Source organism: Phyllobates terribilis, unplaced genomic scaffold, assembly GCF_046119375.1.
Source record: "Phyllobates terribilis strain yellow unplaced genomic scaffold, ASM4611937v1 Scaffold_7__3_contigs__length_470593459, whole genome shotgun sequence".
Classification (NCBI taxonomy): domain Eukaryota; kingdom Metazoa; phylum Chordata; class Amphibia; order Anura; family Dendrobatidae; genus Phyllobates; species Phyllobates terribilis.
The window spans coordinates 403,398,143-403,469,760 of record NW_027362767.1 but is presented as its reverse complement, the minus strand read 5'-3'; the positions used below and the strand labels follow the sequence as shown (position 1 = coordinate 403,469,760).

The 71,618-nt window shown below is 46.4% G+C and overlaps 2 protein-coding genes across 4 annotated transcripts; both read left to right on the top strand.

The window, feature by feature from the left end:
* The first annotated feature begins 14,086 nt into the window (after window positions 1–14,086).
* Window positions 14,087–23,780, top strand: HNRNPL (heterogeneous nuclear ribonucleoprotein L). 2 transcript variants are annotated; one of them, XM_073641660.1, is made up of 12 exons: window positions 14,087–14,258; window positions 16,259–16,377; window positions 17,125–17,365; window positions 17,789–17,876; window positions 18,696–18,790; window positions 18,909–18,981; window positions 20,588–20,659; window positions 21,311–21,591; window positions 21,678–21,799; window positions 21,882–22,147; window positions 22,268–22,363; window positions 23,480–23,780. In XM_073641660.1, the coding sequence occupies exons 1-12, from the start codon at window positions 14,145–14,147 to the stop codon at window positions 23,536–23,538; spliced, it is 1,626 nt and encodes a 541-aa protein (XP_073497761.1). In that variant the 5' UTR covers window positions 14,087–14,144; the 3' UTR covers window positions 23,539–23,780. The 2 variants fall into 2 exon arrangements, with proteins under 2 accessions (XP_073497761.1, XP_073497760.1); XM_073641659.1 differs by having other exon boundaries at window positions 14,087–14,264.
* Window positions 23,781–32,384: 8,604 nt separating this feature from the next.
* On the top strand, window positions 32,385–63,655 carry LOC141155046 (delta(3,5)-Delta(2,4)-dienoyl-CoA isomerase, mitochondrial-like). 2 transcript variants are annotated; one of them, XM_073641665.1, is made up of 10 exons: window positions 32,385–32,537; window positions 34,671–34,833; window positions 40,266–40,354; window positions 41,501–41,625; window positions 42,608–42,656; window positions 42,734–42,798; window positions 43,104–43,174; window positions 59,364–59,435; window positions 62,815–62,965; window positions 63,039–63,655. In XM_073641665.1, the coding sequence occupies exons 1-10, from the start codon at window positions 32,507–32,509 to the stop codon at window positions 63,141–63,143; spliced, it is 921 nt and encodes a 306-aa protein (XP_073497766.1). In that variant the 5' UTR covers window positions 32,385–32,506; the 3' UTR covers window positions 63,144–63,655. The 2 variants fall into 2 exon arrangements, with proteins under 2 accessions (XP_073497766.1, XP_073497768.1); XM_073641667.1 differs by lacking the exon at window positions 32,385–32,537 and adding an exon at window positions 32,700–32,832.
* Window positions 63,656–71,618: the final 7,963 nt, after the last annotated feature.

Below are 71,618 nucleotides of genomic sequence, written 5' to 3'. Positions count from 1 at the left end.
AGTCCTCCATACAGAATAATGGGCCCCACATAGTCCTCCATACAGAATAATGGGCCACACATAGTCCTCCATACAGAATAATGGGCCCCACATAGTCCTCCATACAGAATAATGGGCCCCACATAGTCCTCCACACAGAATAATGGGCCCCACATAGTCCTCCACACAGAATAATGGGCCCCACATAGTCCTCCATACAGAATAATGGGCTCCACATAGTCCTTCATACAGAATAATGGGCCCCACATAGTCCTCCATACAGTATAATGGGCACCACATAGTCCTCCATACAGTATAATGGGCCCCACATAGTCCTCCATACAGAATAATGGGCCCCACATAGTTCTCCATGCAGTATAATGGCCCCACATACTGTAGTCCTCCATACAGTATAATGGGCCCCACATAGTCCTCCATACAGAATAATTGGCCCACATAGTCCTCCTTACAGTATAATGGCCCCCACATAGTCCTACACACAGTATAATGGGCCCACATAGTCCTCCATACAGTATAATGGCCACCACATAGTCCTCCATACAATATAATGGGCCCCACATAGTCCTCCATGCAGCATAATGGGCCCCACGTAGTCCTCCATGCAGCATAATGGGCCCCACGTAGTCCTACATGTAGTATAATGGGCCCCACGTAGTCCTACATGTAGTATAATGGGCCCCACATACTGTAGTCCTCTATACAGTATAATGGGCCCCACATAGTCCTCCATACAGAATAATGGGCCCCACATAGTCCTCCATACAGTATAATGGGCCCCACATAGTCCTCCATACAGAATAATGGGCCCCACATAGTCCTCCATACAGAATAATGGGCCCCACATAGTCCTCCATACAGAATAATGGACCCCACATAGTCCTCCATACAGAATAATGGGCCCCACATCATCCTGCATACAGAATAATGGGTCCCACATCATCCTGTATACTGAATAATGGGTCCCACGTAGTCTCCCATACAGAATAATGGGCCTCACATAGTCCTCCATACAGTATAATCGGCCCCACATAGTCCTCCATACAGAATAATGGGCCCCACATAGTCCTCCATACAGAATAATTGGCCCACATAGTCCTCCATACAGTATAATGGCCCCCACATAGTCCTCCATACAGTATAATGGCCCCCACATAGTCCTCCATACAGTATAATGGCCACCACATAGTCCTCCATACAGTATAATGGGCCCCACATAGTCCTCCATACAGAATAATGGGCCCCACATAGTCCTCCATACAGAATAATGGGCCCCACATAGTCCTCCATACAGAATAATGGGCCCCACATAGTCCTCCATACAGTATAATGGGCCCCACATAGTCCTCCATACAGAATAAAGGGCCCCACATAGTCCTCCATACAGTATAATGGGCCCCACATAGTCCTCCATACAGTATAATGGGCCCCACATAGTCCTCCATACAGTATAATGGGGCCCACATAGTCCTCCATACAGTATAATGGGCCCCACATAGTCCTCCATACAGTATAATGGCCACCACATAGTCCTCCATACAGTATAATGGGCCCCACATAGTCCTCCATACAGAATAATGGGCCCCACATAGTCCTCCATACAGTATAATGGGCCCCACATAGTCCTCCATACAGTATAATGGGCCCCACATAGTCCTCCATACAGTATAATGGGCCCCACATAGTCCTCCATACAGAATAATGGGCCCCACATAGTCCTCCATACAGTATAATGGGCACCACATAGTCCTCCATACAGAATAATTGGCCCCACATAGTCCTCCATACAGAATAATGGGCCCCACATAGTCCTCCACACAGAATAATGGACCCCACATAGTCCTCCATACAGAATAATGGGCCCCACATCATCCTGCATACAGAATAATGGGTCCCACATCATCCTGTATACTGAATAATGGGTCCCACGTAGTCTTCCATACAGAATAATGGGCCCCACGTAGTCCTCCATGCAGCATAATGGGCCCCACGTAGTCCTGCATGTAGTATAATGGGCCTCACATAGTCCTCCATACAGAATAATGGGCCCCACATGGTCCTCCATACAGTATAATGGGCTAACATAGTCCTCCATGCAGAATAATGGGCGCTACATACAGTAGTCCTCCATGCAGAATAATGGGCCCCACATAGTCCTCCATACAGTATAATGGCCCCACATAGTCCTCCATACAGAATAATGGGCCCCACATCATCCTGCATACAGAATAATGGATCCCACGTAGTCTCCCATACAGAATAATGGGCCCCACGTTGTCCTCCATGCAGCATAATGGGCCCCGCATAGTCTTACATGTAGTATAATTGGCCTCACTTAGTCCTTCATCCAGTATAATGGGCCTTACGTAGTCCTCCATGCAGTATAATGGTCCCACATAGTCCCTGGTGTCACGGGCCAAATATAATCACCCTGGGGGCCAGATTTGGCCCACGGGCCAGAGTTTGACATGTGTGCTCTGAGAGAAGAGTCAGACGGCCGTGTAACTCGGACGAGGATTGCAACACAGCACTTGGACTGGCCGGCGGCTCTCCTAACCCGAGTGACAGCTTTGTGTATTTCTATGCAGCTTTCACGTTCGGGTCAGAATAGCTGCCAGCCAGTCCAAGTATTCCGATCCTCATCCGAGTTATACAGTACAGACCAAAAGTTTGGACACACCTTCTCATTTAAAGATTTTTCTGTATTTTCATGACTTTGAAAATTGTACATTCACACTGAAGGCATCAAAACTATGAATTAACACATGTGGAATTATATACTTAACAAAAAAGTGTGAAACAACTGAAAATATGTCTTATATTTTAGGTTCTTCAAAGTAGCCACCTTTTGCTTTGATGACTGCTTTGCACACTCTTGGCATTCTCTTGATGAGCTTCAAGAGTTAGTCACCGGAAATGGTTTATACTTCACAGGTGTGCCCTGTCAGGTTTAATGGCTGTGTGCCCACGTAGCGTTTTTCAAGCGTATATGCTGCGGAATTTCCGCAGCGTAAACTCTTGTAAAACGCATGTATATCCGCACCCCATGGTCCCCAATGGCATTCCGCAATGTCAATGCCCATGCTGCGAATTTTTCCGCAGCGTATATGCTGCGGTCAAAAATCCGCAGCATGTTCATTAATTTTGCGGAAGCGCTGCGGAATCAATGTGCGGATGGTACCCAGGTCTGGAGGAGAGGAGACTCTCCTCCAGACCTGGGTACCAAAGAACCTGTAAAAAAAAGAAAAAATAAAGTTTATACTTATCTTCTGATGTTTTCCCTCCGTCGCGCTGTTGTCTGAAGGACCTGCCACGTCATTGAGTCATGTGACCCCTCACATGACTCAATGACTTCACCGCAGGTCCTGCACACAACAGCGTGAGCCGCTCAAGACTCCGGACGGGGCAGAGAATGCATCGGAAGGTGAGTATAAACTTTATTTTTTTATTTTTTACTATTCTGATTCTTTTTTTAACTATTACTTGGTCACACTATATAAATCCATGCCGGTTGCATGGATTTATATAGTGTGAACAAGTTGTCAAAGCACTTTTCCAAGTGATGCTTAAATCACTTGGAGAAGTGCTTGATAACCCGCATGCGGAAATGCATGCAAAGACGCCTCGCAAACGCTTCTACCTGGCGGGAAAACCGCATGTAATATCCGCATGCGATTTTCCCGCCAGGGAGATGCGTAAAAAATATGCTTCAGGTCCACAACGTGGGCACATAGCCTAATAAGTGGGATTTCTTGCCTTATAAATGGGGTTGGGACCATCAGTTGTGTTGTGCAGAAGTCAGGTGGATACACAGCTGATAGTCCTACTGAATAGACTGTTAGAATTTGTATTATGGCAAGAAAAAAGCAGCTAAGTAAAGAAAAACGAGTGGCCATCATTACTTTAAGAAATGAAGCTCAGTCAGTCCGAAAAATTGGGCAAACTTTGAATGTGTCCCCAAGTGCGGTTGCAAAAACCATCAAGCGCTACAAAGAAACTGGCTCACATGAGGACCGCCCCAGGAAAGGAAGACCAAGAGTCACCTCTGCTTCTGAGGATAAGTTTATCCGAGTCACCAGCCTCAGAAATCGCAGTTAACAGCAGCTCAGATTAGAGACCAGGTCAATGCCACACAGAGTTCTAGCAGCAGACACATCTCTTCAACAACTGTTAAGAGGAGACTTTGTGCAGCAGGCCTTCATGGTAAAATAGCTGCTAGGAAACCACTGCTAAGGACAGGCAACAAGCTGAAGAGACTTGTTTGGGCTAAAGAACACAAGGAATGGACATTAGACCAGTGGAAATCTGTGCTTTGGTCTGATGAGTCCAAATTTGAGATGTTTGGTTCCAACCACCGTGTCTTTGTGCGACGCAGAAAAGGTGAACGGATGGACTCTACATGCCTGGTTCCCACCGTGAAGCATGGAGGTGGAGGTGTGATGGTGTGGTGGTGCTTTGCTGGTGACACTGTTGGGGATTTATTCAAAATTGAAGGCATACTGAACCAGCATGGCTACCACAGCATCTTGGAGTGGCATGCTATTCTATCTGGTTTGCGTTTAGTTGGACCATCATTTATTTTTCAACAGGACAATGACCCCAAACACACCTCCAGGCTGTGTAAGGGCTATTTGACCAAGAAGGAGAGTGATGGGGTGCTACACCAGATGACCTGGCCTCCACAGCCACCAGACCTGAACCCAATCAAGATGATTTGGGGTGAGCTGGACCACAGAGTGAAGGCAAAAGAGCCAACAAGTGCTAAGCATCTCTGGGAACTCCTTCAAGATTGTTGGAAGACCATTTCCGGTTGAAGCTCATCAAGAGAATGCCAAGCGTGTGCAAAGCAGTCATCAAAGCAAAAGGTGGCTACTTTGAAGAACCTAGAATATAAGACATATTTTCAGTTGTTTCACACTTTTTTGTTAAGTATATAATTCCACATGTGTTAATAGTTTTGATGCCTTCAGTGTGAATGTACAATTTTCATAGTCATGAAAATGCAGAAAAATCTTTAAATGAGAAGGTGTGTGTCCAAACTTTTGGACTGTACTGTATGTCCGTCTGACTCGTCCCTAAAAAGTGCTCGTTCTTGAAGAATGGTAAAAGATAGATTTTGCTATATGTCGTCCAACTTGTTCAATCCATGCCTATAGGACTTTGTGCTGTCCTTAAAAATCATGGAGGTCATGCTAAAGAGTAGATGTAGTAGTTTTTGATGTGGGGTGTTCTAATTTTTGCATGAACTAAATTTGAGTAAAACTGAAGATTTTGTAAGGAAAGTTGTGTTATCAACCTTTCTTTAATGTTATGGATTAAAAAAATGTTTTATGAAACTCGGCCTTATCAAAATTTTGGAAATTGTTCTTGTATTCAGTAAGATATTGATGAAAATCCTGCTTTTCAAAGAGGGGTGTGCTCATTTATGCTGAGTACTGTGTGTGTGTATGTATGTAATATATATATATATATATATATATATATATATATATATATATATACAGTATAGACCAAAAGTTTGGACACACCTTCTCATTTAAAGATTTTTCTGTATTTTCATGACTATGAAAATTGTACATTCACACTGAAGGCATCAAACTATGAATTAACACATGTGGAATTATATACTTAACAAAAAAGTGTGAAACAACTGAAAATATGTCTTATATTCTAGGTTCTTCAAAGTAGCCACCTTTTGCTTTGATGACTGCTTTGCACACTCTTGGTATTCTCTTGATGAGCTTCAAGAGGTAGTCACCGGAAATGGTCTTCCAACAATCTTGAAGGAGTTCCCAGAGATGCTTAGCACTTGTTGGCTCTTTTGCCTTCACTCTGTGGTCCAGCTCACCCCAAACCATCTCGATTGGGTTCAGGTCTGGTGACTGTGGAGGCCAGGTCATCTGGCGTAGCACCCCATCACTCTCCTTCTTGGTCAAATAGCCCTTACACAGTCTGGAGGTGTGTTTGGGATTCTTGTCCTGTTGAAAAATAAATGATGGTCCAACTAAACGCAAACCAGATGGAATAGCATGCCGCTGCAAGATACTGTGGTAGCCATGCTGGTTCAGTATGACTTCAATTTTGAATAAATCCCCAACAGTGTCACCAGCAAAGCACCCCCACACCATCACACCTCCTCCTCCATGCTTGACGGTGGGAACCAAGCATGTAGAGTCCATCCGTTCACCTTTTCTGCGTTGCACAAAGACACGGTGGTTAGAACCAAAGATCTCAAATTTAGCCTCATCAGACCAAAGCACAGATTTCCACTGGTCTAATGTCCATTCCTTGTGTTCTTGAGCCCAAACAAGTCAATTCTGCTTGTTGCCTGTCCTTAGCAGTCGTTTCCTAGCAACTATTTTACCATGAAGGCCTGCTGCACAAAGTCTCCTCTTAACAGTTGTTGAAGAGATGTGTCTGCTGCTAGAAATCTGTGTGGCATTGACCTGGTCTCTAATCTGAGCTGCTGTTAACCTGCGATTTCTGAGGCTGGTGGCTCGGATAAACTTATCCTCAGAAGCAGAGGTGACTCTTGGTCTTCCTTTCCTGGGGCGGTCCTCATGTGAGCCAGTTTCTTTGTAACGCTTGATGGTTTTTGCAACTGCACTTGGGGACACTTTCAAAATTTTCCCAATTTTTCGCACTGACTGACCTTCATTTCTTAAAGTAATGATGGCCACTCGTTTTTCTTTACTTAGCTGCTTTTTTCTTGCCATAATACAAATTCTAACAGTCTATTCAGTAGGACTATCAGCTGTGTATCCACCAGACTTCTGCACAACACAACTGATGGTCCCAACCCCATTTATACGGCAAGAAATCCCACTTATTAAACCTGACAGGGCACACCTGTGAAGTGAAGACCATTTCCGGTGACTACCTCTTGAAGCTCATCAAGAGAATGCCAAGAGTGTGCAAAGCAGTCATCAAAGCAAAAGGTGGCTACTTTGAAGAACCTAGAATATAAGACATATTTTCAGTTGTTTCACAATTTTTTGTTAAGTATATAATTCCACATGTGTTAATTCATAGTTTTGATGCCTTCAGTGTGAATGTACAATTTTCATAGTCATGAAAATACAGAAAAATCTTTAAATGAGAAGGTGTATCCAAACTTTTGGTCTGTACTGTATATATATATATATATATATATATATATATATATATACAGATGATGTGGTATGCTTTGGATCAATGGCTGTACCACGCCTTCGCCATACTTTTCTCTTTCCATCATTCTGGTAGAGGTTGATCTTGGTTTCATCTGTCCAAAGAATGTTCTTCCAGAACTGTGCTGGCTTTTTTAGATGTTTTTTAGCAAAGTCCAGTCTAGTCTTTTTATTCTTGATGCTTATGAGTGGCTTGCACCGTGCAGTGAACCCTCTGTAGTTACTTTAATGCAGTCTTCTCTTTATGGTAGATTTGGATATTGATACGCCTACCTCCTGGAGCGTGTCGTTCACTTGGTTGGCTGTTGTGAAGCGGTCTCTCTTCACCATGGAGATTATTCTGCGATCATCCACCACTGTTGTCTTCCGTGGGCGCCCAGGTCTTTTTGCATTGATGAGTTCACTAGTGCTTTATTTCTTTCTCAGGCTGTACCAAACTGTAGATTTTGCCACTCCTAATATTGTAGCCATTTCTTGGATGTTTTTTTTCTGTTTTTGCAGCTTAAGGATGGCTTGTTTCACCTGCATGGAGAGCTCCTTTGACCACATGTTTACTTCACGGTAAAACCTTCCAAATGCAAGCACCACACCTCAAATCAACTCCAGGCCTCTTATCTGCTTAATTGAGAATGACACAACGAAGGGATGGCCCACACCTGCCCATGAAATAGCCTTGCAGTCAATTGTCCAATTACTTTTGGTCCCTTTAAAAACAGGGTGGCACATGTTAAGGAGCTGAAACTCCTAAACCCTTCATCCAATTTTAATGTGGATACCCTCAAATGAAAGCTGAAAGTCTGAACTTCAACTACATCTGAATTGTTTAGTTTAAAATTCATTGTGATAATGTCTAGAACCAAAATTAGAAAAATGTTGTCTCTGTCCAAATATATATGGACCTAACTATAGATAGATAGATAGATAGATATCCACTGCTCAAAAAAATAAAGGGAACACTTAAACAACAGAATATAACTCCAAGTAAATCAAACTTCTGCGAAATCAAACTGTCCACTTAGGAAGCAACACTGATTGACAATCAATTTCACATGCTGTTGTGCAAATGGAATAGACAATAGATGGAAATTATTGGCAATTATCCAGACACCCTCAATAAAGGAGTGATTCTGCAGGTGGGGACCACAGACCACATCTCAGTACCAATGCTTTCTGGCTGATGTTTTGGTCACTTTTGAATGTTGGTTGTGCTTTCACACTCGTGGTAGCAAGAGACGGACTCTACAACCCACAGAAGTTGCTCAGGTAGTGCAGCTCATCCAGGATGGCACATCAATGCGAGCTGTGGCAAGAAGGTTTGCTGTGTCTGTCAGCGTAGTGTCTAAAGGCTGGAGGCGCTATCAGGAGACAGGCCGGTACACCAGGAGACGTGGAGGGGGCCGTAGGAGGGCAACAACCCAGCTGCAGGTCTGCTACCTCCACCTTTGTGCAAGGAGGAACAGGAGGAGCACTGCCAGAGCCCTGCAAAATGACCTCCAGCAGGCCACAAATGTGCATGTGTCTGCACAAATGGTTAGAAACCATGAGGGTGGTATGAGGGCCCAACGTCCACAGATGGGGGTTGTGCTCACAGCCCAACACCGTGCAGGACGCTTGTCATTTGTCACAGAACACCAGGATTGGCAAAGTCGCCACTGGTGCCCTGTGCTCTTCACAGATGAAAGCCGGTTCACACTGAGCACATGTGACAGACGTGACAGAGTCTGGAGACGCCGCGGAGAGCGATCTGCTGCCTGCAACGTCCTTCAGCATGACCGGTTTGGCAGTGGGTCAGTAATGGTGTGGGGTGTCATTTCTTTGGAGGGCCGCACAGCCCTCCATGTGCTCGCCAGAGGTAGCCTGACTGCCATTAGGTACCGAGATGAGATCCTCAGACCCCTTGTGAGACCATATGCTGGTGCGGTTGGCCCTGGGTTCCTCCTAATGCAGGACAATGCCAGACCTCATGTGGCTGGAGTGTGTCAGCAGTTCCTGTAAGATGAAGGCATTGAAGTTATGGACTGGCCGCCCGTTCCCCAGACCTGAATCCGATTGAGCACATCTGGGACATCATGTCTCGCTCCATCCACCAACGTCACATTACACCACAGACTGTCCAGGAGATGGTGGATGCTTTAGTCCAGGTCTGGGAGGAGATCCCACAGGAGACCATCCGCAACCTCATCAGGAGCATGCCCAGGCGTTGTAGGGAGGTCATACAGGCACGTGGAGGCCACACACAATACTGAGCCTCATTTTGACTTGTTTTAAGGACATTACATTAAAGTTGGATCAGCCTGTAGTGTGTTTTTCCACTTTAATTTTGGGGGTGACTCCAAATCCAGGCCTCCATTGGTTAATAAATTTGATTTCCATTGATGATTTTCATGTGATTTTGTTGTCAGCACATTCAACTTTGTACAGAACAAAGTATTCAATGAGAATATTTCATTCATTCAGATCTAGGATGTGTTACTTGAGTGTTCCCTTTATTTTTTTTGAGCAGTGTGTGTGTGTATATATATATATATATATATATATATATATATATATATATATATATATATATATATATATATATATATATATATATACACCAAAAGTTTGGACACACCTTCTCATTTAAGGATTTTTCTGTATTTTCATGACTATGAAAATTGTACATTCACGCTGAAGGCATCAAAACCAAGGCTGTGGAGTCGGAGTCGGTGCTCATTTTGGTGGAGTCGGAGTCTGAGTTGGAGTCGATATAAAATGGACCGACTCCGACTCCTAAAACATATAATAAATTGGGTGCAGTAGATCAATGCAGTTTGTGGGGAATATTTTTACAAAGACTCTCAAAAGACACGTCATGTTTCTTAAAATGGATGCCTGCACACGTCACAGAGTGAACTATTTTGCCATCAATGTTTGATATGTTTGTGACAACAAACAAATTGTTACCAAGACACTGGCAGTAAAAGATACTAAAGCTCATCACACCAGCCAGCTTCTCCAGGCCTTAGTGGAAAAAGTTCTGCAAGATTACAAACTCAAAAAAGAACAGGTTCTTGCTATTGTAACGGACAATGCTTCAAACATGATAAGTACAATTAAACTGATGAATGAGAGGAATGAACAACAGCTAGAAGAAAATGTAGGATCCAGTATGTTTGAGATGGAAGGCCACAGTGCTGTTCTTGTAACTGAGGAACAAACAGATATTACAACAGAAGAACAGCAAAATTATACTTTAGAAATAGATGATCTTGTTGAAGCTGTTTCACACCTCTTTCCTATTCATCACATGCGCTGTGTTGTGCACACGCTGCAGCCGGCAATAAGAGATAGTCTGCAAGAGGGACATGCTTGAAATCTGATTGGAAAAGTGAGGAAATTGGTTATTGCCGCCAGAACCCCTAAAATTGATTCCATCTTGAAGAGACGTGCTGGGAAAAGGGCAATTGTCGATCAAGCCACTCGATGGGGCGGCACTTATTTAATGATTGAGCGATTGCTTGAACTAAAACCGTTTCTTATAGATATGGCGAACCCTCAGATAACCCTAAATGAAGGTCAATGGACACAGGTGGCTGAATTGAAGGAATTGCTTAATCACTCATTTACTGTGACTAAAAAATTACAAGCTGAGGATTTAACTCCTGGCATTTTCATAAGGGAGTGGAGGAACTTGCTATTTTGCCTGTCCCAAAGAGGAGGTTTAATCGCAGATGGCATTTCTGCTTCAATGAAACGGAGAGAGACACAGCTATTGGAAAATAAAAATTTTCTGGCAGCTGTTTATGTGGACCCAAGTCATCGTATACTGCTTGATGATCAACAGCTTACTAAAGGAAAAGAAGCTCTGACTGAGGTATCAGTTAGGATGAGTGGCCTACAGGAGGACGGCCAGGCGCAAGAGGACTTGGGTCCTGACAGTGCTACTGCTGCCATATCTTCATCCTCATCAGATGAGGAGTTTGACTTTGACAAGTATTTGGATGACATGGAGCAGGCAAAGCGTTGCCACAAGGAAAAAGATTTCACTCTGTCTCCTACAGCAAGCAGATTGACCATATTTCATCAAAATGTTTCACTTGCTCTCAAAGAAATAGAAAAATTCAACCGTTCAGCAAAACTGACTGTGCATGAGGCAATTCCTTTATACCCGGAAATTGTTAGAGATGTTGCCCATGTGGTTACGGCTTTGCCTCCAACCCAAGTTAGTGTAGAGAGGTTGTTCTCTAGCCTTAAAATTGTTAGGTCAGATTTGAAGCCATCTATGAAGGAGGATCTGATGGAGGCAATTCTATTTCTTAGAGCAAATTCATAGACTGTACAAATGTTATTTAGTATGTTTTTGTTGAAAACTGTTTTTTTGCCAATTACATAGTTTATTACATAGTGCTTATATATAAGCAATATATGTAGGAGTCGGAGTTGGAGTCGGTGTAAGGGAAATTGAGGAGTCGGAGTCGCAGGTTTGGCTTACCGACTCCACAGCCCTGACAAAACTATGAATTAACACATGTGGAATTATATACTTAACAAAAAAGTGTGAAACAACTGAAAATATGTCTTATATTCTAGGTTCTTCAAAGTAGCCACCTTTTGCTTTGATGACTGCTTTGCACACTCTTGGCATTCTCTTGATGATCTTCAAGAGGTAGTCACCGGAAATGGTCTTCCAACAATCTTGAAGGAGTTCCCAGAGATGCTTAGCACTTGTTGGCCCTTTTGCCTTCACTCTGTGGTCCAGCTCACCCCAAACCATCTTGATTGGGTTCAGGTCTGGTGACTGTGGAGGCCAGGTCATCTGGCGTAGCACCCCATCACTCTCGTTCTTGGTCAAATAGCCCTTACACAGCCTGGAGGTGTGTTTGGGGTCATTGTCCTGTTGAAAAATAAATGATGGTCCAACTAAACGCAAACCGGATGGAATAGCATGCCGCTGCAAGATGCTGTGGTAGCCATGCTGGTTCAGTATGCTTTCAATTTTGAATAAATCCCCAACAGTGTCACCAGCAAAGCACCCCCACACCATCACACCTCCTCCTCCATGCTTCACGGTGGGAACCAGGCATGTAGAGTCCATCCGTTCACCTTTTCTGCGTCGCACCAAGACACGGTGGTTGGAACCAAAGATCTCAAATTTGGACTCATCAGACCAAAGCACAGATTTCCACTGGTCTAATGTCCATTCCTTGTGTTCTTTAGCCCAAACAAGTCTCTTCTGCTTGTTGCCTGTCCTTAGCAGTGGTTTCCTAGTAGCTATTTTACCACGAAGGCCTGCTGCACAAAGTCTCCTCTTAACAGTTGTTAAAGAGATGTGTCTGCTGCTAGAACTCTGTGTGGCATTGACCTGGTCTCTAATCTGAGCTGCTGTTAACCTGCGATTTCTGAGGCTGGTGACTCGGATAAACTTATGCTCAGAAGCAGAGGTGACTCTTGGTCTTCCTTTCCTGGGGCGGTCCTCATGTGAGCCAGTTTCTTTGTAGCGCTTGATGGTTTTTGCAACTGCACTTGGGGGCACATTCAAAGTTTTCCCAATTTTTCGGACTGACTGTCCTTCATTTCTTAAAGTAATGATGGCCACTCATTTTTCTTTACTTGGCTGCTTTTTTCTTGCCATAATACAAATTCTAACAGTCTATTCAGTAGGACTATCAGCTGTGTATCCACCAGACTTCTGCACAACACAACTGATGGTCCCAGTCCCATTTATCATTTATAAGGCAAGAAATCCAACTTATTAAACCGGACAGGACACACCTGTGAAGTGAAAACCATTTCCGGTGACGAGCTTCAAGAGGTAATCAAGAGAATGCCAAGAGTGTGCAAAGCAGTCATCAAAGCAAAAGGTGGCTACTTTGAAGAACCTAGAATATAAGACATATTTTCTGTTGTTTCACACTTTTTTGTTAAGTATATTATTCCACATGTGTTAATTCATAGTTTTGATGCCTTCAGTGTGCATGTTGATGATTTGGTGTTCAAAACTAAGGCCTCGTTCACATGTTGAGTATTTGGTGAGTTTTTTACCTCAGTATTTGTAAGCCAAAACCAGGAGTGGGTGAAAAATGCAGAAGTGATGACGTGTTTCTATTATACTTTGCCTCTGATTGTTCCTGATTTTGTCTTACAAATACTGAGGTAAAAAGCTCACCAAATACTGAACGTGTGAAAGTGGCCTAATGATTTTTTTTTAAAGCTGGAATTGTTTGAGGAAACGATTATTTTTGGGGGAGTTATTTCTTTTCCTGAAGTGTTTTTGAAGAAATCTCACTATTTTTTTTACTACAGTTTTTCAAAACCTCTGTAGAAATAATAAAAAAAATCTGAAAAATTCCTCTGCAAAGTGAATTTTCCACGGAACAATAATTTTCCTGTTTTTTTTTTAGGCATATTTTGAAGCTGATCAGCTCCCAAAAAAATCTACGTGAACATAGCCTTTGAATACTCTTTAAAGCAGATTTTCTTCAAAATCCACTTCAAAAGTAACACTCAATGTAGGAAATGTGGAGAATGCTTTGTCTGTAATGAACACTAGTGTTACTATTTATAGTTTATACTTTATTATAGAATTTTCCAGTCACAAACATAGTCACTGAGCTATTACACCAAATTTAGCGTCTTTCTAATGAATGAGACGCCATTACACAGTATGATGAGGACGCACAAGATGGCGGCTCATCTCCTCAACTAATTCTTCTCGCCTCGCTGACAACAGCCAATGAGAACGCTGAAAATCCGGGACAAAGGAATTGATTGACAAGTTTTCTAACCAATGAAAGAAGCAGACGTTAAATTCCCGCCTTTGTCATTGTAGCCAATAAGCCGCTCGGTTCCATGATTGGCGTTGCCTTTCAACCAATGAATGGAGTAGATGAAGGATTGGCATTCCTTTCGGCCAATCGCGTCACAGTAAGTAGGCGGGGCGGTTGTGGTTTAGCCCCGGCGCCATGTTACGGAGCTCTCATTCCCGGCGGATCTCTGAAGATGGCGGCAACTGCAGCTGTGGGAGGAAGGTCAGCTTATTACGGGACAGAGGGTGGCCGTGCCCCTAAAAGGCAGAAGACAGACGGAACAGACGACAACGTGGCGGCCACGGCGGTAAGAGTAAGGAATTTCCGCCATGTTTTATTGGTGTGCAGTGCGGACGGCGGGGCCGCTCTCCTCAGGATGCTCAGGATCCCCAGGATCCCGTTGTTGTGCGACCTCCATCATTTAAAGGGGACGCTCACTTTTGTTAAATCTTTTAATCACTGACTAATATAACGGAGACAAATACTCTAAGCCTGGGGGAGGGGTCCTGTACTCAGGGTCAGTGGAGGGGCCTACACGAGGACCCCGGAGCTGGCTACCTACGTTGCCTGCTGCCAGTATAGACCTACAAAAGTGGCTGCTTAAGGGCAATGAATTAACGAGCCGCAGCCGGACCCCCATTTATAATTTATGCTGAGGTGGGGGTGGATTAATGTTTGTGAGTAAAAGTCTTTCTTAAAAAAAATGGCTGGTGAGGTGACAGGTTTTTTTTTTTTTTGTTTTTTTTTGAAAATAGTGCCTTAAAGGGCAAGTCCTAAATTATAAAGTGATGACCCAGTCCTGCTATTTGCGTGGGAACTTTTATTTGGGAAGGGGCTGACCACCACAGCTGGCAATGAGGGGTCTCAGAGCTGGTCCGGCATCCTTTGGTGTGGAGATTTTGCCCTCCCATTACATTTATCACCAGATCTCCACTGGTTATAGTGGGAAGACATCACCGTCCTTACAGGGTCCGGCCAGAGATTATAACCTCATCTTGGATGGATTTGTTGGTAGGTGTAGTCCCCCAGCGTTCAGGTGTGTGACCTCCAGTGGTTGGGCATGCTGGTAGTTGTAGTCCTAGAACAGTAGATCTGGCTTTGCTTGTGGCCTTGGATAGCCTAGTGGTCCTATAAGGTGGACTACCCAAGCAGATCACCCTCCTAAAAGCCTTGTGAGGATGTGAAAATGATACCAGGACCACTGGTGTGAAGTGCGGGAGGTGGCGCAGGCTGCTCTGGGGTCCAGGCCCAAATCTTCTGCAGTGGTTTTTCTTTTTATGACAAGTTTTTGGAAACTGCAGGTGCTTCATGAATTTTGTGCAAAACCAATTGCGTTAAAATGTTTGTTTTTTGTTTTTTTTTTGCGCCTTTATAGCAAAAAAGTCATTTTCCTATTTAAAAAAAAAAAAAATCACTCCTTGGATAAATTTTTGCAAAATGTTGCCATTGATTTAGCTGCAAATATTGGAAAATAAGACTGCCACAATGACCTAAAATACTTCACAGGCAGATATTAAGACCGGGGTAGCCTCCGTTCCTGACCAGGCATACTCTTTTGGGGTTTTATCGGCTGTAGAAAAAAAAAAAAAAAAAGATCTTGTTTGACTATCCAGGTATTTATTTTTTTTGCTTCACCAGCACACACGACCTGATGTCTATAGTCTTGAAAATATAAAAATCAGGAAACTTCTTACGTTTTGTATTTTTTTGTTCTATAAATGGGCTACTGCTGTCAGTGCTTCCTGACTTGTTCACCAGCCAGAGGCCTCTCGTACAGCCAGATCCAATCTCAGCACCCCGAGATAGGCGTCTGCAAATTTGAGATTCTGGTTTGGATTTTTATGCTAAGTCATGTGACAAGGCTCATTAACGGTCAATACTGGCTTTTAGGATCGCTGCTTCCAATAGATGGCGCTAGAGTCCTAGTCCTGTTCCTCTCTGGAGAGGCATTGATGTACAATCCTGATCTGTGTACATTGTGACCAGGAAGGCAGACATGATGATGATCAATCATGTCTTCCTCCTCTGTGGGGGATCTGAAAATAAAGAAAAGAAAAAAAAAAAGGCTGCATATCTGGACTTTACATGTCTGTGGGTGTTTTTTTTTTTGTTTGTTTTTTTTTATGGCCAGACGGGGAGTTTTTCTTTGTGCTGTAGTAGTAGGAATAAGCCCAGCTTACCTTGTGGGCCGAGTGACTAATGGGAGGTTCTGCCTGTTCTCTATAGAGCTGCTGTGCAGGGTATGTAATGGTTTGCTTCATCACAATGTCGTGGCTTTTTTATTTATTTTTTCTTTCCCGTTTTAAGGAAGGATACGAAGACCCTCACAAGACCCCGGCTTCTGCGGTGGTCCACGTGAGGGGGTTAATTGATGGCGTGGTGGAGGCTGATCTTGCTGAGGCTCTTCGGGAGTTTGGTACAATCAGGTAAGACTAGTAGTAACACTTATGTTTTTTTGTTTTTTTATTTTGTTTCCTTGGAAGTGAACCTGATCCATACTGTTGAACCACAGCTGTGTAAACCTGCTCACCATTCCTGTAGTCCAGCATGAATAACGTCCTGACCAAGGGTTGAGAATGAAAAAAAAATCCAGCTTCTGGCAATAATTTTATATTTTATTAACGTCAGAAGCTGTATTATCTTCTATTTTCCTCAGCGTAAATCAGAGCGACTCTGTCATTACAGCCAGGCATGTTTTGCTTTGAGAAACCTACATTTTAAAGCCGCCTGGGTAGATAGTCTGCCGGCTTCTGTGTCCTGCACCCTCCAACAGCCTTTCCCTGTGTACAGACCTGTCACCCAATGAGTGGGACATGAGCTGCAGGTGATCAGCCTCCAGGCACCTAAGCAGCTTTGTCCCCGTTCGGCTTTTTAAATGTAGTTTTCATTCTGAAGCACCAGAACATATGATGAAATCGTACCTGCCTGAAATGCCAGAGCCGGTGTCTGTGCTACGGGCAGCCTGTATCCTCTGAGGACTGAGCTGCCTCCACAGACATGTCTCCAGTGTGTTAAAGGCAGTACATTTAACCTGTGACACATTGTTGATCTATATTCATATCTTATCACTTGTGTGCAGTCTGGTGATGCTGACTTGTATGGTCTATCTATATTCATATCTTATCACTTGTGTGCAGTCTGGTGACGCTGACTTTGGTTCCTTCTCTCTGCAGTTATGTAGTTGTAATGCCCAAGAAGCGACAAGCCCTGGTGGAGTTTGAGGACATTCTGGGAGCCTGTAATGCTGTTAATTATGCTGCCGACAACCAGATATACGTTGCCGGTCACCCTGGTTTTGTCAACTACTCCACCAGTCAGAAGATCTCCCGCCCTGTTGACACTGGAGATGACTCGAGGGGCGTCAACAATGTCTTACTCTTCACCATCCTCAACCCCATTTATTCAATAACTACGGTAAGATGTCGGGCAACTTGTGCCTTTCACCTATTGCTTCAGCGTCATGCCACTTGGCCCAGATTGCATCATCGCCTTAAGGTTGTGTCACTTTACGTAGTGCAGAAAGCCTTTACTGGAACAGTCCTGTGTCGGTTGAGATCTGATGGGACTTGTTACTTGCCATTCACCAGTTCTGAGCGCAGGCGGTGGGAGCTGATTCTGGTCTATTGATTTATTGGGGGTTTACAGCATGTCTGCCCCCACACACACCTCTATATTCTCTATAGTAAGTTGCAAATCTCAAGTAATTGCAAACTGAAGGGGTCAGTTTGCAGTTACTTGTTACCACTGACGTGACTCTTGTGTTGTGTGAAATATACATAAAAACCTTAAATGTAGAAATGCATGCACTTCTCATTTGTTTTTTAATATATAATTTAGGATGTCTTATACACCATTTGTAATCCATGTGGACCCGTCCAGCGGATTGTCATCTTTAGGAAGAATGGAGTCCAGGCCATGGTTGAATATCCTTTTAAGACATTAAATTGTTATAATTGATGGCAGTTCACTAACCTAATTCACTTTGAAGAGTTATTCCAGCGTTACAATGTTGTGGTGCATTTGTAGTATGTACCTGCACTTTCTGATCATCCGGTGGGTGACCCGCTACTGACAATGACGGGGTCACTACGGCGCCATCGGTGCTGTGGTGCAGGGAGGACACAGGAGGAGTGACAGCAGAGACCGTCTCAGTATAATGTCAGCAGTGTTGTGCACTGTTCTCATTGGTGGTGACTTTTAGCTTTTACAGGTTGCTTACTGACTTTACAAGTAAGAAAACCTACCAAAAAAAAAAATAGAAACCAAAAATTAGTAACCTTTTCTCTGCCAAGGGCCATCTGGATATTCATATCATCCTTCGAGGGCCGTACAAATTGTGCGCTAAGAATTAAAGGGCCAGCTGCTGGCCCAGGCACTGCAGTCCCCTGGAATGTGGCTGGGTAAAAGGTTATCGAGGGCCATGAACGGCCTGCAGGCCTCAGGTTCCCCACCCCTGCTGTAAGAGCGCCATCTCTCCAGTTTAGGGTTGGTGTGAAGCCATCAGGGACCTGCCTCTCCCAGCTGGTCTACAGCCAATACTCTGGTTGTGTGGTCTTTGTAGCTTGTAGCAGAAAGTCTCCTGACAGTTGGTAACCTCTTTAATGTCACAAAATACACGCAGGAACATGTATACAGTGTAAATTATATTCCTTTGTCTAGTTCTGGTTTTATCAAGTCTACCATTTGCTTTAACTGGATGTGCAAAATGCCTTTTGTATATATTTTTCCTTAACCTTTCGTACATTTGACTCTGTACAAAGCGCTCAACGTGCCAAAGCGTCTCTGAACGGAGCAGACATCTACTCGGGATGTTGCACTCTAAAGATTGAATATGCTAAGGTAAGTCTGAGATGGTGACCGTGGCCACCAGGTATTGTGGGCAGAGCAGGACTAAGCATTACAGCGTTCTGTCTCTGGGGTCCACATTATGATTTTTTTTTTTTTTTTTTTCCTGAAGCCCACAAGACTGAATGTCTTCAGAAACGATCAGGACACTTGGGACTACACGAACCCAACGCTGAGTGGACAAGGTAAAGATTTCCCTTTGTGTGTTTTATGTATACATTCTCTATTCATTAGTTTGATCAAATGCACCAGACTGGCACGTCACACTACAATGCCATTGCTTTAGCTCTTGGCTACCAAGAAACATGGTCCCATTTATTTATTTTCCAACTCCATCTAACCCTATTTCCGCAGAAAGGTCTGGATAGAAATGCAAGTTAGTTAGGGTCTCTCAAACTCATTTCACTTTGCAAATTTTACATGCACCCCAAGGCATGTTCCAACCCTCACCCTAAACTATTTCTGAGCCATTTGGCTCCTGACCGTTTCTCCCCAGAGCAAGCAATGGCATTACATGTCCAAACCTAACACATTTCTTTCCAAGGTACATACCTAGAATCCATGTGCAGGGGCCAGCTCAGTGCTGCCTGAGATGAAGGCGTTGACCCTCGAGGCGACAGTATTTGGTTTTCAGGGGTGTCCCACTAGTGGGAAGTTTCCCGGCTCCCTCTTGCGGTCCACGACTGACAGGCCCTCGTCTGCACATTGTCTGCTATTAAACACACAGTGTAGTGAGAAAGCATGGAGACACGCATCGCAGAGAGACCAGGTCCTTCTACACACGGAGAACATCACACGGTGAACCAAGAGAAAGACGCTGAAACAAGGGGCTCCGACAGGCATGTAACAAGTGCAGTGCTGCTTCCAGTACAGAGGCCGGGCTCCACACTACAGCAGACACCTTACAAGTACAGTGAAACTGACGGGCACATGCCATAGCAAAGCATTCACAATGGGCACGGAAGTGGGTCGGCACATGCCATGGCAGGCCAGAGACGGGACATGCTACAACATTAGCTCCAATGAGAACCTCCATTTCCCACAGACAAGTCCAGAAGAGCCCGAAACACAACCTTTTGTTTTTTAAACACCTCTTCAAGATACAGGACCGTGCGCCCAGACACCCGCTAACAGCATCACAAGCGAAACATGCACATTGGAGCACACAGAAACACGGAGAAACAAATTTTTTTTTTTGTTTCTTTTAGCAACTTTTTACAGAATTTGTTGAGTTGTGTTTTGACCTTCGTTTGTAACTCATGACTGAAACCATGTGATGCAGGGTCGCAACGTGTGTATGGCGGGGCGGCACCTTTCAGAGCTCTGCTTACGCACACATGAGGTATCCAATGGTAAGAGAAATACAGATAAGTTGTTGTCACTGGGACACGGCTGTAAGTAAGTCTTTTCTCAATCTTCCCAAATGAAATGTCTTGTGCTCAGTCAGAAGTAAAACTTTTTGGCTATAAGGGCTGGTGGCTGATGGGGAGGAACGCGGGTGGATCTGTGTATCAAGGTCACTTTGTTGCCGAGCAGTCCTTGGTTTGGGTTTGGGAGGTGATAAGGGATGTCGGACGACTTCTATGCCATTATAGCGGGTGCTTGGTAGTAATTTTATTAATAGTACCATTTAAAATAGTAGATTTATTTGCTTCAAAGCCTTGATACACAGTTCTTTTTAAATCGGGAGCAGGCAGCAAGGACGTGGACCCCAATTTTTGATTAAATGGTGGGGGTTTATGATGCCAGGGTGTCAAAAAATGCTGATTGATCTGTCTACTTAAATTATAGGGGACGCCGCAGGAAATCCTAACAAACGGCAGCGAAATCCACCCTTACTGGGAGACCACCCCGCAGAGTATGGTAAGATGCCGCATCATGTTACTGACAGCCCAAGGGATGCACCAAATTTATTAAAATGTTGCTCCAACACCATAGTCTGATTGGGGGAGGCGATGTCCTGATGGGCACCTGTCCATGGGATGTCATCAGCAACAGTTACCTCTCAACGTAGGAACCAAAACCCTGATTCCAGCGATGTCGCTTGCTGGTCGTGTTGATACAATCAGTTTTCTCTTCCGCAGAGCTCTTAATGCTGAGCCTTGCATAACCCCGCCCACACTGTTTGGCTGCTCTCTGCACAGGAAGCTGCCAATCAGTGGTGGGGGTGGGGTTACACAGCAGGACTAGGAGGCACAAGACATGGTCCTGTAGTGATAATCTCCTGCTGATAACACTGATTTTATTGAAACCACAAAAGAAAATGACACGTCGCTGGAAACAGGGTCTCTGTCCCTACATCATGCTGCTCTCCAATTACACCGCAGAAACCTGACATTTTGAGCGATTGGTGGAGGGGTGCTTGTCTTGAAACCCAGACTCCCACTAAACTGAAAAGAATGAGAGCAAAAAAGTATAATTTTTTTTTTTTGCTGACGTATAGTTGCTCTCTATGGACTAACGTATGAGTACCATTTACTGTAAATCCTACCCAACTTCATGCTTTTACCACAGGTGGAGGCCCACATGGTGGATACCATGGTCACTATCATGATGAGGGTTACGGACCCCCACCCCCACACTATGAAAGCCGTAGGATGGGACCTCCTCCTGTTGGTGCCCCACGCAGGGGACCAAATCGTTATGGGCCTCAGTATGGTCACCCACCACCCCCACCTCCAGAATACGGCCCCCACGCTGACAGCCCGGTGCTCATGGTGTACGGACTTGATGCGAACAAGATGAATTGCGATCGGGTGTTCAATATCTTCTGTCTGTATGGCAATGTAGAGAAGGTAAGGCGACCTGAACACGTGGCATCCCATGAGTATTAGCGCTGGATGGATTGGGCTGTGCTGATATCTAACTTTGACTTTATTAGGTGAAATTCATGAAGAGCAAGCCTGGGGCCGCCATGGTAGAGATGGCCGACGGGTACGCCGTGGACCGAGCCCTGACCCATCTGAACAACAACTTCATGTTTGGGCAGAAGCTCAGCGTCTGGTGAGTTCACTTCTCCACGTGGGGCAGTGTCCAGTCTCCTTTTCTCTCTGGTAGTTCTCTAACTACGTTTTTACATTTCCAGTGTATCTAAGCAGCAGTCAATTGTGCCCGGTCAGTCATATGGCCTGGAGGATGGCTCGTGCAGCTTCAAGGTGTTCAGCGGCTCCAGAAACAATCGTTTCACTTCCCCCGAGCAGGCGGCAAAGAACCGGATCCAGCAGCCAAGCAATGTGCTACATTTCTTCAATGCTCCGCCAGAAGTAACCGAGCAGAACTTCCTAGAGATCACTGATGAGCTGGGTGTGAAGAAACCAACATCCATCAAAGTGTTTACTGGGAAAAGTAAAGGTAGCCTTTTACCAGTTTTACCCAGACTAGTTACATTTTAAATGGAAGGGGGTTCTCTTGAGACCCCTGGTAAACTTGTTTGTTCAGCGTCTCGTGGTGTAATGCACTTTTTTTTTCTAGGTGAGCGGAGCTCTTCAGGGCTGCTGGAGTGGGAGTCTAAGAGCGATGCCCTGGAAACACTCGGTCTTCTGAATCATTACCAGATGAAGAATCCCAGTGAGTGCTCGCACATATGGGAATATTTTACATGTAAATGAAGTTATGTGAAAGTGCAGACTTTAGATGAGAGTGGCTCACTGCCCCTCTGACCGAAACCCGCAGCGTTTCTGAAACAAAGCGTGTTCCGTAGTCTGCAGCGTGTCTACAATCTGCTGTAGATGTTGTATAATGCTATAGTGACTAGGGATTATAAAGCGTCAGTCACTAGCATCGTACTGTACCTCAACCTGGGATTTCACAATGTGTTAAAGGAACCTTTGCCAGGTTGTTTGCCACTTAATATAAGAGCTGCATAATGTAGCAGCAACCTGAATTCCAGTGAAGTCACAGGGCTGATTGCTGTAGATTATTGATCCAGTGATAGGGGGTCTGCAGCAGCATCTTGAACAGTGGGGGTTAAGCATGCGCCCGTCTACTCAATCCCAAATGGTGCTACAGAGCCTTAATCTCAGGATTGATGGGGGTCCCAGTGGCTGGAGTTGCTAAAAGTTGGCAAGTAATCCCCCTCCTTCCTTTGTACAGAGGGTGTGCTTTTTCTGCTACACTAAATTTAATCCAAACAACCCCCTTTATTAATGTATAATGAAATGCTTAATGTACAAATGAACTACAGGATAAGTTGCTTATCAGTAGGGGTCCCACTTCTGGAACCCGCAACAATAGGCCAAGTGAGCAATTTATACCCCTGTTACAGAATGGAGCAGCGGATTAGCTGCCTGACTGCTAAGCCATTCATTCTCTATGGAGAGGAGTGTCACACGGGCAGTGAAGCTGTTTCCAATCGTGATGAAAGTGCCTTGGTCTACGGATTTGGTGCGAGTCCAAACTGTTGTACCCCTTACTGATCAGCAACTTATCACTTCTCCCTCTGGATAGATTTATTTATTTTCCTGCTGTACTACCCCCATTAAATGGTGTATTTCACTTTCCTGAAAGTAAACCACAAGGTATAAAATATCTAAAACAACAAACAGGTACTCTCCCCCAGTATAATAACACAATTTGTGCCTGAAACCATATTGCCAAGATACAGAATTATAATAAAAGGTTAATTCCTGTAGCACAGGTTGTTTTTGGCTCTGCCGGGTTTACTGTGTAATCTTCTCCTTGCAGATGGCCCGTACCCGTACACCTTGAAGCTGTGCTTCTCCACCGCCCAGCATGCATCATAACACCAGGAATCATCCCGATCGCTTCTTCCTTCCCCTGCCGCTGATGTTTAGTACCAGTTAAGCTCCTTGAGCTTGTTTTTTAATTTCCGGTTTATTATATAAATTTTTTTTTTTTTGTATGGTTGTGTGCCCGTATTTAGCACATGTTAATAAAACTGTTTGGGGATACTTGTGTTGCGTCTGTGAATGAGCGTTTGCTAGTCTTTCCCATGTTTAATAAAGCCTGAAACGTTAATTGGTAACTACTTGAGTCTGACTACGTCTGTATTTAGGAGATCTTACTAAGGGCATGTCTTGCTTATCTGTAACTTTACTTTGTATGTCACAAATAAGCTGAGACCCTACAAGAAAAGCAGTGGCTCTAAACTTCCATATTTGACTCTTCTCCGTTCAAGTTTAACAGATCTGCTATTTTCCCTTCACCCATGACAGCACACCTGAGAGAGGCATCCTCCCACCAAGGACAGGAAACCGTCTGAAATAAAAGGGCGTCATCTCCCCCCCCCCCCCCCCCCCACATCAGTTCTTTTTCTGTTGTTGATGGGAACCTATTGCTGAAGCAAGGAGACACCCAGGCCTCTCCCGGCGTCTGGAAGAGCAGGCTGCGTGTCTTTAACGGTGGCCTTCGGGTCCCTGGAAGCGCCGTCCACTGTGGGCTCGGGCAGGCGGCGACAAGTTGCTTTGCATGTAGCGGCTCCAGTCTCTGAGGAGCATGCAGGAAGTTGGTGGGGCTTGCAGGAAGATGGCGCTGTGTTCCATTAAATTCACGGGCATCCTGGGATTGGGCGAGCCAGACTGTCAGAGGGGTGTACCTGGAAAAGATGTTGCTGACCAGGGCACGCTGAGAGATGACGTGCCCTGGAGTGGTCTTACCCATGGGCAGCTGACCAGGAAGGAGATACTATGGCGTTCCTCATTAGAAGGTCTGAGTGCTCACACAGCATGGAAGTGCAGCAGCAGTGTAGACACTGCAAAGACGGCAGCCGTCCCAGTCCGAGGAGCAGTGTCTGGACTCTTCGGCGTCCAAAGACTGACAGAAAAGACTTCGGCCTGTATTCAGAAAACAATAGTGAGACTCCTGACTTCGCCTTAAATCTGTCATCAGAGCGGAGGTGGAGGGCTCCCTGAAGTCTATTGAAGAAAGGGAAGAGGAAAGTCTAGAGAAGTCTCCACACTCTAATGTTATCAGAAGGGGGAATATCAGGTGAATCCTCTTCAGACGGTAGACAATGTTTTCTCAGAGGTTACAGACAAATTAGTCAAAGCCGTTCGGACTACTATGGGCCTAAAAGAGTAAAAGATTGCTAAAATCCTAGAAGATATAAATGGCAAATTCATTCACTTATTAACAGGGAATGGAAAGAACCGATCCCTTACCCTCATCTTCTAAAAGGAGATATCCCTTTGAGGAGGAAGATTCAGAGATATGGGACAATGTTCCCAGCATAGCTATGGCAGTATAAAAATCCCCAGAGGTCAGCCCTACCCTTTTGAGGATTCTGGTATTCCAAGAAACCATATGGACAAAAAAGCAGAAGGGTGTCTGAGACACACATGGGAAGCTGTGGCAGGGGTGTTGAATCTGGCAATTGTAGGAACCTGTGCCGCTGGTTCCCTAATGCTTTGGTTACAGCAATTGGAAGAGCAGCAGAAGGATAAGACCCCCCCCCCCCCCCCCCCCAAGGGATAGGATTCTGGCTAACCTGCCATTCATGCAAGGAGCTGCAGCATTTTTAGCAGATGCATCTGCAGGTTCTGTTAGGCTAGCGGCCAGGTCCGCAGACTTTTCAAATGCGGTTAGACAGGTCTTGTGGCTTAAAGGCTATCCAGGAGACTTCCAATCAAAGAACAAACTCTGCTCTATCCTGTATCATGACCAATTCTTAATTTGGTAAACAATTGGACATTTTAGAAAAAGATCAAGATAAAAAGGGCATTCCCAGTTTTGCAGTGGACACAGAGAAGCTCCTTTCAGAGGAAAAACGTAATAGAGGACGTCCTCCAGGAGAGAGAAGAAAATGGGAGCCTAGGAATAGAAAAGATCCTGGATTTATGCTTGGCAGTCCCCTTTTCTGGGAGCAAAAAAATCTTCTCAATGACGCCAATCTACAGGTGGGAGGAAGGCTTTCTGTCTTCATCCAGACCTGGGAAAACATCTCTTCCAGCAGCTGGATTCTGGATATAATGAGTAGGCTTAAATGAATTTGTCAGTTGCTTCACCAGACCTTCATATTGACACCCCCCTCCCCCGAGAAGGTCATCAGAGGAACAATTAGCCTTCGGGATGGAGGTCTTGGCTTGATAGGGAAACAGTTTTTGTGGGAGGTTCCAGAAGAAGTTAAAGGAAGTGGATTTTATTCCCCCACTCTTTGTTTTCTTTTTAATAATTAAAAAAAAAAAAATGGCTTCATTTAGAACCATCATCCATTTGAAGAGCCCAAACCGATAGATTAAATATCAGGCCTTTATCGATTCCATCTTAAGCACGGCCGGAAAACTACTGTCTCACAATTGCTACATGGCCATCATAGACTTTAAAGGATGCATACTATCGCATCCCAATACATCCAAACCATCAAAAGTTCTTAAGAGTCGCTTTATGTGTGCAAGGAAAAATAAGGCATCATCAATTCCGAGCCCTTCCATTCGGCTTGTCTGTAGTACTGAGAATCTTCACCAAGGTAATAGTCGAGATGACTGCCTAACCTCGAGTCCAGAACACCATCATTATTCCACACCTAGACGACTTCCCGATTGTGGGAAAATCAGAGGAGCACTGTGCAACACAACTTAAAGATGTAAGAGTCATTTTAGAAGATCTCGGCTGGATTATATATATATAAACACAAGTCCAAACTAAATCCAGTGAAAATACAGTCATTCCCAGGTCTCATCTTAAAAGACAAGCTTCAGACTTGCCTTTTACCCAAAGGAAAAAAAGGACAAGATAGTAGCCCTTGCCTCAGCAGCAATGGAGTTTCCGAAAATTACTTTAAGGATGGCAATGTTCTTTTAGGGAACTCTGACACCTTTCATACCAGCGGTCATGTGGGCCCAGCTACACGCGAGGCAGTTTAAGTGGGAAATATTCTCTGCACAAAAGCTGCTAAACGGGCATTTAGAAGGAAACTTTCCTTTTGTAAACAGAAATTCCCTTTTGTGGTGGATAAATAGGACAAACCTAGCATCAGGGGTCCCATGGATGAAACCAGTGAGTGACATTATTACAATGATGCAAGCAAATCAGGTTGGGGGGGGCACGCCTGAGAGATCAGAATATTCAGGGTTCTTGGTCCCTCTATGAGAGGGGTCAATCTTCAAACCTGAAGTAGCTCTGGGCAGTAGAAAGCGCACTAAAAGGCTTCCTTTCTTACCTCCTTGGTCGCCACATTCGTGTCATGTCAGACAACCGCCCTATAGTGGCGTTTATCAACCACCAGGGGGCAACAAGGTCCCACTCCTTGATGGAAACGGCAAACTATCTTTTTCATCTAGCTGAGCAACACCTGTCCCTAACAGCGTTACATATAAAAGGGACAGAAAATACCAAAGCAGATTTCCTAAGCTGCAACAGAGTGAAACAAGGAGAATGGACCCTAAACTCCCAGCAGATAGTACACTTGTGGGGATTACCAGAGATAGACTTGTTTGCCAACAAGCAGAAAAGGAGAGTGAAGAAATGCTGTTCACTAAATCCAAAAGAAAACCCTTATGCGGTAGATGCCCTTCAGATTGTTTGGAACTTCAGGACAGCATATGCCTTTCATCTGATAGTTATGATCCCAGCAGTCTTGAGGAAGATCAGACAAGGGTGATTTATGATTACTCCATTCTGGCCAAAAAGACCATGGTTTTTCCTTAATGCGCATAATATCTGTCGGATCCATGGATCCTGCCCGAGATCCCGGACCTTCTCACTCAGGGTCTATCTATCAACATGGAATTTGACTGTTGAGTCAGAAAGGATTTTCTCCAGGGTTAGTTTCCACCTTTTATTGCAGACTAGGATACCTATACAAACAAAAATTTATGGTAGAACGTAGAAAGTTTTTGGCGTTTTCTGGAGAAGTTTTGGGAGAGCACGTTCCAATTAGTTCCATCCTAGAATTTCTCCAGAGGGGATTTGAGCTGGGGATAGCCATCAATACCCTTTTTAAGGGTCAAATTTCATCCTTGGGAGCGTTATACAAGAACAATCTCGCAGCTAATAGATATCGAGGTTTATAAAATCCTAGTACAGATCTAAACTAGTCACAGTTCCAAGGGTTCCCCCATGGGATCTAAACTTGGTACTGGAGGCGTTAACCAAAGATCCATTTGAAGCTCTGCAAGATTTATCAATTGCTATCAGTAGCTTACTTTCAAGGAAATAATGTTGGTAGCACTAACCTCGGCCCCTAAGGGTTAGTGATATTCAGGCCCTTTCAATAAACCCTCCTTATACTCAGGTATATGATAGGATTGTATTAATAGTTAATCCGGCCTACCTCCCCAAGGAAGCTTTAAAGTTGCATAGAAGTCAAGAAATTATCCTGCCTTCCTTCGGTAATAACCCTAGGAATTCAGGAGGGGAAAAGGTCCATAATCTCGATGTCAGAAGAGCATTAATAGAATATATGTCTGTAACTAGTCAGTGAAGGAAAAGCCAGTCCATATTTGTAGTTTTTGAGGGTAACAGAAAAGGGTGTAAGGTATCAGAGTACCATAGCAAGTTGCATCAGGGAAGCTATTCGTTTAGCCTACTCTGCTAGTGATGTTCCAGTTCCTGAGGGCATCAAAGCTCACCCCACCACCACTGTGGCAGCCTCTTTGGCAGAGAAAGTGGAGTTATCGATCAGATTTGTAAGGCCGCAACCTGGTCCTCACCCTCCACTTTCTTTAAGCACTGCAGACAAGATCTATCCTCCTGTGCTGGCTTAACCTTTGAAAGAAGGGTCATGCAAGCGGTGGTCCCTCCCTCAGGTGTTTCGTTTCTCTGTAAATCTCTCAGGTGTGCTATCATGGGTGAAGGGAAAACACCAAGGTTACTTACTGGTAGCTGGTTTTTCCAGAACCCATGACCGCACCCATATATTACCATTTCTCACTGTGTTGGTGTTCACTATAAATTTGGATCCCTGTCTCAGGTGTGCTGTCATTGGTTCTGAAAAAACAGACTACTGGTAAGTAACCTTGGCATTTCTGTAAAATCTAGAAGTAAAGATGTGATCAAGTATGCTCACTTCTGCTCCATCCATACAGACCTGTGAGACCCATCGTTGGCCCTCCAGCTATCTTACCATAGTGAACTACAATTATGGGTTGTCTCAAACAGGACTAGCATGTTGAGCCAGGGTGGAGCGCTGTTATACCAGACGTAAGCCAGCTTGTTCCTGGCTTATATGGGTCAACTCGATCTATTCTTAACTAACTTCGATCTTTGTCAATGTAAATTTCTTCAAAAGGATTAGTCATTTGCTTTAAAAAAAAACAACCTTTATTCTGTCGCTTTTGAAGAACAATATATGAAATCTGCTTGTAGTTCAACTGGACGTTTCTTCAGAGTCTTCTCAGGGGGAGTGTTCTTACACGCCTCCCTGGGCTAGCTGCCAATCATAGCTCTAGTAGTCTGGAAGTCCAAGAAGATACTGAGCTGTGATTGGAGCTCTCTTTAGAGGGGTTGTACAGGATCAGACTTTCTTTTCTAATTTAGCTGTTGAGAAAAGAGCTTGAGATTCCTTTAAAGAAGTCGTGAAGAAGTTTCTAGGTAACAACAACACTTCAAAATTTAAGTCCATCGTGGAGAACATGCTGAAACGTTTCAAAGCCTTAAGTTGTCTGATGAATTTAAAGTTACAATTTTTACATTCCCATTTGGAGTACTTTCCTGAAAACCTTGATGCTGTTATCGAAGAACAAGGAGAGAGATTTCATCAGGATATCAAGGAGGTGGAACGACAATATCAAGGTAGATGGAACGTGAACACGATGGGGGACGACTGCTGGATGCTTCACAGAGAAGATCCGCAGGCCTTCTATAAGAGAACAGGTATCAAGAGAAGCTTTGAAGAGAACAGGAAAAGGCGCAATAATTAATTTCCAATACAGTTGCCGAATGGCTTAAATATAATATTGTGTACATTTTTGGCTACAATAAAGATTTTTCATGTACATAAGTTCACTTGTGTTTTGTGCAAAATCCATACTTTTGAACTGTTAAAAATAGAAGTGTTTTTTTTTAAATCGGGGCATAAGAAAACCTGAATCAATCATTGGATTTGAAACAATTTTCATAAACCCAAATTTTGCATACTTGTGATAATAAAGGAGAGAGGGCAGCCCTGGCGGGTGCCATTTGTAGTAGAAAATCTTTCAGATAGTACACTATTCACTGAATGAGGTCTCCCAAGTAAAGGTGCTAATCTTGTTGCCAAAATCTAGGTAAAGAGTTTCAAATCTACATTAAGTAAAGAAATTATGTGATAACCAGCGCACTGGTCAGGATCTATGTATTTTTTATATGTGCAGTGGTGTGAAAGTGTTTGCCCCCTTCCTGATTTCTTATTCATTTGCATGTTTGTCACACTTAAATGTTGCAGATCACAAAACAAATTTAAACATTAGACAAAGATAACAAGTAAATACAAAATGCAGTTTTTAAATGAAGGTCTTTATTATTGGAAAAAAAGAAATCCAAACCTACAGGGCCCTGTGTGAAGAAGTGATTGCCCCATAAACCTAATAACTGGTTGGGCCGCGCTTTGCAGCAACAACTGCAATCAAGCGTTTACGATAACTGGCAATGAGTCTTTTACAACGCTCTGGAGGAATTTTGGCCACTCATCTTTGCAAAATTGTAATTCAGCCACATTGGAGGGTTTCTGAGCATGAACCACATTTTAAAGGTCATGTCACAGCATCTCAATCAGATTAAGGTCAAGATTTTGACTAGGCCACTCCAAAGTCTTAATTTTGTTTTTCTTAAGCCATTCAGAGGTGGACTTGCTGGTGTGTTTTGGATCATTGTCCTGCTGCATAATCTACACACTTAAATCTCCCTTCAATATAATAAGTGAAATCATGTGATCTGCGGCCTGATGAAGTACATGCACTAATGTGTAGACAGGAAGTCAGAATCTAATGTGCTGTGATCTCCAGGATGACATCGTCATCGGCAGCTCTGACTCCTCCCTCCCTTTTCCTCTATGTCTACTTATATGCAGCTAAAGAGATGAATGAAGACGAATAAAACTCCTGTCCATAGCAACCAATCATTGAGCAGCTTTCCTTTTGTATTCACTGATAAAATGAAAGCTGCGCTGTGATTGGCTGCCATGGGCAGCAAACAGTTTTTCTGTAAAGGCCCCGTCACACTTAGCGACGCTGCAACGATCCCGACAACGATACGACCTGTCGGATCGTTGCTGCGTCGCTATGTGGTCGCTGGTGAGCTGTCAAACAGGCAGGCTCACCAACGATCAGGGGAGCAGCGACATCGTGGAAAGAATCTTTCCACAATGTCCTGCTTCGGTTACCAGCCTGCTGAAGCAGGAGCAGGCTGGTAACTATGGTAAACATCGGGTTACTAGGGGCACACGCGCTCCTAGTAACCCGTTGTTTATCATGGTTACGAGCCTGCTACAGTGAGCGGGAGGTTACCGCTCCCTTTAGCAGGCTCATAGCCATGATAAACAACGGGTTACTAGGTGCGCGTGTGCCCCTAGTAACCCGATGTTTACCATAGTTACCAGCCTGATCGCTGCTCCCGCTGGTCACACACAGCGATGTGTGCTGACCAGCGGGAGAGCAACGACCAAAAAATGGTCCAGGACACTTTGCAGCGATCAGCGACCTCACAGCAGGGGCCTGATCGCTGCAAAGTGTCACACATAGCGACATCGCTGGTGAGGTCGCTGTTGCGTCACCAAAACCGTGACACAGCAGCGATCTCACTAGCGATCTCGCTATGTGAGACGGGGGATTAAGTTTCCCAAATCTTATCTATTACTTGTGCTTTTATATATTATAAGCAGTGATATAGTAAGTAAGCTAGCCTGAAGCTGCATCAAACGGGATACATGGAGACTGCTGTATATACAGTACATCACATAGGAGACACTAAGACTGCTGTATATACATCACATACGAGACAGACTGCTGTATATACATCACATAAGAGACACTGAGACTACTGTATATACATCACATAGGAGACACTAAGACTGCTGTGTATACATCACATACGAGACACAGACTGCGGTATATACATCATATTGGAGACACTGAGACTGCTGTATATAAATATTGGAGACACTGAGACTGCTGTATATACATCACATAGGAGTCACTGAGACTGCTATATACATTACATAGGAGACAGCAAGACTGTTGTATATACATCACAGGAGACACTGAGACTCTGCTGTATACATCACGTAAGAGATGCCAAGACTTACAGAAGTACACTCCCTCAAACAGCTCCCAAAATCTATGAATGTCCCACTGGATCAGGGAACGTTGGGGGTGTATATAACACACACAGTGTGGCTGCAGTATATACGGCATACAAACAATATATTTATAGTGAAGCACACATATTATTATAAAGCCCATTACTTCCGGGCTGCTGTACATGTGAAGAGGGTTACATACATATAATAGATATATAATATACAAGTACAATGCACCAACAGTGACAGGGCGAGGACATATACATCCTCATCTGACGATGATATAGCTGGGACTTGTAGTTCAGATGGGTGGGTGACAGGTTGTGCAGACTGCGGAGCCATATCAGCAGCAGAATACTCCATCCTGGAGGTCCCCACCAGTCTATGAAGCTCCCTGTGTCTGCAGTCACTTAGCACAGCCCCTGTGTCCCTCCTCCAGCTCCATGCAAAAGAGGGGAGGGGCAGCTGCAGAGCTCAATATGGCGGAGCCCACAGTCTGACCTAGTCGTGTGTTTTGTACAGGAAGACAGTGACTTGTGATGGCTTCGATCAGAGGACTCCTGAGGAGAGGTGAGCGCTGTCACCGAGTCACCATACTGCCTTAGCCATTGTAGTCACTCAGACTCTTAAAGGGAGAGAGTTGTGATTGTCTGCAGCGGTGCGAGACTTGTTATTATTGACTTTATTGATATAATATCCTAATTAATGCAAACATATAACCATGTGTGATCACACACGTGTCCGCCCCCGACTCTGGGTGCAGACTTGTGGCTCTGCAGACTTTGTTTCCAACCCCTCCTGCTGCACTGAACTTTACTCCAGATACTTTGTTACTCTGACTCTTGATCCAGAGGCGGCTGACGAGGTAAATGCATGGTCTGTATACGACCCCATTAATTCAGTAGGATTGCAAGTTAAAGAATTGTTGGGTGGTCTCCTATCTGTGGCTCTGCAGTGTACGACTGGGGCTGCACAGCGACTTTGGCTACTAAATCGGTCACGCAGCCAAAAATCGCTCTCCGCTGCTTCTACGTCGCAGGGGGTTGCATTGCAAAGTAGGAAATGGCAAAAAGTAAGAACCAGTTGGACTTTTTGCAACTTGCTTTTTCGTGGTTGCAATGCACCCCCCTCATTCCCCTGCATTACGCTGCAATGTAGAAGGGGCATGTATCGTTTTTGGGCTGCGTGACCCATATCGTGGCCAAAATCAATGTGTAGCCCAAAGTTCTCAACTTCCTAAAAAAAAAATTCTGAACAACTGAAAAATTTTTAGTAAATTTTTACTCACATTTGAGATGCCCCCTAAAGACCACGCTCCCTAGGGAATAAAAGTTCCCCAATCTACTCATCGGTGCGGATCCCAACAGTGGGACACCCCCGTATCTGCAAGTTATCATTTATTCTGCTGACAAGTGTTTTTTCACTGGATAACTCATTAAAAACTGGCTCAGGAGAAGCAGAGTAAACCAGCTAAATTTCACTTGTGTGTGTGCCACTTGACAAATTTTGCATATTTGACACCTGCCGAGTGTCAGCATTAGAAATAGTGCATTTTTGTGACAATATACGTGTAAATTACGGCAGAAATGTCCTGCCAGTCCTGCCCATATAATCCAAACTGTGAAGCTTTACTCCAACATGCCCATCGCAAACAATCACAGTGCGGCTTTCATTTCTTATAGCGCTCTTGATGAAAGAAAGCTGCTCTGCGATTGGTTGCTAAACAGAGAGCTGTAATCTGCACGAACTAAATATTGGTGCAAAGAATCAGTTTATATTTTAACCCCATCCCTCCCACAAAAATAAGTATCAATCGACAAATAACTAAGTAGCCCAAATTAGTACTAAAAGAAAGGTCCCAACTCCATATTCACGGAGACCCAGCGCCATTTTATCCAACATGTATGAATGTATCCAATGGCTGAGACGCAGTGTGCTCTGCGGCATTGTGTGCACTGCCGCGGGCACCGCACATTCCCCCTCTCAGGGCGCCGCACACTGCACTGAAGCCGCCACTAACTACAAATATGGGGAAGCGCTGCACAACCGCCCTGTCCGCGGGAGAACGCTATGCGTGTACGTTGCCAGCCAACCGAGGTCCACAGTAAAAGGTGGCCCAATTCGGACGTGTCCTGGCAGCCCGGACTCTGAGTATCTGCACCCAATGCCGCAGTGGCACTGCCCCGCCGACTTCCTGCTTGCTGGGAGTCGGTGGCGCTCTGCTGTTTGAGTGAAAGTTCAGTCCGATGTTTTCCACAAACTCATTGATTTGCATGCAATGCGAATATCGGATCAAACTCGGACATGCTGCGATTTTTTTTTCTCCCCCAAACGGGCTCTGTCCAAGGACAAAATCTGACATGTGCTCGGCCCCATAGACTAACATTGGTCTGAGTGTAATCCAATATTTTGTTGGATCCCAATTGGACTGAAAATACGGCCATGTGTACGAGCCCTAAGGATCAGCCATCAATATCTAAACAGAGATGAACCACTTTTGGGGGAGAAGGTGACACGTTTCACCACTATGTGATGGCAGCGTGTTCTGAGGTTATAATTAATGATTCCAGGTTGGCACAATATGGGGTTTATATGATATGGCAACATTGCACTTTTTCCACCCTGTTAAGATGTTCGGCTAGCACTGGTATTATGTGTGATGATGAGAGGATGACACTAAGGTGATGTATGTTTAATGTTTAGACATCTACAAGGTGATCCTACGTTTCCCAAATATGTCTTCCGACGCAGCGCTATCCTCCTACAGCTATGAGACCCTGAAAGTCACCACGCCGGCTGATCACATCTACCATGTAGAGATAAACCGCCCGGAGAAGAGGAATGCAATGAACAAGGCTTTCTGGAGGTGCGAAGGTCTAATATTATCATTATTTCTGCTTTCTGTAGGGCTGATATATTGTAGACACTAGATATCACGTCTCCCCCCCCCCCCCCCATTAACACAATAGACATCTATGGCCTAAGTGCAGGACTTGTCCGGCTGCTGCATCCAGGTGGGCACAGGTGTGCGGCCACTTCTACCCTCCCAATCCTGCCTGGATGGTGGCTGCCAGGGCTGTGGAGTTGGAGTCGGTATAAAATGGACCTATTCCAACTCCTAAAATATATAATAAATTGGTACAGTAGTTCAGTGCAGGATGTGCTGTAAAGTTTTTCCTAAGAATTTGGGAAAGTTATGAAATGTCCTATAAATGTCTGTCCTGTTCCTGATCTAAGGATCTCAGCTTTTTGTTGAGATGAATCTGTGCTGTGTAGCATCGGTGTCTCTGCCTCCTGCGGGGCAGAGACACTGTTCCCTTCACCGCCGCGGTCCCAGTCCGGCGTCTTCCTGTTCCCCTGCTGCTAAGGCCCGCACTGCGTGCAGCTTCCCGGGCACTGTGCTTAGGCGCGCGCGCTCCCTCCCTCTTAAAGGGGCCGTGCGCCGTCCTAAAGAGTCCCCGGCCAATGGCCGGAGGACTGCCCCTATATTAAGCACCGCCTCCAAAATGGAGGTGCCTGTGCAAGGTTGTTGTTTGTGTGCTAACACTCTCCTCAGCCCTCAGGTTCCTTGCCCGCCAGTCTGTCTAACAGTCCTGCCCGCCAGTCTGTCTAACACTCATGCCCCCAGTCTGTCTAACACTCATACCCGCCAGTCTGTCTATTAGCCGTGCCCGCCAGCCTGACTACCCGGAGCACCTGCCAGATTACCTGCCGTGCCCGCCTGCCTGCCTTCCCGGAGCACCTGCCAGTTACCCGCCGTGCTCACCAGCCTGCCAACCCGGAGTACTTGCCAGTTACCTGCCGTGCTCGCCAGCCTGCCAACCCAGAGCACCTACCAGTTACCTGCCGTGCTCGCCAGCCTGCCAACCCGGAGCACCTACCAGTTACCTGCCGTACCCACCTGCCTTTCTGGATTCCGGAGCCACAGGGAATCTCATTCAACAGGCCGTTGTGGAGCGTTATCAGATTCCTACCATACGTCTGGCTGAACCTTTGGCGGTTTCCTCAATGGATTCTTCTTCGTCAAGAAGAAAGACGGCTGTCTTCGTCCTTCCATTGACTATAGGGGTCTAAACCAGATTACCATCAAAAATAAGTACCCCTGCCTCTCATCTCGGAGTTGTTTGACCGCGCGAAGATCTTCACCTAGCTCGATCTTCGGGGGGTGTACAATCTGGTCCAGATTCGCCAGGGAGACGAGTGTAAGACAACATTCAACACCCGGACGGTCACTACGAATACCGCGTGATGCCCTTCAGTCTCTGTAATGCTCCAGCCGTCTTTCAGGAGCTAGTTAACGACATCTTCCGAGATCTCCTGTATTCCTGCGTGGTGGTGTACCTGGACGACATCTTGGTGTTCTCCCTGGATCTGCCTTCACACCGGAGGGATGTTCGTCAGGTTCTGCTGAGGCTCCAGAAGAATTGCCTGTATGCTAAATACGAGAAATGCCTCTTTGAGCAGACCTCCTTGCCGCTTCCCGAGAAGGTGTCAGCAGTCTTAAAGTGGCCCCGACCGGAGGGATTGAAGGCGATTCAACGGTTTCTGGGTTTCGCGAACTATTACAGCCTCTTCATTCCTCATTTTTCCTCCCGGACTGCTCCCATCTCTGCTCTCACCCGTAAAGGAGCAAATCCCAGGGAGTGGTCTTCCGAGGCGGAGAAAGCCTTTGTCTCCCTAAAACAAGCCTTCTCCTCCGCTCCAGTGCTACACCGTCCAGATTACAACAAGCAGTTCTTCCTGGAGGTTGATGCCTCCTCCTCCGGGGCCGGAGCAGTGCTCACCCAGAAATCCTCATCCAGGAGAATGGTAACCTGCGGCTTCTTCTCCAAGCTCTTCTCCTCGTCCGAGCGCAACTACTCCATAGGAGATAGGGAGCTGCTGGCCATCAAATTAGCGCTGGAGGAGTGGCACTACTTGCTGGAGGGGGCTCTGCCGGTGGTCATCTACACTGACCATAAAAACCTCGCTTATTTGCAGAATGCCCAAAGACTAAACCCGCGTCAGGCCAGATGGTCACTATTCTTCGCTCGATTCTGCTTTACTCTTCACTACCGCCCGGCAGACAAGAACATTAAAGCCGACACACTATCCCGTTCATTTTTGTCTACCGACCAGGAGGAGGAGCCTCTACATATCATTAATCCCTCCAAAATAATGACTGTTGCTCCGTTTGACCTATCCCATCTACCTCCCGGTAAGACCTTTGTAGCAGTTCAGGATCGGAAGAAGGTTTTACTGTGGGGTCATTCGTCCAAACTTGCTGGTCACGCCGGCCAGAGGAAGACATTTCTGCTCATTGCCCGACATTATTGGTGGCCCACCCTGCGCAAGGATGTTGCAGAATTTTTCGCGGCTTGTTCCTCTTGTGCCTGTAACACGATACCTAGGCACCTTCCAGCCGGTCGTCTTCTTCCTCTTCCTGTGCCTTCTGCTCCATGGCAACATATTGCAATGGACTTCATCACCGATCTCCCTGTTTCTGCCGGTTGTACTGTCATTTGGGTGGTCGCTGACCGCTTTTCTAAGGTGACCCACTTCATTCCCCTGCCTGGTCTTCCGTCTGCATCGGTGCTGGCTAAGGACTTCATCCATCACATCTTCCGTCTTTACGGCTTACCCCTCCACATTGTCTCGGATCGCGGAGCTCAATTCACTTCGCGCTTCTGGAGAGCCATGTGCAAGCTGCTGGATGTCTCCTTGGATTTTTCATCGGCCTATCATCCTCAGTCCAATGGCCAAGTGGAACGCATCAATCAAATCCTCACCAGTTTTCTTCGACACTTTGTCAACGCTCACCATAGCGATTGGGTTGAGCTCCTGCCCTGGGCCGAGTTTTCCTATAACAACCATGAGAGTGAGTCTTCTGCTAAAACTCAGTTTTTTGTGGTCTACGGTCAACACCCCCGTATTCCGTTTCTCTTCTCCTCTTCAGTGGACAATCCTGCCACGGAGTCTCTCATCAGCGAATTTTCTGCAATTTGAGAAGATACTAGATCTGCGCTTCTTCAGTCCTCGGAGTGGATGAAGAAGCATGCTGATAATAGACGTCTGGATCCGCCTCAATTCCGTCCGAGAGACAAGGTCTGGCTTTCTTCCAAATATAAAAACACAAAAGAGGTCTGCCGCGGCACATAACCGCCAGACAAGAAGAGATTCTGACAAGATGTGAAAAATAAAACCAATATTTATTCAGTTCAAAAATAAAAGATACATTAAAATTAGACAAGGGAAAACGTCCAAAAAATGGGGGAATGGAAAACACTGAAAGGTCCACTGCTCGCAAATGTAATACATGAATATGTTTACAGGATAACACACCTCATGTGGTAGGATCCAAGTAATAAAGAGATATACTTATAAGAGGACTACTGTGTCCTAGTATAGCGCATGTGCGACAAGGGAAGTAGTCATTACTAAATGCATCTCAAATCTCCATAAGGTTTAAATAGATCAAAGCAACAGCAAACTTATCATAGGTCCAGACTGTAAAGCTACAGCAAAAATACTGAAGTAACGCAGGAACCTAGTAAGAAAACATGATTACTTGATTCAGGAAGTGGATCCTGACAAGCAGAGACCAACATGTCCTCCCCCTACACTCGACGGACGCCGTTTCGCAATGTCGCTTCTTCCGGGGCGTGTCATCTTCCAAATATGTTCGTCTTAAGATACCATCTTACAAGTTGGGTCCGCGGTTCATCGGTCCTTTCAAGGTTCTGAACCAAATTAATCCGGTGGCTTACAAGCTGAAACTCCCGGCCTCCTTACGGATTCCGAACTCCTTTCACATGTCTCTCCTCAAACCGGTTGTCCTTAATTCTTTCTTTAACGATCCAGGTACCACCCCAGCTCCAGTCTCCGCTGAGGACGTCTTTGAGGTAGAAAACATTTTGGCCACCAAGAGGGTAAGAGGAAAGACTTTCTTTCTTGTCGATTAGAAGGGGTTTGGCCCTGAGGAGAGGTCTTGGGAGCCCAGGGAGAACATTCATGCCCCTCATCTTCTAGAAAAATTTCTCGCGGGCTTGAAGAAGAGGGGGCGTAAGGGGGGGGGGTACTGTAGCATCGGCGTCTCTGCCTCCTGCAGGGCAGAGACACCGTTCCCCTCACCACCGCGGTCCCGGTCCGGCGTCTTCCTGTTCCCCTGCTGCTAAGGCGCGCACTGCGTGCAGCTTCCCGGGCACTGTGCTTAGGGCGCGCACGCTCCCTTCGTCTTAAAGGGGCCACACGCGCCATCCTAAGAGTCCCCGGCCAATGGCCGGAGGACTGCCCCTATATTAAGCACCTCCTCCAAAATGGAGGTGCCTGTGCAAGGTTGTTGTTTGTGTGCTAACACTCTCCTCAGCCCTCAGGCTCCTTGTCTGCCAGTCTGTCTAACAGTCCTGCCCGCTAGTCTAACAGTCATGCCCGCCAGTCTATCAGCCGTGCCCGCCAGCCTGCCTACCCGGAGCACCTGCCAGATTATCTGCTGTGCCCACCTGCCTTCCCGGAGCACCTGCCAGTTACCTGCCGTGCTCACCAGCCTGCCAACCCGGAGCACCTGCCAGTTACCTGCCATGCTCACAAGCCTGCCAACCCGGAGCACCTGCCAGTTACCTGCCGTACCCACCTGCTCGTTTACTCGGAGTTCTTGTCTGGCTATCCGCCATACCCTCCTGCTTGTCTACCCAGATCACCCGCCAGCCTACCTGCCGTGCTCATTCGCTGTACCGGTCAGCTCCTGTCTTCTGACCCGTGGGAGTCACCTGCTCTCACACAAGGTCGGTCCCAGAGTGGCATCTGGTTCACCTGCCCGGTCCCTCCTTGGTTCACGGAGTCGACTAAGCCGCCGTGTGACCTGGGTCGGTCCGAGTAGGCACTGAGTTACGCCCCTCTGGTCCCTCCTTGCATCAAAGCACAGAGGTTCCACCACCCGGATCCGTAACATGCTGCACTTTATGTTCATGCTCAGTGGTGAGGCAGGGCTAAGGAGTCAGAGGCGGAGTCGTAGAGTCAGGGAAATTTAGGAGTCGTAGGTTTGGCCCTCCGACTCCACAGCCCTGGTGGCCACCTATGTAGGTAGAAGGACATCCGGGAGACCCGTCCCTTTTGTGAATTTTTAATAAATGTCTATGATGAGAATGTCGCTTTGAGTGGTGGCCAGACCCATTTTGGTGCCGCCTATCTTGGGGTAGTTAAAGGATCAGGCAGGTAACAATCCAGTCTGTTAGGTCCTTGTTTCTGCTGATGATAGATGTTGGATGAAATCTCCTCGACCCCACAGATATGGGACTGAATACTCTGTATTTCCCTCCATAGGGAGATGGTCCTTTGCTTTCAGGCTCTCGGAGAAGATTCTAATTGCCGGGCAGTTGTCATTTCTGGCTCAGGGAAAATGTTCACATCAGGTCAGTGCGTCATTACACCCAATATGGGGTGAGCCGTAATTCCTACATTATATAACTTCACGATTGAAGGCTTTCTGACCATAATTTTGTGCCATCTTTGATCTGGCGCCATCCCATTCACCTGCACCATGCCTGACTGGCTGCCATGCTGGGACTGATGGAGACAGCCGAGTCACCATCAGTGCCAAAATAGTGAATGGAGCGGTGGTCGCACATGTGCACTAACGTTTCGTTCACACAAAGAACTTTGACACTCTCATTCTCATGATTGGTAGGATCTACCAGGGATCTCGGATCTTTTATACTTCTGATGTCTAACATCAGAGGACTGACATTATCATATGTCAGGAGTAACAAGGATCCGACAGGTAGAAAATCACTGGGAGTCTGGCCGATTGAAAGAACGATAGTGTCAAAGTCCCCTGTGTGAATGAAACGTTAGTGCCCATGCGCGACCACCGCTCCCTTCACTATTCACTTTTCTGCGATTATTGGCTTAGCTCTCTCCGTCAGTGCCAGCATGGCCGCCCATCAGGGGTATTCTGGCAAAAGCAACACGATTTACTGACCACAGTGGCTAGAAACAGCGGCACATTTGTGGTCTTGCATCTCAGATTGCAACGTTTTGTAGTTTTCTGAAGTCTGTGTTAACACTAGTGTTAATATTTCCATTTTTGTGATCTTTTTGGGAAGCATAAAAACAAAAAAAATGTGCTCATTTACAGGATCTAATCATTTGAATGGGCTTTATTTTTCTAAAATGTCCGTTCGCATTCATTCCATCTACCATCCATTTTTTTTTTGTTAAAATGGAAACCAAAAGTTTCCTTTATTATACAGATGCGTTTGGCGGATCTGTTAAAGACGCAAACTTTGGGTTCAGTTCGATAGTTTGCATCTTTTCTTCTTCTTTTTCTTCTTTTGTACATGTCCTTTTTTTTCTCATTGGATTAGGTACAGATTGATGTCAAATGGATATGTGAACGCAGCGTAATGTAGCTTTTGTTCACTTCCCATGTTAACAAATATAATGGGACCAACCAAGTCTAAGCCCCATTTTTTCTCCAAGGTCCCCCAGTTTGATTCTGTGATATATATCCCATTCCTGTGGAGACCCTATACTGTATGTCGTTTTCTATTCTGCAGGGATCGATCTCATGGACCTGGCGAGTGATTTCATACAGCTGCAGGGAGAAGACGCTGCCAGAATTGCCTGGGGTCTTCGTAAGCAGATAACTGAATATCAGAAATCTTTTTCTGTAATCGAGAAGGTTTGTGTTTCCATCTGGACATTAGACGTCTAGGATACTGGATACTGACTTTATGGAAACAACATGACCTCTTTATGGGGTGGACTCTTGACAGCAATTTTTTTTGCAGGTTAGCCCTCGATGAATGGAGTTTTCGTCAGGTTAGCATGCTCCTATTTGGGCACTTATGTTAGTTGTGAATCGTGGTCCTCTGGGTGAAGAATGTAAAATGTCATGGACTCCTTCTTTGACCTATAAGGTGCTGGAAGGTTGGACTCCACACTTGTTGGTCATATGAATTATGTTTCTTCAACCTCCCAAAACTTCTCAATAATGTCTTCATAATTTTTATGATTGTCTTCATCCACCTTGGTCATCCTCATCTAGTTTTGTCTTCACCTCTGTCCACCATATGTATTCTACCCCCTACCATAAATTTGGGGTTCCCGTAATGTCCAAAATTATATTGAGTATTGGAGATCATTTTCCTTCAAAGTGAAGATGAGGTCTGATTAGTAAAGGACGCACTTAATAGGTTTCTTTACCACCCATTGTCTTCTCAAATATCTTCATCAACAGACTGAAGACATCAGTACATTTCTCATCCTGCTTCTTTATGAACTATGGAGTGGAGTATGGATATGCAGGATGAATACAGAGGATGGATTTAGATATGTATAAAGGATGGATATGGAGAATGGATGGGGATAAAGGATGGATATGGATGAGGATGGAGATGGTATGGAGAATGTGTGGTGATGGATATGGATGGAGATTGAGGAAGGATGAGGTGGATGGATAAGTATGAAAATGGGAGATGAATATAGACGGAGGATGGATATGGAGAATGGATATGGTTGGGGATGGAGAATGGATATAGAGTAAATATGGATGCAGGATGGGGATGGATATTGGATGAGACTTAATGATGATGAAAATGCTCATCCTGTGGATAGTCATGATTTGGGTTTGGCCTCTTTACTGACTATATTTTTACCCGCAGTGCACGAAGCCTGTGATTGCAGCAGTCCACAATGGTTGTATGGGAGTAGGTGAGACAACACCCGGATGACATTGTCTATCGTCAGCGGGTGGTTATACACTCCTGTAATGCTGTGTTTCCTATCAGGTGTGGATCTCATCAGTACCTGTGACATTCGCTACTGTTCCCAAGACTCCTATTTTCAAGTTAAGGTGAGAGACGACCGTAGAGCGGTCACGGTTCTTTCTGGGGGTCCCTTATTTGCTATAACGTAAGTAGCATATTAGAGTCTCTTTCTTTGAGTATTTTTGGGCACCCATTTAAAATTTACAAGTGGGCTCCTTCTAGTACTGTTATATTATGCTTCAGGGGGAGCTAAGCCTCCTCAGTCTCCACAGCGCGGGTGTCTCTGCTCCCCCTGTACGTTTCTGTACTGCTGGCATTTTCTATAAGTCTCTTTAGAAATAAATGGAGCCTCTCCAGCCCCCTCTTTCTATATTACGGTCTCTTCCTGCAGGAGGTGGACGTGGGTGTGGCAACGGACGTGGGAACCCTCCAGCACCTGCCTAATATCATTGGGAACAGAAGGTATGTAAGTCATTATTATTATTATTATAGCACCATTTATTCCATGGCGCTTTACATGTGAAAAGAGATATACAGTACATAATAAAAAACAAGTACAATAATCATGAGCAATACAAGTCAGTGACTGGTACAGGAGGAGCGAGGACCATGCCCACGAAGGCTCACAATCTACAAGGGATGGGTGAGGATACAGTAGGTGAGGGTAGAGGTGGTCGTGCAGCGGTATGGTGGAGCGGTGGTTACTGCAGGTTGTAGGCTTGTCGTAAGAAGTGGGTCTTCAGGTTCCTTTTGAAGGTTTCCATGGTAGGTGAGAGTCTGATATGTTGGGGTACAGAGTTCCAGAGTAGGGGCGATGCACGGGAGAAATCTTGTATGCGATTATGGGAAGAGGAGATAAGAGGGGAGTAGAGAAGGAGATCTTGTGAGGATCGGAGGTTGCGTGTAGGTATGTATCAGGAGACTAGGTCACAGATGTATGGAGGAGACAGGTTGTGGATGACTTTGTATGCCATGGTTAGGGTTTTGAACTCGAGTCCCTGGATAGTGGGGAGCCAGTGAAGGGATTGACAGAGAGGAGAGACCGGGGAATAGCAGGGGGACAGGTGGATTAGTCGGGCAGTAGAGTTTAGGATAGATTGAAGGGGTGCAAGAGTGTTAGAGGGGAGGCCACAGAGCAGGATGTTGTAGTAGTCGAGGCGGGAGATGATGAGGGCGTGCACTAGTGTTTTTGCAGATTCATGGTTGAGGAATGTGCGGATCCTGGAAATATTTTTGAGTTGTAGTCGGCAGGAAGTGGAAAGGGCTTGGATATGTGGTTTGAAGGAGAAAGTGAGCTTGTGGGATTGGGGCGAGTGAGCAGCCATTTACTTCAATGGATAGATCTGTTGGGGGGGTTGAGTGAGATGGGGGAAAGATGATAAATTCTGTTTTGTCCATGTTAAGTTTGAGAAATCTAGCAGAGAAGAAGGATGAAATAGCGAACAGACATTGTGGGATCCTGGTTAGTAAGGATGTGATATCAGGTCCAGAGAGGTAGATCTGTGTGTCTTCAGCATAGAGGTGATACTGAAAGCCATGGGACTCTGAGCTGTCCCAGGCCGAAGGTGTAGATGGAGAAAAGCAGGGGTCCTAGAACTGAGCCTAGTGGGACACCGCAGATAGTGGGCGAGATGAGGAGGTGGTGTGTGAGTGGGAGACGCTGAATGTCTGGTCTGTTAGATATGAGGAGATCCAAGATAGGGCCAAGTCTGTGATGCCAAGAGATGAGAGAAACTGTAGTAAGAGGGAATTGTCCACTGTGTCAAAAGCAGATGACAGGTCCGGGAGGAGGAGGACAGAGTACTGTCGCTTGGATTTGGCGGTTAGTAGGTAATTGGTGACTTTAGTCAGTGCAGTTTCAGTAGAATGGTGCAGTCGGAAGCCAGATTGTAAGCGGTCAAAGAGGGAGCAGGAGGAGAGGTGGGAGGACAGTTCAAGATGGACGTGTTGTTCCAGTAGTTTTGAGGCATAGGGGAGAAGTGATATGGGGCGATAGCTAGACACAGAGGATGAGTCAAGGGAGGGCTTTTTGAGGATGGGTGTGATCGAGGCATGTTTGAAGCATGAAGGGAAAATACCAGTTGTTGTTGACAGGTTGAAGAGATGGGTTAGGGCTGGGATGAAGACTGTGGTGAGGTTTGGGATGAAGTGGGACGGTATCGGGTCCAGTGCAATTGTGGTGAGATGTGATCTTGAGAGTATAGAGAAAAGTTGATCTTCTGTAATGGGGGAGAAGCTGGTTTTGTAGGAGGAGGGATGAGTAGTTATGAGGAGGGGCTGTGGGGGTTGTAGGCCAAAGCTTCCTCAATCTTCTGCTTGAAGAATGAGGCAAAGTCTTCATCTGAGATGCGAGGAGAGGGAGAAGGCGCTAGGAGAGGGAGAAGGCGCTGTGAGACGGAAGAGAATTGAAAGTGTTGAATAGCTGTTTAGGGTTATGAGACAGGGAGGATATGAGAGATGAAATGTAAGTTTATTTTTATGCAGTGAGTGTGGACCTGAAAGTAGTGAGGGACTGTTTGAATGTGATGAAGTGTTTGTTGGAGTGGGATCTTTTCCATCTCCGCTCAGCATCCCTGGAAGCCCGTCTCAGTTCTTTAGTCAGGCTGGTGTGCCAGAGTTGCCTGTTGATTTTGCGAGCTTTGGTATGTGTGAGGGTGGCGACCGATTAGAGAGCTGCAGCTGTTGTGGTGTTATAGAAAGCGGCAGCAGCATCTGCATTCTGTTTGCAAGAGGGAGAAGGGATTCAGAGAGTGAGTGTAGACCAAAGTGTTTAACATTTCTGCGAGGGTGTGCAAGGTTGTGGCATGGGGATTGTGCACTTGGAGAGGAGAGGGAAGAGCATGTGAGTAAGTTGTGGTCAGACAGAGGGAGTGGTGAGTTAGAGAGGTTCGATAGGGAACAGAAGCGGGTGAAGATGAAGTCCAGTGTGTTACGGATCCGGGTGTTGGAACCTCTGTGCTGCGGTGCAAGGAGGGACCAGAGGGGCGTAACTAAGTATCAACTCGGGCTGACCAAGGTCGTACGGCGGCTCAATCGACTCCGTGACCAGGGAAGGACCAAGCAGAGGGACCAGGTGCTACTCTGGGCCAGACCTTGTATGAGAACAGGTGACTCCCACGGGTCAGAAGGCAGGGACTGACCGGTACAGCAGATGAGCACGGCAGGCAGGCTGACGGGTGATCCGGGTAGACGGACTGGCAGACACGGCAGGTAACAAGCAGGAGCCTCCAGGTAGGCTGGCTGGTAGGCACGGCAGGTAACAGGCAGGTGCTTCCAGCTAAGCAGGCGGGCAGGGCCCATAGACAGACTGGCGGACTGGACTGTAGACAGACTGTCGGGCTGGAGAGTAGACAAGCTGGCGGACAGGGCTGGTAGTCAGGCTGGCGGACTGGACTGGTAGTCAGGCTGGCGGACTAGACTGGTAGTCAGGCTGGCGGACTGGACTGGTAGTCAGGCTGGCGGACTGGACTAGTAGCCAGGCTGGCGGACTGGACTGGTAGTCAGGCTGGCGGACTGGACTGGTAGTCAGGCTGGCGGACTGGACTAGTAGCCAGGCTGGCGGACTGGACTGGTAGTCAGGCTGGCGGACTGGACTGGTAGTCAGGCTGGCGGACTGGTAGTCAGGCTGGCGGACTGGACTTGTCAGGCTGGCGGACTGGACTGGTAGTCAGGCTGGCGGACTGGAGTTGTAGTCAGGCTGGCGGGCTGGACTGGTAGTCAGGCTAGCAGCGGGACCTGAGGCCTGAAGCCGAGTTTAACACACAAAGCTACAACCTTGCACGGGCACCTCCATGTTGGAGGAGGTGCCTTTTATATGAGAGGTCCTCTGGCCTTAGTACAGCGCGCGGCCCCTTTAAGAGGGAGAGAGCGCGCCGGCAGCAGCAGAGGCAGGAGCGCCGGAGGACTCCGGGCGGGGAGCGCGGCGGTAAGAGGGACGGCGTCTCCGCCTGTCAGGAGGCAGAGACACCGATACTACAGTACCCCCCCCCCCGCTTTACGCCCCCTCTTTTTTAGGCCTGAAAGAAATTTTTTAAGGAGAAGCGGGGCATGGATGTTCTCCCTGGGTTCCCAAGTTCTCTCCTCTGGGCCAAACCCCTTCCAATCCACCAGAAAAAAGGTTTTTCCTCTTACCCTCTTGGTGGCCAGAATGTTCTCTACCTCATAGACGTCCTCAGCGGAGACCGAAGCTGGGGAGGTACCTGGATTGTCGGAAAAAGAATTATGCACAACTGGTTTGAGGAGAGATACGTGGAAGGAGTTGGGAATCCGTAAGGTGGCCGGGAGTTTTAACTTGTAGGCTACTGGGTTGATTTGCTTGAGGACTTCAAATGGACCGGTGAACCGTGGACCCAACTTATAGGAGGGTATTTTGAGACGAACATGTTTGGAGGAGAGCCAAACCTTGTCTCCCAGGCGGAATTGAGGCGGATCCAGACGTCTCTTATCAGCATGTTTCTTCATCCGCTCGGAGGATTGAAGAAGTGCGGATCTAGTGTCCTCCCAAATAGTGGAAAATTCACTGACCAGAGACTCCGCGGCAGGGTTGTCCACTGAAGCGGAAACGGAATCCGGGGATGTTGACCGTAGACCACAAAGAACTGGGACTTGGAAGAAGATTCGCTCTCATGGTTGTTATAGGAGAACTCGGCCCATGGTAGGAGCTCCACCCAATCGGTATGGTGAGCGTTGACGAAGTGCCGGAGGAAGCTGGTAAGGATCTGGTTGATACGTTCCACTTGGCCATTGGACTGCGGATGGTAAGCAGAGGAGAAATCCAGGGTGACATCCAGCAGCTTACACGTAGCTCTCCAGAAGCGCGAAGTGAACTGGACCCCCCGATCAGACACAATGTGGAGGGGTAGGCCGTGGAGATGAAAGATGTGATGGATGAAGTCCTTAGCCAGCACAGATGCAGACGGGAGACCAGGCAGAGGGATGAAGTGAGCCATTTTAGAAAAGCGGTCAGCGACCACCCAAATGACCGTACAACCGGCAGAAACAGGGAGATCAGTAATAAAGTCCATAGCAATGTGTTGCCACGGGGCAGCAGGTACGGGAAGAGGCAGGAGACAGCTGGCTGGAAGATGTCTGGGAACCTTGTTGCGGGCACAGGACGAACAGGCCGTGACGAAGTCTACCACATCCTGGCGCAGGGTAGGCCACCAGTAATGCCGGGTAATGAGCAGGAAGGTCTTCTTCTGGCCTGCATGGCCGGCTAGTTTGGATGAATGACCCCAGTGAAGGACCTTCTTACGATTCGGAACCGCTACAAACGTCTTACCGGGTGGGAGACGAGACAGGTCCAAGGGGGCCACATTCATCTCTTTGGAGGGATCGATGATATGCATAGGTTCCTCCTCTTGATCGGAAGACAGGATGGATCGGGACAAGGCGTCGGCTATAATGTTCTTGTCCGCCGGGCGGTAATGTAGGGTAAAGTTGAAGCGGACGAAGAACAAAGACCACTGGGCCTGACGCGGATTGAGTCTTTGGGCATTCTGTAGATATGCCAGGTTTTTGTGGTCAGTATAGAGGACCACCGGGTGCAGAGTCCCCTCGAGCAGGTAACGCCACTCCTCCAGCGCCAATTTGATGGCTAGCAGTTCTTGGTCTCCTATGGAGTAGTTGCGCTCAGACGAGGAGAAGAGCTTGGAGAAGAAGCCGCAGGTTACCATTCTCCCGGACAGAGATTTCTGGGTGAGCACTGCTCCGGCTCCGGAAGAGGAAGCATCAACCTCCAGAAAGAACTGTTTGTTGCTATCCGGACGGTGCAACACTGGGGCAGAAGAGAAGGCTTGTTTTAAGGAGAAGAAGGCCTCCTCCGCTTCTTGACGGCCATTCCTTAGGATTTGCTCCCTTTCGGGTGAGCGCAGAGATGGGAGCAGTCCAGGAAGAGAAATGTGGGATGAAGAGACGATAATAGTTGGTGAAGCCCAGGAATCGCTGAATCGCCTTCATCCCCTCCGGACGGGGCCACTTTAACCCCTTAAGCCCCGCGGGTGGTTTGCACGTTAATGACCGGGCCAATTTTTACAATTCTGACCACTGTCACTTTATGAGGTAATTACTCTGGAACGCTTCAACGGATCCCCCTGATTCTGAGACTGTTTTTTCGTGACATATTGTACTTCATGATTGTGGAAAAATTTCTTCGATATCACTTGCGTTTATTTGTGAAAAAAACGGAAATTTGGCGAAAATTTTAAAAATTTTGCAATTTTCAAAATTTGAATTTTTAAGCCCTGAAATCAGAGCGATATGTCACACAAAAGAGTTAATAAATAACATTTCCCACATGTCTACTTTACATCAGCACAATTTTGGAACCAAAATTTTTTTTTGTTAGGGAGCTATAAGGGTTAAAAGTTGACCAGCGATTTCTCATTTTTCCAACAAAATTTATAAAACCATTTTTTTAGGGACCACATCACATTTGAAGTCACTTGGAGAGGTCTTTATGACAGAAAATACCCAAAAGTGACACCATTCTAAAAACTGCACCCCTCAAGGTGCTCAAAACCACATTCAAGAACTTTATTAACCCTTCAGGTGCTTCACAGGAATTTTTTGAATGTGGAAGAAAAAAATGAACATTTAACTTTTTTCACAAAAATGTTACTTTAGACCCAATTTTTTTTATTTTCACAGGGGTAACAAGAAAAAATGGACCCCAAAATTTGTTGTGCAATTTCCCCTGGGCACGCAGATACCCAATATTTGGGGAAGAAACACTGTTTGGGCACACGGCAGGGCTCGGAAGGGAAGGAGCGCCATTTGACTTTTTGATTGTAAAATTTGCTTGAATAATTAGCGGACGCCATGTTGTGTTTGGAGAGCCCCTGTGTGCCCAAACTTTGGAGCTCCCCCACAAGTGACCCCATTTTGGAAACTAGACCCCCCAAGGCACCTTTATAGATGCATAGTGAGCACTTGGAACCCCCAGGTGCTTCACAAATTGATTCGTAAAAATGAAAAAGTGAAAAAAAAAACACTTTTTCATTTTTACGAATCAATTTGTGAAGCACCTAGGGGTTCCAAGTGCTCACTATGCATCTAGATAGGTGCCTTGGGGGGTCTAGTTTCCAAAATGGGGTCACTTGTGGGGAAGCTCCAATGTTTGGGCACAGAGGGACTCTCTAAATGCAACATGGTATCCGCTAACAAATTGAATGGAAAATCAGCTCAAATTGTTAGCGGACACCACATTGCGTTTGGAGAGCCCCTCTGTGCCCAAACTTTGGAGCTCCCCCACAAGTGACCCCATTTTGGAAACTAGACCCCCCAAGGCACCTTTCTAGATGCATAGTGAGCACTTGGAACCCCCAGGTGCTTCACAAATGATTCGTAATAATGAAAAAGTGAAAAAAAAAACACTTTTTCATTTTTACGAATCAATTTGTGAAGCACCTAGGGGTTCCAAGTGCTCACTATGCATCTAGATAGGTGCCTTGGGGGGTCTAGTTTCCAAAATGGGGTCACTTGTGGGGGAGCTCCAATGTTTGGGCACACAGGGACTCTCTAAATGCAACATGGTATCCGCTAACAAATTGAATGGAAAATCGGCTCAAATTGTTAGCGGACACCACATTGCGTTTGGAGAGCCCCTCTGTGCCCAAACTTTGGAGCTCCCCCACAAGTGACCCCATTTTGGAAACTAGACCCCCCAAGGCACCTTTCTAGATGCATAGTGAGCACTTGGAACCCCCAGGTGCTTCACAAATTGATTTGTAATAATGAAAAAGTGAAAAAAAAAACACTTTTTCATTTTTACGAATCAATTTGTGAAGCACCTAGGGGTTCCAAGTGCTCACTATGCATCTAGATAGGTGCCTTGGGGGGTCTAGTTTCCAAAATGGGGTCACTTGTGGGGGAGCTCCAATGTTTGGGCACACAGGGACTCTCTAAATGCAACATGGTATCCGCTAACAAATTGAATGGAAAATCGTCTCAAATTGTTAGCGGACACCACATTGCATTTGGAGAGCCCCTCTGTGCCCAAACTTTGGAGCTCCCCCACAAGTGACCCCATTTTGGAAACTAGACCCCCCAAGGCACCTTTCTAGATGCATAGTGAGCACTTGAAACCCCCAGGTGCTTCACAAATTGATTCGTAATAATGAAAAAGTGAAAAAAAAAACACTTTTTCATTTTTATGAATCAATTTGTGAAGCACCTGGGGTTCCAAGTGCTCACTATGCATCTAGATAGGTGCCTTGGGGGGTCTAGTTTCCAAAATGGGGTCACTTGTGGGGGAGCTCCAATGTTTGGGCACACAGGGACTCTCCAAATGCAACATGATATCCGCTAACAATTTGAGCCGACAATTTGTTAGCGGATATCATGTTGCATTTGGAGAGTCCCTGTGTGCCCAAACATTGGAGCTCCCCCACAAGTGACCCCATTTTGGAAACTAGACCCCTCAAGGATTTTATTAAGGTGTATAGTGAACATTTTGAACCCAGAGGTACGGCACAGAATTTGTTTACATTAGGTCATCATATTGAATAAGTTGTCATTATTCTTGAGCGCAAGTGCTCGCTACTTGAGTTTGCATCGGGTACTCAGGTATGCACCATGTACAGCGTGTGCTCGAGTGACATGCTCGAGTCCCTGCTCCGCATGTTTCACGGTTATTAGACACCCAAAAAAAAACATGCGGGGATTGCTCGTGCATGGCAGGCAATCCCCGTAAAGTTTTTTGGCCGCGAAGCATATGGGGCAGAGACTCGAGCATGTCACTCAAATACCCACGATACTCAATGCATACCAGAGCACCCGATGCAAACTCAAGTAGCGAGCACTTGCTCTCAACACTAGTCGCCATATCGTCATCTTTTTTTCTTACTTTTGAAAAAAATCCCAACCCCAGCCCTAGCCCCAGCACAACCCTAGCCCCAGCACAACCCTAGCCCCAGCACAACCCTAGCCCCAAACCCAGCCCTAACCCTAGCCCAATCCTAACCCAAGAGTTTATATTTGACGCCGTTCCTTGTGCGGTATAAGTGATTAGACGACTTTATTCTTTGGGTCGGTGTGATTACAGCAATGCCAGAATCATATGGGGTTTTTATGACTGACAGCTGTCACACACTAAAAGACGCATTTTTTGTAAAATCTAGTTTTTGCATCGCCATATTTTGAGAGCTATAATTTTTCCAGATTTTGGCAGACAGTTATGTGACGGCTCGTTTTTTGCGGGATGACTTGACGTTGTTATTGGTGCCATTTTCAGGCACGTGACATTTTTTGATCGCTTTCTATTCCGATTTTTGGGAGGCAGAATAAGCAAAAACCAACAATTCAGGAATTGTTTTTTTTTATTCTGTTCCGCGTGTGGTAAAATTGATGAGGTAGCTTTATTCTTCGGGTCAGTACGTTTACAGCGGTACCACATTTGTATCATTTTTCTATGTTTTGGCGCTTATACACAATAAAAGCTATTTTCTAGAAAAAAATATTTTTTAGTATCGTTTTATTCTGAGAGCTATAACTTTTTTATTTTTTGGCTGATGGAGCTGTGTGGTGGCTTGTTTTTTGCGGGACGAGATGACGTTTTCAGCGGTATCATTTTTATTTATATGCGTCTTTTTGATCGCGTGTTATTCCACTTTTTGTTTGGCGGTATGGTGATAAAGCATTGTTTTTTGCTTCGTTTTTTTTTTTTTTTTTTTTACCGTGTTCACTGAAGGGGTTAACTAGTGGGACAGTTTTATAGGTCAGGTTGTTCCGGACGCGGCGATACCAAATATGTGTACTTTTATTGTTTTTTTTTTTATTTTTTTTATAATAATATTTATTGATGGGTACATTATATTTTTATTTTTGGTGTATTATTTTTTTTATTTTTTTATAATATTTTTGCACTTTTTTTTTTTTTTTTTTTTTTTTCCACTTTCACACAGTTTATACACTTTATTACTTTGTCCCACTCTGGGACTTTCACTTTTTTTTTTCTGATCGCCTGCATGGCACAGGAATGGAGCACCATCCCTATGCCATGAAGGCTGTCAGAAGTGCACAGTGTGAAGATTGCTTGGAGATGCACTGCGCATGTCCAAGCAATCTTCCTGCTCTCTGGTGACCCGGATGTTGTCATGACGACATCGGGTCGTCATGGCAACACCCGGGAAGCCTTTGCAGACTGCGCTGGAAGCCGGAAGAGGAGGTGAGTATCGCCGATCACCTCCCCTTGCCCCCGCAATGCCGCGATCGACTTCGATCGCAGCATCGCGGGGGTTAATGTGCTGGGAGCGGTGCAGGACCGCTCCCTGCACATAGTACCGGGTGTCAGCTGTGACAATCAGCTGACACCCGGCGGCGATCGCGCCCGCACAGCCTGTGTGCGCGCGCGATCGCGATGACGTACTAATACGGGTCTGGCTCTTAAGTCCCAGGGCACAGACGCGTATTAGTACGTCAGATGTTATTAAGGGGTTAAGACAGCAGAGACCTTCTCGGGGTCCATCTGTAGACCAGTCTTAGAGATAATGTAGCCCAAGAACGGAAGCGAGGTCTGCTCGATGAGGCATTTCTCAAATTTTGCATATAGGTGATTCTGCCTGAGCCTAAGCAGGACCAGACGAACATCCCTCCGGTGTGTGGGAAGATCTGGAGAGAAGACCACGATGTCATCCAGGTACACCACTACGCAAGAATATAAGAGGTCACGGAAGATGTCGTTAACTAATTCTTGGAAGACGGCTGGAGCATTACAGAGACCGAAGGGCATCACACGGTATTCATAGTGGCCGTCCCGGGTATTGAATGCCGTCTTCCACTCGTCTCTTTGGCGGATCCGGACCAAGTTATACGCCCCACGAAGATCGAGTTTGGAGAAGATCTTCACGCCTTTAAGGCGGTCAAACAGCTCAGAGATGAGCGGCAGGGGGTATTTGTTTTTGACAGTAATCTGGTTGAGTCCTCTATAATCGATACAGGGGCGTAGTGAACCGTCTTTCTTTTTTACGAAGAAGAATCTGGCTCCAGCCGGGGAGGTAGATTTCCGGATGAATCCCCTAGCCAGATTTTCTTCGATGTACTCCGACATGGCCCGGGTCTCGGCCAACGACAACGGGTAAATACACCCACGGGGTGGAGTGGCACCGGGTACCAGGTCGATAGGGCAATCATATGGCCTATGAGGTGGCAGTGTCTCTGCTTCCTTTTTGTCGAATACATCTGCATAGGACCAGTAAGGTGCCGGTAGACCAGGTAAATTAGCCGGAGTAGATGGAGGTCGAACCGGGCGAACCGGGACCAGGCAGGTCTCGTGGCAAAACTGCCCCCCAACGGAGCACCTCACCGGATTGCCAATTCAGAACGGGTTCATGTCTCTGTAGCCAGGGTAGACCAAGCAAAAGGGAGTGAGAGAGTCCGGAAAGCACATGGAAGGAGATCCTCTCTGAGTGCAGCATTCCCACCTGCAGGGTTACGGGCTCTGTGACGAGCAAGATGATCACCGGAAGGAGTCTTCCATCCATGGAAGCGACTGCCAGTGGTTCAGCCAGAGGTTTGGTAGGAATCTGATACTTCGCTACAAGGGACTGGGATATGAGATTCCCAGCGGCTCCGGAATCCAGATGTGCGGTTTCAAAGAAGCGGTTCTCTCCACAGGAAATAGAGACAGATAAAGTCAAGAACGGAGAGGATTTACTTTTGCCTAGGACGACCGCTCAGAGCTGTCCTAGACACTGGAGTTTCCCAGCTTCACCGGGCAGGAACAGATCAGGTGCTCCTTACTACCACAGTAGAAACAGTTCCCCTCGGCTCGGCGTGTCTCTTGGCGAGATTTGACCATCTTGGTCTGGTCGATCTGCATAGGTTCGGGCGAGCGTGCCCGGGAGATGCAGGTTGGGAAGCAGGTTTCTGGAAAACTGGAGCAAGACGAGGAAATCTTCTCTCCCGGGTAGTCTCCTTAGCACGTTCTAGGAAACGGATGTCAATCCGGGTAGCTAGTGACACCAGGTCATCCAGGGTGGTAGAAATGTCCCGGCCGGCTAACTCGTCCTTAGTCCGACCGGAAAGACCCTTCCAGAAGGTGGACACCAGGGCCTCATTGCCCCAAGCAAGCTCAGAAGTGAGGGTACGGAACTGTATGGTGTAACGGGTCTGGGAGGCGGAACCTCTGAGCTACTATACAAGGGGGCGGTCCTTGTAAGGGAGCGGGTGGCGACCAGGGAAGACGGGCAGGAAGTCACAGCAGGTGACCGGGACAGTCTCTGGGTGAACGGGCTGGAGGTCACGGCAAGTGACCGGGGCAGTCTCTGGATGAACGGGCTGATGGTCACGGCAAGTGACCGGGGCAGTCTCTGAATGAACGGGCAGATGGTCACGGAAAGTGACCGAGGCAGTCTCTGGATGAACGGGCAGATGGTCACGGCAAGTGGCCGGGGCAGTCTCTGGATGAACGGGCAGATGGTCACGGCAAGTGACCGGGGCAGTCTCTAGGAAAAGGGTTGGTACGACCTGTGGCGGCTGATGATAGACGTGGGCTCCCAGGTGAGCAGGCGAGAGTCTCTGGATGAACGGGTGGTCACAGCATGTGACGGCGGAGCCTCCAGGAAGACCAACAGACAGGCGGCAGATGAGCGCTCCCAGGTGAGCGGGCAGAAGTCTCTGGACAGGCGGGTGGTCACAGCACGTGACGGCAGAGCCTCCAGGTAGGCTAGCAGACAGGCAGCAGATGAGCGCTCCCAGGTGAGCGGGCAGGAGTCACTGGACAGGCAGGTGGTCACAGCACGTGACGGCGGAGCCTCCAGGTAGGCTAGCAGACAGGTAGCAGATGTGTGCTCCCAGGTGAGCGGGCAAGCTGGTCCATAGACAGACTGACAGGAGTTGGAAGGCAGACCGTCGGACCTCAGGCAAGCAGGCAGGTGGCTGATGTGCGCTCCCAGGTGAGCGGGCAGGCTGGTCCTTAGACAGACTGACAGGAGTAGTAAGGCAGACCGTCGGACCTCAGACTAGCAGGCAGGTAGCAGATAATCAGGCAGGAATCTGGCAGGAATCTGGCAGGTATCTGGCAGGTAACTGGCAACGGGACCTGAGGGCTGAAGCAGAGTAGTGAACAGTGCAACAACATTGCTCGGGCACCTCCATTTTGGAGGAGGTGCCTTATATATGGTGAAGTCCTCCGGCCATTGGCCGGGGACTCCTTAGGACGGCGCGCGCGGCCCCTTTAAGAGGGAGGGAGAGCGCGCGCGCGCCCTAAGCACAGTCGCCGGGAAGGAGCGCGCGCTGCCAGCAGAGCGGGAGGAGGACGCCGGGCACGGAGCACGGAGGTGAGGGGAACAGCGTCCCTGCCTAGCAGAGGGCAGGGACGCCGGCGCTACATATGGCATACTGGCCCACGGTGAGACTCCCTTGGAGGAGACGGAGCAATGAGGAGGCAGTGGAAATCCTTCGTCCGGGCTCATCGAAGACCCTCCGGAAAGTAGTAAGGAAAGCCGGAAGATCGGACACCAAGGGATCCCCTTTCTCCCATAGAGGGTTTAGCCATGCCAATGCTTCCCCAGTGAGGTGAGACATGATGAACACCAACTTGGCCCGGTCAGAGGGAAACTGATGTGCCAGAAGTTCAAATTGCAGCGTGCACTGGTTCAGAAAACCCCGACATAAGACGGGGTCACCTCCAAAACGAGGAGGCGCAGAAAGCCGGGGTCCTAGGCTGGGTGCCGTGGTATTGGTTGGCCGTGGCGCCGCCGGAGCAGTTGTCGCCCGACTCGAGGCGGGCACAGGAAGGACAGACAGCGCGTCCAGGCGAGAGTTGACAGACCGCAGGTAGGTCAGGATGGTTTCCTGTTGGGATCTCTGACGAGAAACCTGGTATAGGTCAGCAAGCGAAGGAGATTGGGGGCCACCGGGTTCCATGGCCCGTGCAAACTGTTAAGGATCCGGGTGGTGGAACTTCTGTGCTGTGGTGCAAGGAGGGACCAGAGGGGCGTAACTAGGTATCAACTCGGACTGACCAAGGTCGTACGGCGGCTCAATCGACTCCGTGACCAGGGAAGGACCGAGCAGAGGGACCAGGTGCTACTCTGGGCCAGACCTTGTATGAGAGCAGGTGACTCCCACGGGTCAGAAGGCAGGGACTGACCGGTACAGCAGATGAGCACGGCAGGCAGGCTGACGGGTGATCCGGGTAGACGGACTGGCAGACACGGCAGGTAACAAGCAGGAGCCTCCAGGTAGGCTGGCTGGTAGGCACGGCAGGTAACAGGCAGGTGCTTCCAGGTAAGCAGGCGGGCAGGGCCCATAGACAGACTGGCGGACTGGACTGTAGACAGACTGTCGGGCTGGAGAGTAGACAAGCTGGCGGACTGGGCTGGTAGTCAGGCTGGCGGACTGGACTGGTAGTCAGGCTGGCGGACTGGACTGGTAGTCAGGCTGGCGGACTGGACTGGTAGTCAGGCTGGCGGACTTGGCTGGTAGTCAGGCTGGCGGACTGGACTGGTAGTCAGGCTGGCGGACTGGACTTGTAGTCAGGCTGGCGGGCTGGACTTGTAGTTAGGCTGGCGGGCTGGACTTGTAGTCAGGCTCGCGGGCTGGACTGGTAGTCAGGCTAGCAGCAAGACCTGAGGGCTGAAGCAGAGTTTAACACACAAAGCTACAACCTTGCACGGGCACTTCCATTTTGGAGGAGGTGCATTTTATATGAGAGGTACTCCGTCCATTGGCCGGGACTCCTTAGGACGGCGCACGAGGCCCCTTTAAGAGGGAGGGAGTGCGCGCACGCGCACCCTAAGCACAGTGCCCGGGAAGCTGCGCGCACCGGCAGCAGCAGAAGCAGGAGAGCCGGAGGACGCCGGCGGGGAGCGCGGCGGTAAGAGGGACGGCATCTCTGCCTGTCAGGAGCCAGAGACGCCAATACTACACAGTGTGTGGCCATCTTTGTGAGTTGCTGCGGACGAGCATTGAGCGAGGTCGAAGGAGGAAGTGAGAGATGGAAGCTTAGAGACAGCTCAGTGGGAAGTGTCAATGGGGATGTTGAAGTCACTCATGATGATAGTGGGGATGTCAGCGGAAAGGAAGTGAAGTAGCCAGGTGGTGAAATGGTAGAAGAAGGTGGTGGCTGATCCTGGGAGGCGGTAAATGACAGCCAACTGAAGGTCGGAGGGGGAGTAGATGCGCATACAGTGCACCTCAAAAGAAGGGAGAGTAACAGAGGGTGGCAGTGGAATTTTGGTGAAGGAGTAGTTATCTGACAGGAGAAAACTAACTCCTCCGCCATGCTTGATGCTGGGGCAGGGTGTGTGGAAAAGGTGGAATCCACCATAAGAAAGTGTAGCTGCAGAGGCCGTGTGAGAGGGGGTGAGCCAGGTTTTGGTGATGCAGAGGAAGTAAAGTTACTTTTAGTTCCCTTTTGGTCATTTCTGGTCATTATCATCCAATACAGCAGGTTATGATCATATTTCCTCTATTCTATGATTTCGCGTTAGGCCTTATGTGGGTTAGTGATGTCAGTATACGTCCATACTGAACACATAACATGCCTGTGCAGTGAAAATCTTTAATAAAATAAAAATCATTGCCAGAATTGCTGTTTTAGCTTTTATTTTTATTAACCCCCCCAAAAAAAATTAAATAAAAAGTGATCTTAGAGACACATGTACACCAAAGGTGGTCCTTCAAAAATCAAGTACTCATAAAGCTATACACATATATATATATATATATATATATATATATATATTTTTTTTATTTATTTATTTATTTCATATGATTTCTTTGTGAAAAATTAGTAATACACGTTAAAAAAACAATTATATAGATTTTGTTTAACTATAATCAATTACTCACAGTCTGCACAGTGAATGCAATGAAAAACAAAAGAGCGGCATAGTTGTTTTTTTCTAATTTCTCCCCATCCTTCCCCCCCAAAAAAGAAATAAAATTATGCAAAGATATGCATCTGAAAATTATGCCACTGATCCAATACAACTCGTCTTGCAAAGAAAAAAATAAAATCTTTATATAGCTTTATCAATGGAAAATAAAAAAATAAGTTATTGCTCTCAGAATGCAATGATGGAAAATAAAAATTGTTTGTTCATGGGGGTCCAAAATGGGCTAGTCATTAAGAAACTAAACTCAACAACGTATACAATTAAATGGAGATAACAGCGCGTGCCGCCCATTCTCCATTTATAGTATCACGAGGCGGGAATCACATCGGTCAGTTTATATGGAAATACTCCTTTAATAGCGCTTTTGGTGCACATACCAGTATACTCTGCCCTGTCCAGGAGCTGTTCTGAATCTCTGAATGCTCTGTAACTTGCAATCTATTCATTATTAGTGGACAGTTTTTATTCATTAACACTCTGCCAGCACTATAGGAACTGGAACTTCCTTTCCCCCTGACACTTCCTGTAGAGAGACAAAGACCCCACTTCCCACTAACCGCTCCCCACTTTCTGTATTTTTTCTCAATATATCTGGTGCTAGAGACGGATTGCACTTGACAATGTGCTGTGGACAGAAAGTTCCGTGAACGGGAAATGTCTAGAAGTCGGCATTTGGAAACCTGAGTTTATTGAAACCTCATGACTATGTGTATCTGAGCAGTGTCTTGTATCTGTGTGCGGGGTCCTGGTATTAATCTACATATATTTGGGGAGCGGAATGATTACCAGATTCTCTTCTTCCTCTACAGCTTGGTGAACGAGCTGGCCTTTACCGCTAGGAAGATGATGTCCGACGAAGCCTTGAGCAGCGGACTAGTCAGGTATGTTTCTCTCATAACGGTCCTCCTCCTCCGGTCCGCTTGTTTCCTCTACCATCGGGGACAAGGCATGTGACAAAACTGATCACCACTGCTGCCAGTGATTGACTGCAGTGGTCCCAACAACTAGGACAGCATGTATCGAGCCGGTCTCTGCGGGTTGTGTCTAAAATGCTGCTCTGTCCTATTCAAGTGGAATAACCCATGATTACGTACCATTTAGAGCAGGCGCTACAGAAATGAAATGATGGTCTGCAAACAGATATAAACTAATTGGATCCCCGAGCGGAGAGAAAAAAGCTGTGCAGACAAAAAAAAAGAGAGCGCCCCCTATAATCTAGAGATGCAAACAAGTAATACAATGTAATTAGATTCATTACTACAAAAAATATTATTTATTACTACAAAAAAAATAGAAAAATATTTAAAAATGCTTAAAATATGCAATTATGGAGAATAAATTGTTAAAGTATTAAAATCAAGGAGGTGGGGGGCGCATGCGCCATATACAAAAATGTATCAAACCTGATCAAAAACCAGCGTCGATAAGAGGGTGCGTAAGAAAGGAAAGCCCCAGCTTCCCCGAGCTTGCACCTTGCCATACATGTAGGGGTTATGGACTCTACGTTTGTATCTGGTATTTGCCTTCCCAATTTTAATACTTTACCACTTTACTATCACCGTCTCTTTTATGTCTATATATACTTTACACGACTTCATTTATTATCTGTATTATTGCCCTCCATGTTTGCTGGTCGGTGCTCTTGGTATTTATGGCATGTTTGATGCTGCTTATCAGGGAGGTATAGATAGCTCTCATCTATAGTGCCTACGGTTTATTATTGCATATTAATTGCTGTAATACTTGTTCATTGATGTAGCTATTGATTTTCTAGGGTGAGTATTGGGGTGTGCACTTATCATGGCTCACACCCATATCTATTGGTACAATTCATAATTGGATATTTTAAGCCTTTTTAATATTTGTCCAATGGCTTGCTGGCCGTGAATTGAAAGTATCCCCCTCTGTTATGTTGTATGTTTATGTATATTTACACTTCCTGTAATGGGACAAAGTCCCACCTCCACTTCCTGTGGAGGGACAAATGCTCGCCTCCACTTCCTGTAGAGAAACAAAGTCCCGCCCCCACTTCCTGTAAACGGACAAAGTCCCGCCCCCACTTTCTGTAAAGGGACAAAGTCCCGCCCCCACTTCCTGTTGAGGGATGAATGCCTGCCCCCACTTCTTGTAGAAGGACAGAGGCTCACCCCCACTTCCTGCAGAGAGAGAGAGACCCGTTCCCTCTTTCTTTAGAGGGATAAAGACCCACCCCGACTTCTGGTAGCGGGACAGAGACCAGCCCTCACTTTCTAAAGAGGGACAAAGGCCAGCCCCCACTTCCTGTAAAGGGACAAAGTCCTTTCCCCACTTCCTCTAGAGGGACAAAGTCCCGCCCCTACTTCCTGGAAAGGGACAAAGTCCCGCCCCTACTTCCTGGAAAGGGACAAAGTCCCGCCCCTACTTCCTGGAAAGGGACAAAGTCCCGCCCCTACTTCCTGGAAAGGGACAAAGTCCCGCCCCTACTTCCTGGAAAGGGACAAAGTCCCGCCCCTACTTCCTGGAAAGGGACAAAGTCCCGCCCCTACTTCCTGGAAATTGACAAAGTCCCGCCCCACTTCCTGGAAATGGACAAAGTCCCGCCCCACTTCCTGGAAATGGACAAAGTCCCGCCCCACTTCCTGGAAATGGACAAAGTCCCGCCCCACTTCCTGGAAATGGACAAAGTCCCGCCCCACTTCCCGGAAATGGACAAAGTCCCGCCCCACTTCCTGGAAAGGGACAAAGTCCCGCCCCCACTTCCTGGAAAGGGACAAAGTCCCGCCCCTACTTCCTGGAAAGGGACAAAGTCCAGCTCCAACTTCCTGGAAAGGGACAAAGTCCCACCCCAACTTCTTGTTGAGGGACAGATGGCTCACCCCCACTTCCTGCAGAGAGATAAAGACTCGTTCCTTCCTGCAGAGAGATAAAGACACGAACCTTCTTCCTGTAGAGGGACAGAGGCACGGCCCTTCTTCCTGTAGAGGGACAGAGGCACGCCCCGTCTTCCTGTAGAGTGACAGAGGCTTGCCCCGTCTTCCTGTAGAGGGACAGAGGCTTGCCCCGTCTTCCTGTAGAGGGACAGAGGCTTGCCCCGTCTTCCTGTAGAGGGACAGAGGCACGCCCCATCTTCCTGTAGAGGGACAGAGGCACGCCCCGTCTTCTTGTAGAGGGACAGAGGCACGCCCCGTCTTCCTGTAGAGGGACAGAGGCACGCCCCGTCTTCCTGTAGAGGGACAGAGGCACGCCCCGTCTTCCTGTAGAGGGACAGAGGCACGCCCCGTCTTCCTGTAGAGGGACAGAGGCACGCCCCATCTTCCTGTAGAGGGACAGAGGCACGCCCCATCTTCCTGTAGAGGGACAGAGGCACGCCCCTTCTTTTTGTAGAGGGACAGAGGCACGCCCCTTCTTCCTGTAGAGGGACAGAGGCACGCCCCTTCTTCCTGTAGAGGGACAGAGGCACGCCCCTTCTTTTTGTGGAGGGACAGAGGCACGCCCCTTCTTCCTGTGGAGGGACAGAGGCACGTCCCTTCTTCCTGTGGAGGGACAGAGGCACGCCCCTTCTTCCTGTGGAGGGACAGAGGCACGCCCCTTCTTCCTGTGGAGGGACAGAGGCACGCCCCTTCTTCCTGTGGAGGGACAGAGGCACGCCCCTTCTTCCTGTGGAGAGACAGAGGCACGTCCCTTCTTCCTGTGGAGGGACAGAGGCACGTCCCTTCTTCCTGTGGAGGGACAGAGGCACGCCCCTTCTTCCTGTGGAGGGACAGAGGCACGCCCCTTCTTCCTGTGGAGGGACAGAGGCACGCCCCTTCTTCCTGTGGAGGGACAGAGGCACGCCCCTTCTTCCTGTGGAGGGACAGAGGCACGCCCCTTCTTCCTGTGGAGGGACAGAGGCACGCCCCTTCTTCCTGTGGAGGGACAGAGGCCCGATCCCACCTCTTGTAGAGTGACAGAGGCTTGCCTCCACTCTTTGTAGAGGGACAGAGGCTTGCCTCCAATTTTTGTAGAGAGACATAGGCCTGCCTCCACTTTTTGTAGAGAGACAGACGCCTGCCTCCACTTTTTGTAGAGGGACAGAGGCCTGCCTCCACTTTTTGTAGAGGGACAGAGGCTAGTCTCCACTTCCTGTAGATGTACGAAGTCCCGCTTCCTCTAATCCATTTGTTTTGGTGCTAGAGGTTTTGTTTTTGTGTTTACCATAAATATCCTGTGAACAAGAGCCACAGAAGAAAGCAGCCTTGTTTTTCTAATCTCATAAGGCCTCCTTTTTCCCCTCTCCTCCAGCCGGGTGTTCCCCGATAAGGCCTCCCTCCTTAGTGCTGCCTTTGACCTGGCTACTGAAATTGCCAGCAAAAGCCCAGTTGCCGTCCAAGGAACTAAAGTGAACTTACTGTATGCTCGAGATCACTCGGTGGAGGAGAGTCTGAATTACATGGTGAGCTGTCGTCTTATTCTGCCGTTCTTTGGTAATCGTGGTCAGGTAACCATGTTCTCTGTCTGTGTCTCAGGCCACCTGGAACATGAGCATGCTGCAGACCCAGGACATCATGACATCTGCTCAGGCCGCTCTGCAGAAGAAGACCCCAAAAGACGTCACATTTTCTAAGCTGTAGGACTCATCTATGTGCTGGGAGCTTGATGCACCGGACTATAGACCACCAGGACATGGAAGAACCAAAGTGTCAGGCACAGATCTGCAGTTAACATAAGCAAGGAGAAGCACTGGGGACCTGCAGTAATGTAATTTGGAACATTCTGATTAATAATGGGTGAATTATATGATAGCTGTTTATACAATTATCTAATAAAAAAACATAAGTAAACTTACTTGTGATGAGCGAACGTGCTCTGTGATACTCGGATATCACTCAAGTATCTGAGTGCTCTGATGTGTTCGGCATTCGTCAAGCATTGGCTGGTGCTCGGATTTAATGCCCGAATCCCCGTCCTGCATGTTTGGCTCCTGTTACACAGTCAATAAACACATGGGGATTGCCTGCCAGTCACTGTAATGCCATCTTTGTAATGACATTACTGTGACAGGCTGGCTGCATTGCCTCATCAAAGGTTATAAAAGAACCAGCGCACACTGACGCCATTGCACATCTAAGGGACATTTCTGATTGAAGGGATAGAGTAGTTGTCCAGACCTATGTGGACAGTTTTCAGTAATCAAGAGTCCTCTAGTGGTGATACTCTTCCTGAACCACCGTACAAAAAGTCCTTCTAAGGGCTAACCTTGTGCTTTGCTGTTTCTATGCGATACATTCTGCATTTAGCATAGGGACAGCTGCTAGAGCAGGGAGAGTGGCTGAATACAACCTCTAGGCAGGGCTTAGGGCTTTGTTTGCAGTACATTGCCAAATATATAGCTGCTGCAGATGACTACATTTTTTTGGGTGAAACAATTGACTGTATTGTTATCCATACAGTTTAACGTGCTTTGTGTTAAATTACGGTGGTATTAAACTCTAAAACCCTTCCAAAAAATGTACTGTATTGAATTTGTCATCCATACAGTTTAACATGCTTTGTTTAAAATTACCATGGTATTAAACTAAAAAAAAACCTTAAAAAATGTACTGTATTGAATTTGTCATCCAGACAGTTTAACGTGCTTAGTATTAAATTACGGTGATTTTAAATAAAAATTAAAAAAAAAACTTTGCCAGCTGCATGTGAGCAAATTTTTTTATTTTATTAAAAAAAATGTATTTTCAATTAATCAAGGTTTCCAGAGACCGAGCAATTAGAAAATGTATTAGGCGTGCTGTAAGGGACAGAGAAGTGGAAATGTTGTTTATGGTGCACGAAGATGCTGAGGACGTGGGGCATGTGCGACTGCACCAGTTGCTTGAGCACAAGAAACATGCACATCCGCACAACACACAGCTTCCTGTCCCACTTTTCAGGGAGGCACGGGACACCACTCCTGAAGCCACACCAGTGTGAACAAGTGGTCAGTTGGATAGCAGATAATGCTTCCAGCATGTGCCAGCACCACCCAGTCTTCCACACTGTCCAGTTTCACAAGCCAAGAGTCTGGATCACTTAATCCTCACCCTGATACTCCTTCTTCCCACCATGTTGAGTCCCAGGAGACCAGTGTTCCCTCACTAAAACACTCCGAGGAGCTCTTTACATCATAATTTCTTGGTTGTGGCCTCTCACTCTACATGTTTCAAGAGGGACAGGAGGACGCGCTGTTTAGTGATGCACAAAACTTAGAGCAGCCACAGTCACAAGAAAATCATGGTGGGGAACAGAAAATGTTGTCTAGGGCAGTAGATAATAATGAGACACAGTTCGCGATAAGTCATGTTGTTAAGTCACCAAGTCAGGAGAACCATAATGCAGCAGTGGAAGATGAGGTGGTGGACGACGAAGTCACTGAGCCAACCTGGGAAGCTGGCATGCTGCGCTGAGGTGGAGGGATTGGCAGCACCGAAACGGGCAGGAAGAGTCAGTGTGGACAACAGAGGGAGAAGGCAGGCCACTGTTTCACAGTCCCAGTCTGTGAATTTTTTAAAGAGAGTTCTGAAAAAGTGTCATTTACAACCTGTTCCATGTCAAGATCAACCTGACCACTAATTGCCTAACCACCACCAGCATGATCAGGCACATGTCATCAAAGCTTCCGACTCGGTGTGCCGAACGTCTGGGTCCACAATTGGTGCCAGCGGGTGACACCACTGCCTCTTCCCCTGAGCTAGGTGCTTGCCAATCCCCTGTCCATAACACTGGTGCAGATGACTCCCACCTGCACCTGTCCTTGCACATTCTGAGGCACCATCATCAGGCACTTCCAAATCCTTGTGCCTGCACAGCGTTCAGCTGTCCCTACCCCAGGCCTTGGAACGAAAAAGAATGTTCCCAGCCACCCACCCACAGGCCCAAACGCTAAACGAGCATATTTCCAGGCAGCTTGCCATGGAAATTTTGCCGTATAGGCTTGTGGAGACGAAGGATTTCCACTGACTCATGGCGGCAGCCGTCCCTCGGTACTCGTTCCCCAGCCACCACTTTTTCTCCTGGTGTGGTGTCCCCACCTTGTACCAGCACATGTCCAGGAACATCACCCATGCCTTTACCAACGCAGTTCCTGGGATTGTCCACGTAACGACCGACACGTGGACAAGCGCTTGTAGCTAGGGACGCTACATTTCCCTGACGGCACACTGGATGAACATTGTGGAGGCTGGGCCCGAGTCACATCCTGGCACGGCACATGTGCTACCGATGCTGAGGATTGCTGGTTCTAATTCTATCAAGGTTTCCTCCACCTCCTACACCAGTTCCTGCACCCCCTCCTGCTCCTCCTCATCCTGCATCTCCGATTTGTTATCTCACAGCACGTCGTCCACATCAGCCGGAAGCTGGAAGCTCTGCAACACTGCCTCAGCGAAATGGCAACAAGCTCTGCTGAAGCTAATTTGTCTAGGAGACAAACTGCACACCACCGCAGAGTTGTTGAAAGAAATAACAGACCAGACAGATCTGTGGATTTTGCTGCTGAACCTACAACCAGGCATGGTTGTGTGTGATAATGGCCGTAACCTGGTGGTGGCTGTGAAGCTTGGCAAGCTCACACACGTACCAAGCTTGACCCACGTGCTCAACTTGGTGGTTCAGCGGTTTCTGAAAACATATCCAGATTTTCCAGACTTACTTGTCAAGGTACGCCATGTGACCGCCCATTTCCGCAAGTCAGCTATAGCTGCCACCGCTCTGGCAGTGCTGCAGCAGCGCATGCAAGTGCCAGCTCACCGACTGATGTGCGACGTGACCACGTGCTGGAACTCCATACTGCACATGCTGGCAAGGCTTTGTGAGCAGCAGAGGCCAGTTGTTGAATACTAGCTCCAACACTGCCGGTATTCTGGTCAGCCTCCAAACATAGCAACTTAATAGTGGGCATGAATGTCTGACATTTGTGTGGTTATCCAAGACTTTGAGAACTCAACAAAGATGGTGAGCGGCGATGATGCCATAATCAGCGCAACAATCCCTATTCTGTGCCTACTTAAACAGTCGCTGCTGACAAATAAACATTTTTTATAAGGAGAAAGAGAGAGTCATCATGGCTAGAAAAATGAACATATTTTATTAGAAATAAGTTCATGTAAGAAAACACAATACATCAGAACAAAGTGCAAAGTGACTAATGACAAGACAGACCAGACTGTCCACAGCCCACAGGGTAAAGTGCTTAGTACATATTTAAATTATGCAAAGTTGCAAAGAAATAGCACCAAAGATATCATAAAAGATACCATAAAGGTAGGGCAAGACACACACACCCCTAGTCACTAAGTATCAGATAGTCAATTAATCACTGCTGGAGTCAGAATATCAGATAAAGTGCGCCTGTGACTCCAACAGATTTTTGAGGGTGATAATCTTACCTAAGTTTAAAGGCTTGAGGACAGGCTGGCCAGACAAAGGTCGCAATGGCATACCCCAACTAAACATGAAGCTTTGCATGCGGACCAGGTAATGAAGGAGGAAGACATGAGACAGGGTGATATTACCCAGCCCAGCCCCATCTCATCTGCTCAGCGCAGATTGGGTAACAATGAGGAGGTGGAGGCTGAGGAAGAGGAGGAGGACCAGGATCTGGTGCCTAGCACAACAGAGGCTAGTACCCACACAAGCTTCATCCAATCTCTCTTACGTGGATGGGCTGAGGAGGGGAATGAGAAGGAAGAGAGGAAGGAGGAGATGGAGAGTCGTCATCATGGTGGAGACGGAAGTGTTGGCTGTTGGGAGCTTGGCACATATGGCCAACTTTATGTACCGCTGCCTTTTCTGTGACCCTCGCGTTATATTCATCTTGCACAAAAAAAGAGTACTGGTTATTCACCCTGCTAGACACACGCTACAAGGAGAACCTTGGATCTCTCCTTCCTGAGGTGGAGAGGTCTACTAAAATGGTGCTATACCAGAAGGCCATTGTGGAAAATATGTTGAAAAAATTCCCATCAGACAACGCTAGCGGCAGGGGGCAAGCTTCTTTGTGCAACCAAGGATGAGAGGCGAGGTAAACAAACACCAGGTACAGAAGAGGCAGGGGTACACTGTCAAAGGCCTGGGCCAATTTCATTACAGCCTCCAAGCATCCAGGCCCTGATGACCGGGTATTTTTGACAAGGAGGGAAAAGTTTTTAAAGATGGTCAACCAATACCTGGATGACCAAACCAGTGTACTCCCTAATTCCTCTGCGACCTTCAATTATTGGGTCTCCAAGCTGAACACCTGGCATGAGCTGTCCCTGCCGTTAGCATCTTGTCGGAGCGGGTTTTTAGTGTAGCCGGGGAAGAGGGTCATAACAGACAGGCACTTTCACCTATCAACAGAAAATGCTGACAGGCTCACTCTGATAAAAAAGAACAAAGCCTGGATTAACTCTGACTTTTCCACACCTCCAGATGCCATCAGCACATAAAGTGTTTTTAATCCTCAATATCTGATTGAGGCCCTCCAGTGTTTGCCTTCAAGTGTCTTTGAATGACCCTGCTTATATTTTTTTCTGGTATTGCACTGTGTGCAGAGCCTTTATGAGTGTAGGAGCACCACAACTACACTTTATTAATATTTGAATGAGGCTCTTCAGTTGTTGCCTTCAAAGGTCTATGGATGAACCTAATTGTAATTTTGGGCAGGCTTTGCACTGTGTGCAGAGGTTTTATGAGTTTAGGAGTACCGCAACTACACTTTGATCACAATATTTGAATGAAGCACTACAGTTGGTGCCTTCAAGGATGTATAGATGACCCTGCTTGCACTTAGTGGATAGCCTTTATGAGTCTAGGAGTACCACTACATGACAATTTGAACAGAATTTGTATGAGGACCTTCTTCCATCTAATTTTTGGCAGTTCTTGCTTCCTTCATAAATTACATTAAAATTTCCAATTTTTAATAAAAATTTCAATTTTGGTTTACTTAAATTATTTTTTTAAATCCTTTCTAATTTTTGCCTTATATACAAGTCATTATATAGGAAAGAATGTTTCTTAATATTTTTTCTCCTGTAAACTCCAATTTCTCTTCAATTTTGACTGTTTTATTGTCAGTCCTTAACCCCTTCACCCCAAAGCCTGTTTTCACCTTCCTGACCAGGCCAATTTTTTCAATTCTGACCAGTGTACCTTTATGAAGGTAATAACTCTGGAACGCTTCAACGGATCCCCCTGAATCTGAGATTGTTTTCTCGTGATATATTGTACTTCATGATAGTGATAAAATTTGTTCGATATGACTTGCGTTTATTTGTGAAAATATTTACTCGCTGCTAGCTATTCTTTTTTTGCAAAAGAAAAATGGACGTCACTAACACTGCAACGTACACTCTAATACACTAGCTAAGAAATTACCCGGTGATAATTCTTTTTTTTTTTTGCAAAAGAAAAATGCTACCTTCATTCCCATTAAGCTACTCTATAGTAACTTTTTTTTTTCTAAAAGAAAACTGGACGTAATGAACACTGTGACGTCTGCTACTCTAATGCATTACCTATAAAGCTACTCTGTACTCACTACTATTATTTTCTGATGTGATCACAGATCAGTCGCACAACACACAGCACAGATCACAAGAGACAGATCGCAGGAGGATCACACTGGCCACCAATGATTTTTTTCTTTCTCTCAGGTAACAGGGGTGTATACAACCACTCTGCACGCCAACTCATAAAAATCCTCGAATATCCCATTAATGCCCATTATACTCATTACTCGAAATGAGCACCTGAGCATTAGGAATTGCTCGGTTCAAGTAACGAGCATCCGAGCATTTTAGTGCTCTCTCATCACTAAAACCTACACATTAAAGCCAATCATTTTCAAATCTGAATGTAAAGAAAGAAGTGCACTTAAAGGGTATGTCCATTTTTGCAAAAATGTTTGCATTACTTTGGTGCATCAAAAATAAAAAATATTAAAAGTAGGTTTGCAAAGTTGATTAAAAATGTACCGTTATGTGTACACAGCTTTTATGCAGAGCAATTTGCCTCCAACTTTACAGGATACAAGTCTGACTGCAGTATCAGGTTATATAGGGTTTGTTTAGAAGTCTGTATCGAAGCTGTAGACAGTGCATGATTTCCAATCAAGACTATTTGCAAGTTTTCTTCAATCTATTTTTACAAATGCAACAGAGCAAATATCAGCCCTGCTTCCCCCACCCACTCATTGGAGTATCTGTCTGAAAAGGAACCAAAATGAGGATGATAATCAAGATTACAGAAAAAAACAGAAGTTTTGATGGATTCTTTATGTAACAAATTCAGATAACGGGAGATTTTGCACCCAGTCAGGCTGATGATCAGAAACACAACACTGAAGATGTTGCTCAAGTGTCTGATTAATACGCTCTGCCTGACCATTGGTCTCTGCATGGTGAGCCAAAGAAAAAAATATATATATTGATCTTATTACAGAATGCCCTCCAGAATTTGGAAATTAACCAAGTACCCTGATCGGAAACAATTTTTCCTGGAATACCATGCAGATGGACAATACGTGTGGAGAATAATTTACATACGATTTGGGAATTAGGTCATTTGGGCAGATGGACAAACAAAAATGGCGGAGTTGGAGAGAAAGCGAGGTACCCAGTGGCAAGGGGCCTACAACATAATGTATGGCCTCTAATGAAGGCCAGTCAGTACCAGTGCCTATTTGATTTGCCCTGAACTTACTCCGAGAGATCCAAAGCTGAAAAACTGAATGTGACAAACCAGGAGGAAAGTCTAGAGAACCAATAATAGGAGAAGGTGGAGATGGAACGGAAAGGAGACATTTGTGTATCTCTGATCTGGAGCCGCAACAGAGTGTAGTGCTAATTGTGGGATGAGTTTTCAACAAGGGATGAGGAATATTGGGTAGCCAAGGAAGAGCAGATACTGAAAGATCCAAAAAGCTTTGTTCTATTTGCACACATGGCTTCACTGAGGCGTATCTGCACCAATCGAAAACTCTAGACATATGAGCAGAAAGATAGTAAGTCTGTAAATCTGGAACCCCTACTTTTTGGTCTACATAAGAAGGTACCGCGGAAGCGTAGCGGGCTTGTTTGCCCATAAAAAACTTATTTGTAAGGACACCATAGATTTGAAAAAAGAATTGGGCAGAGTTTGAAGAGCATAAAGAATGCTGGGAAGAACGTTCATTTTAAGAAATTTTCATCTACCAAACCTAGTAAAATAATGTTTAGACCATCTTTAATGCCCTGGAGTAAAGGCAGAAAGTTGAATTTGAAGATGGAATTTATATCAGCTGAAAGGAGGATGCCCAAATACTGCAGGGACTTTGATGATCAGCGAAATTTAAACAAATTGTGTAGAGGACACTATCTTTGATGAGAGATTAATTTTCAAAGCCTCAGGTTTAGTTAACTTAATTTTAAAGTTAGATAAGGATGCGTATCTTTTAAATTCCAAAATTAAACTTGGGAGTGAAACAATCAGATTAGTGCTGAAAAATAAGAGGTCATCCACATAGGCTGCAATCTTATAAGAAACTGTTATGAATCTTGGTGCTCGTAATACCTTGATTGAATCTGATACACAGAAGGAATGGCTCAAAGGAATGAATAAATACAAGGGTAAAATTGTTTGAAAAGTAAGAGGTGATTTTTATATACTTTCATTCACTAAACTCAGGAAAAATATAGAATAAAAATTCCATCACTACAATTTTTCAACAAACACTAATTCGATATGCTTTTTCTTGCACCATACTTTAACCCCTCTGTGTGACTTTTGGTGGATGATTTTTGTTGGTCTGGATATTCGGAAACTCATGAAGGACGACGTGTTCGAAACAAAAATGAAAGCTGTTGAGAAAAAGGCTTAAGATTCTTTTAAAGAAGTCGTGAAGAAATTTCTAGGTAACAACAAAGATCCAAAAATGTAAGTCCATCGTGGAGAACATGCTGAAACGTTTCAAAGCCTTGGGTTGTCTGATTAATTTTAAGTTACATTTTTTACATTCCCATTTGGATTATTTTCCTGAAAACCTTGGTGCTGTTAGCGAAGGACAAGGAGAAAGATTTCATCAGGATATCAAGGAGATGGAACGACGA

Coding starts and splice junctions, on each gene's coding strand:
- LOC141155046 (XM_073641665.1), top strand. CDS start 32,507: ATGGCTTCGATCAGAGGACTCCTGAGGAGAG. Junction 40,355..41,500: donor AGGGAAAATGTTCACATCAG/GTCAGTGCGTCA, acceptor TCTATTCTGCAG/GGATCGATCTCATGGACCTG. Junction 42,657..42,733: donor CAATGGTTGTATGGGAGTAG/GTGAGACAACAC, acceptor GTTTCCTATCAG/GTGTGGATCTCATCAGTACC.
- HNRNPL (XM_073641659.1), top strand. CDS start 14,145: ATGGCGGCAACTGCAGCTGTGGGAGGAAGGTCAGCTTATTACGGGACA. Junction 17,877..18,695: donor AGTCCAGGCCATGGTTGAAT/ATCCTTTTAAGA, acceptor CCTTTCGTACAT/TTGACTCTGTACAAAGCGCT. Junction 20,660..21,310: donor AGACCACCCCGCAGAGTATG/GTAAGATGCCGC, acceptor CTTTTACCACAG/GTGGAGGCCCACATGGTGGA.